At 36.7% G+C, this 72089-nt stretch overlaps 2 protein-coding genes across 4 annotated transcripts; one reads left to right on the top strand and one right to left on the bottom strand.

Annotated features, from left to right (window-relative positions):
- Nucleotides 1–23042: 23042 nt before the first annotated feature.
- On the top strand, nt 23043–31563 carry LOC149782817 (uncharacterized). The gene is made up of 3 exons (XM_089934338.1): nt 23043–23687; nt 29415–29502; nt 30929–31563. Exons 2-3 carry the CDS (start codon nt 29424–29426, stop codon nt 31495–31497), a joined length of 648 nt encoding a protein of 215 aa, XP_089790464.1. The 5' UTR covers nt 23043–23687; nt 29415–29423; the 3' UTR covers nt 31498–31563.
- Nucleotides 31564–41400: 9837 nt separating this feature from the next.
- On the bottom strand, nt 41401–62259 carry LOC149782816 (aquaporin AQPcic-like). Of its 3 annotated transcripts, none has more exons than XM_089934336.1 (4): nt 61629–62259; nt 54136–54960; nt 49668–49748; nt 41401–42988 (listed from the first exon to the last, which is right to left on the bottom strand). In XM_089934336.1, exons 1-4 carry the CDS (start codon nt 61644–61646, stop codon nt 42752–42754), a joined length of 1161 nt encoding a protein of 386 aa, XP_089790462.1. In that variant the 5' UTR covers nt 61647–62259; the 3' UTR covers nt 41401–42751. The 3 variants fall into 3 exon arrangements, with proteins under 3 accessions (XP_089790462.1, XP_089790463.1, XP_089790461.1); XM_089934337.1 differs by having other exon boundaries at nt 61635–62259; XM_089934335.1 differs by having other exon boundaries at nt 61770–62259.
- Nucleotides 62260–72089: the final 9830 nt, after the last annotated feature.

The raw sequence follows: 72089 nt of genomic DNA, 5'->3' as shown, positions 1-72089 counted from the left end.
ATGAGCGACTTTTGGAAAACGTGGAGACCAAACGATTTGATAGTGGCAAGTAGAAAGATAGTCAGAGACACACTTCAACAGCAGTTATTTCAATTACAACAAGAAAAGTTTCCAATGTTGCCAGTGCCATTGTGTTATAGACCAGCTGATACGCGGTTACAGAATACAGATGTTGATATACCAGGACAGTCAAGGAAACAGAATTTAGTATTGAATGATATTGTTGCAGTTGATATCAATGCTGTTGAAGATGCACTAAAAATGAACAAATCCCCGTGGACGCTAAGATACGCAATGACGATACATTCATCTCAAGGACTAACTATTTCTGATACAGTTGTTTGGATTGTTGATGATCGAATCGAGTGGTCAAATTTAGTTTACTTGGCTGTGTCCAGAGTCAGAAGAATATCTCAACTGCGAAGAATTGTCTTGGAAGAGTCAATGGCTGATAATAATGAAAACAACAATGATATAATAAAAAAAAATTAGCTGGTTACAAACAAAGTGACAAACAAATAATAGAGAATTTGACCTTGATGTTGAATTTATCATGACGTTGAAACAACTGCAGAATAATCACTGTGCGAGCTGTAATTGTACAATCTTGTGGTGTAATAAAAATCCAAGACAATTCACCTTTGACAGAAAAGATAACAGTCGCGGTCATACACGCGAAAATGTAATGCTGACCTGTCTTGAGTGTAATCGACGTCGGGGTGCAGGCACCCTTGGTGCTAGTTAAGTGATTTGGGCGGTAATTGTGTGTCCTCGGGAATTACTTGTAATTGCTCACGTGTGAATCCACGTTGAGGAGCAGTCGAATCCAGCCTGTAGATTGCTGGTCTACCAGTAGATCTAGTTATGTTAGATATCTTATGTGTAGTGATGCTCCAGATAGGATCATTCGCTCTTTTTTACCACCTTCTAGTTCACCTGGTTCATATAAATATCTCACAGTGACATTACCCAGTATTGGTTGTGCTGAAAAACCACGTCGTTGTACAGGTATATGTTGTTTGGTGACCGCGATGGCAGGTTTCACGTTGGTTGTTAGAGTTATTTCATTATTTAATGCAGCAATCACGCTTGGTAATCTTGCAACCCATTCGCGCGATCTCTTGTCCTGAATGAATTCTTTCGCGTACTGATATCCAAATAACCGCTCAGCAAGTGTTCGATTAAATCGCTCAACAATTGCCTGATCACGGTGAATTTCAGTATGTCCTCGTCTGATGGTGACATTATGTTGCTTCATCAGCGATGATACTGCACCCTGAAATTCTTTGCCAGGATCAACTTGTAATAGATTTGGTCTTCGCAGACCACCTCGTTGATAAATTCGTTCAAACGCAGAAGCAACCTCAGATGCTGTTTTAGTCGTTAACGGTTCCGCATCTTTGTATCTACTTGCAACATCAACTACAGTTAACGCGTACTTGTATGTTTTGCGACGAACAGTATCATGTGGCAGAAATAATATATCAGCTTGGTGAACTTCATTGGGCACACTAACATTAAAATGTGCAAAGTGAATTTGTTTAGGCGGTGGTTGGTAAATTTGCCATATTGCTTGTTTGGATAACCAATATACTGCAGTATCACGTGTGACTTTTGCTGCACTGGCAAGTTTACTAATTGCTGCGCTACCTCTCCAGTATCCTCTTGGGGAATAATAAATCGACTCCATTATAATTAATTACCAGCGCCTAATACAAGCTTAGATTTCATTGCAGATTTTATTAACCAGCTAGCTAACTTTTCTTTGAAAGATTTATCAGTGATGGAATTTAACGCGTGAATTAATTTCACATCCGCGAGATGCCTATCTTGTAGATCCTTACTTCGGTAAGCTACATCATGGACATGGCATGCTTTATCGATAGCATTTATCGGATACTCATCTGGATTGGGCTGATTTAAGGCATCAAGCCTGATATCAAGTCGGGTCCCAGGACCACAGTAATTATATCCTGGAAGATGTTTTTCTCCTGGGTATTTAGCCCACGGAGCCCCTGGTAATTTTCCTAAATTGGCTGCAATATCACCTCCTCGCTTTTTCTTTTCGGCGCTCCACCTGACGGAGTCAGGGAGATAAATTTAAATTTCTTTGTACCACATCGTTCACACTTGCCTGTAAGCGCCTGTCGATTATATTTTGTTGTAGTGGTTGTTATGTCTGCAGTTGGAGTACGTGCTCTACATTTCACACAATATAAATCCATATTCTTTTATAATATATCTAATGGAGATCACTGACTTTTCTGCTACAAGGAAACGAGAACCAGTTAAGCATCACGCAGCGCTACCAAACTCTGTTCGTATGATTATAATTGGCCAATCTGGAAGTGGTAAGACGCAGTTGTTACTTAATTTAATAATGAAGTGGATGAAGTGGGACAAGTTGTATTTGGTAGCTCCATCTGTGGACGATCAGCGATGCTACGAAGTGTTAAAAGATGTTAATGAAAGTGCAAAATCGTTAAATGAAAACGGTGATGATGTTGTTGAATTTATAACTGACATTAATGAAGCACCATCCATAGATGATATTGATGGATTCATTAATAATTTAGTTGTGTACGATGACGTAATGTTGGATAAACAATCAAATCCTGCCAGGATATTTTCCAGAGGTAGGCACAAAAACACAGATGTGATTTATGTAACCCAACGATATACTCAAATTCCTAAAGTGATCAGGGATAACTGTAATATTTTTGCTGTGTTTAATGGAGTTGATACACACACGTTACGAAATATACATCAGACTTTGTGTAGCGGCGACATGGACATAATTAAGGTTAGAAATTTATTTAGTCATGCCCAATCAACCCCGCACGGATTTATCACGATACATTTACATGATCCTCGGACACGGTATCGAGTCGGGTTAGATAAATTTTTTGGATAAATTGGCTTTATAGAGAGCAGCAGAGGGGGCGACGACAACAAAACGCAGCAACAACGGCGACAATCACGTTTACAACGGCATAGGGTTAGCCCTCCACTTCGGCGTTTGGAGGCTTCCTAAAAGTTGTAGGGTTCGCCCCCTCTGGGGACGACGACAACAAAACACAGCAACAACGGCGACAATTACGTTTACAACGAAGCGTCAACGCGTTTTTTTAAAGAGCTTATTTCGGCGTTTGGAGGCTTCTAAAAAGTTGTAGGGTTCGCCCCTCTTCTGCTAGATTGTATTTTCTAAGACCGGTCGAGGGCCGCAAACACTTATTTCTTTATTATCATTACTGTTCACGGGCCAGATTTCTGTGTTGTTTTAATTTGCTCTGAGTGCCGGACAGAACTCGTTCGCATGCCGGATCCTGGCCGTGGGCCATGGTTTGTGCACCTCTGCATTATATGGTAATGGGTTTTGACATAGTGGTCTTCTTGGCATTGCTCTGACCAAAGTTAACAGTGTGTTAGTGTGGTTTTTTTCACAAATATTTTTGTATTAATGTTTGACCCAGTGTAAAAGGTTTGTCTAGCCTCAAAGCCTCAGTTTTAGGGATGAGATGTTTTTGGAACAAGGGTACAGTGTTTCTTCTTCATCCTAAATCACCAAGCGGAATGTAGAGTACAGTGACATACTTAATCAGTGTGTTCCTCAGTCATTCCACAACCACCCTCAGCTAAACGCTGATAACAGCGACCTACTGTCCTTACACTAATGACTTTGTTGTTTACATATCACCCACGCACAGTCTTTTGTATGACTCGGCCGGGGCTCGAACCCGCGACCTCTGGCATCCGAGGCGGACGCTCTAATAACTTAGGCCACCGGAGCAGTTGACTTGTATGTCCGAGTAGGTCTATGATAAAATATTTGATGTCAAACAACTCGGAACAATCAGAGTTTTTTTCTCTTTTAATAATTCATGCATCTGATGTAAATCAACGTGGAACATTCTCTTTTTCTCTTCCAATAATTCATGCATTTGATGTAAATCAACTAGGAACAGTCTCGTTTTCTAATTCAATAATTTATTCATTTGATGTAAATCAATTAGGAACAGTCCTTTTTTCTTTAAATAATTGAGGCATTGGTTTTGTATATCGGATTTACATTCAACACATCCATCAATTTCATTCAAAAACATGTACCCATAGCTTTAAACGTGATGTTACACCTGACGTTCAAAGTACATATATGTTTATATGTTGGGTTATATATGCATGGCTTACCATACTGCTCAAGGATAGAATGTATTACATACAGATCGATCTGAGTCATTAATTAAATTTCTCATTTGACAGGTATATTTGCTTCCTCCAACTTTACTGGCTGAACTAGACGGAAGCGTTTACGAGTATTTAGAAAACCTAGCTTGTGCTGTACTTTAATGGCTGGGGGCCCCGAGTGACCGAGTGGTCTAAAGCGCTTTCCGTTACGGATCACTGCCATCTCACCTCTGTCTGCGCCGGTTCGAGTCTCAGATTCAGCCAATGTGGGTATGTGAGAAAGCTTGCCAGTAGATTCTCGTGGGTTGGTGGTTCTTTCCGGGGGTTCCCCTGGTTCTTCCTCCACCATTAATACTGGCCGCCATGTATAGTCTATCGTGTGCTGAAAAATGGCGTTAAACCCCACAACAATAACAATAACAATTGTCCATTCAATAACCAACACCCAAATCCACTATCCCATCCCCTTGGTACAACCCAGTAATGTGATTCATAAAAATACATGTTGACTCTTTAGTCAGTAATTACACGTATCAATTCTCAAATAGTTCATTAAACCTCGTCGATCCCTAGCACTGTTTGCAGGAGCGAGATCTAACTCCTAAAACCTCGTACACATATATAAACCACTCCGGGTGGGGTGGAGTGGTTTTGGGGTACACAAAGCAAACAGAGTGTGGTGATTATGGTTTACAAAAATATTTAAGTCTGTTTTACTGTATGGGTTTCTTGCCCAATTATCCAAGTATCAGATTTGTGTCACGCTGAAACCTTTCTGGACAAAAGAGGACTAAGGAACGGAAGGACAATACCAGATATCTTGCCACTCTTGCCGTGGAATGGAAGGCATAGAAACCCTAAATGTTTGTCATATGTCTCGTTTTTTCAGATCATTTCTTTACCTCCACAACAACAACAAAAGTATATACATAGGAAGGAGACCAATGGTGGATTTCGAATCAGTGACACCCACAGATCAATATACACAGAGCCCATCTTGAAATAACTCGGATTATACCATAATGAAACTAAATAGGTACAATACACTTTGTTAATATGATCGATATCATCTTATACATAGTCTGACCAAGTTTTTCATTGCTTACAAAACAATTTTTTATTGATCATAGGACCAACGACAAATTCTGTAAACTCGATTTGTACGTTTTGGTTTTGAGCTGTACGACAGTCAGGTGAGCTTTTAATATGTCGTTAATCTAAGCGGTTTTGTGAGGTTAACCAGTGTAACAGTTGCGTTTTGTTCTACTGCCACTGTTATTAGCTTTAGGCATTATGTCAGTGGTGCACAAGCTTTATCGGCCGAGGTCCAGATTAGCAGCAGAGGGGGCGAACACTACAACTTTTTAGAAGCCCCCAAACGCCGAAATAAGCCCTTTAAAAAAACGCGTTGACGCTTCTTTATAAACGTAATTGTCGCCGTTGTTGCTGCGTTTTGTTGTCGTCGTCCCCAGAGGGGGCGAACCCTACAACATTTTAGAAGCCTCCAAACGCCGAAATAAGCCCTTTAAAAAAACGCGTTGACGCTTCGTTGTAAACGTAATTGTCGCCGTTGTTGCTGCGTTTTGTTGTCGTCGTCCCCTCTGCTGCTTGCAATTAAACCAATTTATCCAAACATTTTATCTAACCCGACACAAGGACATAAATTAAAAATTACTTATACCAAATAATGGTACACTCAGAATCTTACACAGCCAGGCTGTCTTGGGAGCGAGAAGAAGCACTTAAAAAATATATCCCGGTGAAGGAAAAGTTTAAAAAAGATGTGCAATTACAACAACAAGCACAAGTTGAATACGCAGCTGAAGCAAAAGAGTTATTTCAACCCGTCACTACAGTCACTGAAAAGGTTTTAACTGCTATTAGGGGCCCAGAAGAAGGAAAAAGTCTTATTCAAATATTAAGAGAACAACAACCCGCTGCACAAGCTGTTAAAAAAATTCCTATAAAACACAGAGAAAGATTTACTGACGAAGCTATAGCAGAAACTGAAAAACATGACGTGGAAACTGTCGATGGGGCGTCTGCCCTTGGTAATTTGGCCGCCGATAGTTTTCTTCCTCTCAAAGATCAATTTTTAAAACCCGGATATTCTAGACAGATAACTAGAGATGTTTGGGGTGATTGGTTGTATAAAATAAATAGAAATGTTGATTCTGTAGATAAAACAGCTTTTAATTATCCGATGTACAAACTGGCAGTACAAAATTATTTTAATACACAATGGCAACAGCAACTGGCGGAAAAACAAGAACAGCAAAAAAAAAAGTACAAGAGCAGTGACAAAAACAGAAGAAAACCCCTGCGACCCTTTCACTTCCTGCGCCGTTGCAACAGACCGAGAAAAAAAAAACGAGGAAGGCCCAAAAAAGTACTAGATAAAACAATAGTAGTACCACACACAAACGTACCTGATACATCTCCGTCACCAACTTTTGATTTATTGTTTGGCTCACAACAAGCATCACCTCCTTCCATTTCCCCAACGATGACTCAATTTTATTCCTACGATGCACGAGAGCCAAGTCAGCCAGGGCGTATTGAACTTCAAGTTCACGATACAAGTAGATATTTTTTGCCATCTGAGGCATTTATTGAAGTAGAAGGCGATCTTGTAAAGGCGGATGGTACTAACTACGATCCCAATGTCCGAGTTGGTTTTGTCAACAACGGGGTCATGGCATTGTTTAGCAGCGCCGAATACATGATTGATGGAGGAAATATCGAATCGATTCAGAATGATGTTGATGTTGCCACAACAATAGTTGGTCTAGCGAGATATTCTGACGACTTTACAAGATCATCTGGTCCATCAATGATGTTTACCAAGGATGTTACCGATAACGCTGATCATATTCAGTATACTATGAGAATACCAAAAAAAACCTCAAACGCTGCTCAAGACGCAGATGTGGAGCCGGTAGTTTTTGGTACTAGCGCGACTTACAACTTGGGATTTGCAACACGCCAAGCAATGCTGTCAGGGAATACCAGACATTTTTCATGCCCGATTCCACTCTCTCACATCTTCGGATTTTGCAGAGACGTCAGAAAGGTCATCTTTGGAGCTAAACACACAGTTATGCTTCATAGAAAAGCCAATGACGATGATGCGATCTGGCGAGGAGCTGGTGCTGGTGATGCTGGTATAGTAAGAATAACGAAACTTTCACTGTGGATGCCGGTATTAACTCCGTCAGTCACAGAAGAGCCGCGACTGCTCTCTTTTATGAATCAAGGTGGTAAATCATTGCTATCGTGGCTTACAGTAACCACAGACGCCGTCCAAAGTCAAGACAGGGATGTGTTTACTTGGCATATAGCATCACAACAAGGAGTTTCTGCACCACAACATATCTTTATTGCGCTGCAGGATGCTAGTCGGACGGGTAATCAACTAAAGTCCCATATGATATTTGACAAACTTGACATTACTGAGGTTTCGTTGAGAATAAACGGTCAACAAGAACCATCCGAAGATATATCATTAAGTTTTGCAAATAATCATGTGGCGCGTGCATATCATCGCTGGCTGACATTCTTGTCGCGTAACACAAATATAGACACTGGGACGCAAATATCGCAGTTTGATTTTACAAATTTGTACCCGATTTATTACTTTTCGCTGGAGCATCTTGATTTATCCAAGCGGTCTGTTGTTGATATTCACTTTCGAGCTCGTGTCGGCGCGTTACCAGTTCCCAATCCTGCTCATGCAGCTGTTCACGGTCCCTACAGAGCAATCGCTGTCATCCTCAGCGATAAGGCAATGTTGCTTGAAGGTATTAGTGATCGAATGAGAATCGTTGATGCACCAGTAGAAAACATGTAATATTTTCCGACATTGTTAAAACAATGTGTAGGACAATTAGGTCAATATCATATTAAATAAAAATGTCATACAGTCACGTTAATGTCACTCTGACTCCTGGTCAGGCTAAGAAATTATAATCAAAGCAGGCAAGCACATGTGGGGTAAAAATAACTTTAAAACATGATCAAATTACTGGAGGTCCAAACAAGTTATCGTTGACTAAAACACAACTTAATCACTTTAATAAAGCAAAGCAATTAAAGACTGGGACTCAGCATGATTTTTCTCCATCCGCGGTCAAAGACAGGATTAAAACCGGCGGTATATTTCCTCTTCTCGCAGCAACACCAGCACTGATAGTTGCTGCAGCCCCAGCTGTCGCAAAAGCCGCCGCGTTAGGAGCTGTTGGAACCGCTGCTGGAATGGCACTAAAACAGGCGACTGGAAAAGGATACAAAAAAGGGACGCGGGCTAAGACTTCCAGGAACTCCGCCCTCGTGGTACCCAAAACGGTTTTGAAAACACAAAGTGTTTTGAAACACAAAGTGTTTTCACCGATGTCCAATTTTGATTTGCTCGGTGCTGTTAGACAATTAAATATAAAAACATTTAGGGGCGTCTTTATGCGAGATCAGTTACCACAACAACAAATAATCCAGAAACAGGAATTATTAATCTTGATAACAACGATGGTCCTGGAACTCACTGGGTTGCTTACGCGATCGATCCACGTGGAATTATCTATTTTGATTCTTATGGGTTAGCACCGCCAGTTGAATTTCTAAAATATACAAAAGACATCCCCCTGACAAAGACAACGACAAAAATTTGGTACTCAACGCTGCCAACACAAACACTGACCGATCCTCCGATATGTGGCCGTGAAGTATTAAATGTTCTTGATGTGATATCAGCGTCAACCAAACCACCTCACAAAGTTGTGCATGAGTATATCACTGGTCGATTTAAACAGTTTCCTATCAAATAATGGTTGATATTTACGGAAGATCTATTCTCAACAAAAAAGTGAAGCGCGCCGACGTGGATTTATCAAAATATGCGACCAAAGATGAAATCGATAATCTTTTAAGTCTGACTGGGATAGACCCAGATGAGGTTGTTATTTTTCAGGACTGACACGGAAAACTAAGAACCAGTGATATCAAATGGCATGAAATAATTCGTAGGGTTATTGGAGCCACTCCGGGTAACATCCCTGTGTTCATTGATAGCGGAAAAATCAGAGATTCGCTGATATCAATCGCGGCGCTTCGAGATGATACGAAAAAAGCTGCAAGGGAACGCGTAAAAAAGACCGGTGATACAATGACAGGTGAACTCAGCATGAACGGTAACAAAATAACTGTATTAAGAGATCCAACATCCCCGGAAGATGCCGCAAACAAACAATATGTTGACGCCATTGACGGTAAACTAACCACGTTGCGGGCCGAGTATGATGTTCATGTAAACGCGTTCATAAGACTTCGAAGAAACTTTCAAAAAACTAATGAAACCGCAGAGGAATTCTTTGGTACTCCGCACACCGTTGACATAAAACTTTCTGATATCAAGACCAACATTGACACGATCAAACAAACACAGCAAGATATCATAAGTGGGATTCCTGAGATCATTAATAAAACCAGTTTGATTAAAATCCCATCTGGAGTAACTGCCGGGCATATTACCAACATAGTATACACAGTATGATCTGGATTTGCAACATGGTCTAAACAAAACAACACCATCAAATATACAGCAACAGTCACTGGTGTGTACAGGTTGTCTGTGTTCAGCGCCGCTAAATTTGAAATCTTCACAACGTATCCCTGGCGACATTCCACTGACAAGTTTTCCGGGGTTGTAACTATCATATTAAACAAGGGAGCCGAAGAAACATTTATACTGGAATCCGCCGACAAGAAATTAACCGCAACATCTTACTGGTGGTGTTTGGAATTTGTAGCTGAAACGCCTCAATTGGTTACTGCGTAAAATAATAAAATGGCATTAAAAAATAAGTCAGCATCAATGACAACACTGGATGCGCAACAATACAGATATGATCAAGTACGCGAATGGCAGTCAGAGTTAAAAAAATACCATCAACAAATGCACAGCAAAGGTAAAAAAATACAAGCGGCGTGTAATCATCCTAGACACAATAGTGTATTCAGTGTCCGCGTTAGTTGCATCCACATGAGTATTATTATCAGCGCTAACACCAGTGACAACTGCAATCGCGGTTACAATCACAGTTTCGACATCAACGACAATTGCAGGAGTTGCTAATATTATCGCGAAAAAAATATCTTCATGCGCGCTAACAAAATTGCACGAATATGAAAAGTTAACAACGCGGCCACGAGCACCTACTCAAAATTGTCGTCGCTGATATCATCCAGTCTCGACGATACAACAATATCAGATTCCGAATTCGCCGAAATGGCAAAGATGTATGAAGACTACACCAGTCATTTGAAGAGACAAAAGATAAATAATAACGGAATTCCTTCATCAAGCTCTGCTTGATATAGTCGAAAATACAAGCCTGAAATGAACTTTTTTAATAACAGTAACCTCAACTAGACCAGAATTCAGTATTAATTTTTCAACTGCGATTCCAGTAAGCGAGATCGCGTTATCACAATTACGAGTATATCACAGTTGGCCCAATATCAGATCAAAATCGTTTGTTGGATTACCAGCAAATAATTCGTTTGTGTTTGCATATAAAAATAAACCCGATGGCACGCCAGACTGGAACGTCATTGGGATCCCAACTGGGTCTTATCAAATCGAAGAAATCAATGAAGAATTACAACGTCGAATAAAAAATATCATAACAAAGGAATCCAAAATAGCAATAACTGCTCATGAGCCAACTCTGTCTTCTGCCATCGAAATAAGCACCCCAGACTACGCCGTGGATATATATATAATAGTTCGATCAGAACAGTGTTAGGATGGCCTGAAGCTGTTCCACCGGCGCCGCCAATGCCATCAGAACCTAAAAGGTCTGATTATGTCACCGACAAGCAATCGTATCACGAAATTACACCGTCATACAAGGAAATCTGGATGGTATCAAAAATGCAACGTTGGGTAGTGAGCTTGGCTACTACAGTGGGAGCCATATTCGGTGGATTTTTATTTATGAACGAATTCCTGTAACTATGTTTTTTGAGCTTGAACTAAGTCAAATTATTGAATATTTTAAAGAAATTAATGAGTTACATAAAACACAACTAGAGCGACTACGGCAGCGCTTCCAAGAACATCTTTTTGATATAACAAGTTCACGCAGCGAAATCATCACGCGGATTGAAATATTACATCAGCTAGTATCCGACATGGAATGCATTAATCGGCGAGTAATCGAGGCAGCAATTGATCATGTTGACGGCGCAGCCAAAGATAAACAACAATTTCTAACTAAATATAAAATAACAGAAGCCACTCTGCCAAATTTTAAATTTCCCGGGTATAATGTTCCCGAGCTAAGAAAATCTGTCAATGATCTAATCAATGAGTCCTTTGACGACATACTTGCACAACACAGGCGGTCACTGCCCGTGCCAGCTATCCTCAAACACAACAATGACCCCGAAGGGCAAGGCCGACATGTATCCTCGGGCATCATAAACATAACTGAAGTGGTCGCGGTCAATTTTGTGTGTGCTGTCAGTGATGGCAGTTACAGCACGGACACGACAGTATCAAATCAAGCCCAGCAAGGATTTGTTCTTTATTCATTTACTCCGAAAGATGTACCACCCGGATATCTGATTGTGCAAGAGCCGATCAATCCAGTCTATCTACGATGTCATAATCCATGGCTGACCAGAATAAAGTTTGCGCTGACAGACCAGAGTGGTCACCTTCTTGATTTACGGAATGAAACACTACATATTAATCTGCTAGTAAAATCCTAAGGATTTTCAGTCTTAAAAATATTTTACTTTATATATATTTTGTGTACACTCTCCGATTTGCTAATTTTGATAGGGTGTTTACTAGTAAAACATCATACGAATTTAGTAAAAAGCAAAAAAATATATATATATTTAATTTTTTTACTGAAAAATCATTTACGATTTCACAATTAATCAATCGAGTATTATATAATGTATCACCGCGTAAAATGTTTCATTCATAACAAAGAACTTCTTGATGAAGCTGTCAGAATCGGAAAAGTTACCCCAGAAATAATAGTTATCGGTGAACACGGTGATGACGATTTTATACTTACTGATAACCAACTACAGCAACTAAAAAAACACCGTATCGTGAGAGCGTGCTGCAGTATATCTCAAATTTTAAAATATATACACGTATTTAGATCTTAGATTTATAAATATGTACCACCGCGTAAAATGTTTCATACGTAACAAAGAACTTCTTGATGAAGCTGTCAGTGTTGGAAAAGTTACCCCGGAAAAAAATAATTGTTGATGAATACGGCAATGACGATTTTATACTGACTGATACGCAACTACAGCGACTAAAAAAAGATCATATTGTGATCGCGCATTGCGGTATACATCAAATTTAAGAATATAGACGCGTATTTAGATCTTAGATTTATGAATATGTACCACCATATAAATGTTTTCGTATATGACAAACAAGCGCTCGAGCAAGCAGTTAGGGCTGCATTTGCACAAGAAGAAATTAACGTTAAATTCATTATTGACGAATACGGAGACGAAGATTTCTTACTAACACATCAACAGTTAGATAGTCTCAGACGCAAGCATATTATTTCAATTGTAAGCGACAGAGATCAAATTCTCAATTATGCGCACTCTTGCATTAAACCCCACCGACTAAGGAAAAAATTATCTAACTCAGACTGATGCAAGTAATAAAAAATATCGTTTTTTTACTTTCAATTTCATTTCTAGATATCCTTGATGATCAAATCACCTTGATGAAATCAAGGTGAGGTATTTACTTCCTCGTCAGCCTTGGTTTCATCAGCGGACATACAATTTTTTAACTTCCTTACATGAGTATTTATTATTTTCCTTGTTTCATATTCTTGAGCTAATTCCAAGCTAATCTTTTCAATTGCACGAGACAATGAAACAAATTCATTTATTTGTGCTTCTTCTACTGTAGCCAGCGATTTATATAAACTCGTTTGGATCATCTTTATAAATCGGTACTGAGCAGGAAGATATAACGCCCTGATTCAAAATCAGACATAATTGTTTCAGGATTTAGTGATATTAAATTCGCGCTCTTTTAATTTTTAATAGCAACAATCACATCATTGATATTTTCGTAATTCATATATATATATATATATATATATATATATATATATATATATATATATATATATATATATATATATATATATATATATATATATATATATATATATATATATATATATATATATATATATAAAGATTATATATTTAAAAGAAAAAATAAACAGCAACCATGATAAGTGGTTGGCCTATGGGTCTCCACGAGGTCCTTTCAGACGTGAGATTTTTTACTTCCTTGATTTTTTATCTTTCAGACTTTCATCTTGAAGATTTTTTTTATCTCAGTCTTACAGAGCTTTTCTGATAGCTTCTCGGCATGCTCCTGATCGGTTCTTTTAACCACATTCTTTTCGACCGTAGAGCTTTATACATCCAAGGCTACTGTTTATTTTTGGGAGCTCCATGTACATACCCCCCCAAATCGAATTCCCAGGGGTGAAAAACACACCACCACGATTCGACGTGGAGGAGATATGTACACAAGGCCCCTGCTGAAGCCCCCATTGTATTATAAAACCCTATAAATTGGGACCGTCGACAGTATGTCCGTGACGAGATTCGAACATGGCATCTGTTGAAGTCGGGACGAGAGTCAAACGCGCTACCACTATGTCACGGTCACATCTGATAATACAAGATTTAAAAATTATCATTTAGGTAACTACTGACAGACAATTAGCAAGTTCTAAGACATTTCAGAACTAAGTTTAAATTCTGAACTGGATTTTAAACACTGAATTTAAATTTTAACACAGAATTTGAAAAATACCTGTACTCGTAAACGCGGAAGTGTTATAGACTGTGACGCAATTTTAAAAAACTTTTGTATACCGCTCTGGGTATTGCACAATCTCAAGGAGTGTTGCGCAATCACCTTAACAAAGGGAGGGAACTAATTGCATGAGATGGATTTTTAACAATAATGAAAAAATTCTTTGCTGATATTTTTTTGAGATGATAGATTTGTATATATTTTCCGCGACTTTTCGTACTGAGGGCATACAAATATCAAAATATTTGCTAGCTACGTTCATCGATTGAAATATTATTTTTTTCATTCGTATCTAAATTTATGGATACAACTCTCTTGGCGCTATTATTACCACAGCCAGTATTACCAGACTTACAATTTTGGCTTTGTGTGACAACCCTCAGATTGGATAAAGAATTATCGAGTTTGTTGTTGTTGATGTGATCGATCACAAGACCATCTTTGATTATCCCAAAGAAACACTCGTGCACAAAACGATGACAGTGATATTTCTTTTTCCCAGCAGTAAATCTAAGATAACCAGAATTACTAACAGCACCAACTGATTTTTTCAACCTGCAATGCCTAACTATTCCATCACGATTCGCTTCGTAATTCTTAATGATAGGATGTGTGACAAATTCTTGGCTAATTTATATAATAATATATCGTCTAATTTATAATTTGTCTGAAAACTTAGTTATATAATCGCGCTCACATTTCAGCGCAACATCGTTATTTTTTCTTTGTTATAATATCTTTTAAGTTCACTGTATCTCTTTCCCGCGCAACTTGCACATAACTGTGTTTTACCCCGACCCCAACACCACATCGCAGACACTGTATTGGTCCTAAACTCCCCCTTCGGACGCTTTGGGAATGTTTCCCGCAGAATTCTTTTCTGCAGGATTTATTACAGGCAGTTACAGATCCAACTTGAAACCACTTGCACTGATTCATTATATATATAATATTTCTTATTTAAATGTTTGTCTTAAATATAATATGGAGGAGTTTGAAAGATTATCTGCCATCGGCACCGGGAAAGCTTCTAGATTCGATCTTGACAGACTAACCCCTGACTCGCGGAGACGAGCCCTGACTGAACTGTTTGATATTATCAGGAATGCCAAAAAAGAATTTCGTAACGACGGTGCATCTCACGTATGGTCCACATTTAAAATTATACGCGACACCGACGAAGTCAAGGACGCTACAATGAATGATGCACGAGCGAAAACAATTATTGATTATCTCTTTGATAATCAGAAATATTTTTTCAGAATAAAATTTATTGTGCAAGCAGATTCCGATACGTGGATTATCCGTGACAAAAATGACCCTGTCCTTGTTAATGGTTAAACCATTCTGTTAAGTAAAGATTCCAAACCAGGAATGCTGACAGGGATTGATAAACCATATTACGCTCGAGCGTATCCTGTGACCGCGGTCATTTACGGAATCTATCCGATAAAAACACCAAAAATCAATAAACTCACCCCAATGAGATTGTCAAGTCTGAATTGTGTAGCCGAGCGAGTAATGGAACATTTTAAAAATGCGATGCGCGGAAACGGTCTAACTGATCTAAGACGATCCAAGATAGCAGCGTGGGCTGAAAAAGTCAAGGATACAGGAGCGTCAATAAACGATGTTGCCGAGCTAGAAAAAGCATTAAGATTTCCCATAACCGTAACAACGATAACAGAGGAAGTATTATACAAATCGAAATATAATCAAAACAATCATATCATATCGATCGCAGACTTCGGTTTGGTTACCAACACCGGAGCGTACCAGTCTCGATGAAGTCACTGAAGAATATGCACGAGAGAGTCCAAATACTCCCATGGATATCATTATTAAAGAAGCTCCTAAGTTCTTAAGATTAAACTCAGCAATAGTGAAAAAACAGCAAAAGATAACAGTCGCGGTCATACACGTGAAAATGTAATGCTGACCTGTCTTGACTGTAATCGACGTCGGGGTGCAGGCACCCTTGGTGCTAGTTAAGTGATTTGGGCGGTAATTGTGTGTCCTCGGGAATTACTTGTAATTGCTCACGTGTGAATCCACGTTGAGGAGCAGTCGAATCCAGCCTGTAGATTGCTGGTCTACCAGTAGATCTAGTTATGTTAGATATCTTATGTGTAGTGATGCTCCAGATAGGATCATTCGCTCTTTTTTTACCACCTTCTAGTTCACCTGGTTCATATAAATATCTCACAGTGACATTACCCAGTATTGGTTGTGCTGAAAAACCACGTCGTTGTACAGGTATATGTTGTTTGGTGACCGCGATGGCAGGTTTCACGTTGGTTGTTAGAGTTATTTCATTATTTAATGCAGCAATCACGCTTGGTAATCTTGCAACCCATTCGCGCGATCTCTTGTCCTGAATGAATTCTTTCGCGTACTGATATCCAAATAACCGCTCAGCAAGTGTTCGATTAAATCGCTCAACAATTGCCTGATCACGGTGAATTTCAGTATGTCCTCGTCTGATGGTGACATTATATTGCTTCATCAGCGATGATACTGCACCCTGAAATTCTTTGCCAGGATCAACTTGTAATAGATTTGGTCATCGCAGACCACCTCGTTGATAAATTCGTTCAAACGCAGAAGCAACCTCAGATGCTGTTTTAGTCGTTAACGGTTCCGCATCTTTGTATCTACTTGCAACATCAACTACAGTTAACGCGTACTTGTATGTTTTGCGACGAACAGTATCATGTGGCAGAAATAATATATCAGCTTGGTGAACTTCATTTGGCACACTAACATTAAAATGTGCAAAGTGAATTTGTTTAGGCGGTGGTTGGTAAATTTGCCATATTGCTTGTTTGGATAACCAATATACTGCACTATCACGTGTGACTTTTGCTGCACTGGCAAGTTTACTAATTGCTGCGCTACCTCTCCAGTATCCTCTTGGGGAATAATAAATCGACTCCATTATAATTAATTACCAGCGCCTAATACGAGCTTAGATTTCATTGCAGATTTTATTAACCAGCTAGCTAACTTTTCTTTGAAAGATTTATCAGTGATGGAATTTAACGCGTGAATTAATTTCACATCCGCGAGATGCCTATCTTGTAGATCCTTACTTCGGTAAGCTACATCATGGACATGGCATGCTTTATCGATAGCATTTATCGGATACTCACCTGGATTGGGCTGATTTAAGGCATCAAGCCTGATATCAAGTCGGGTCCCAGGACCACAGTAATTATATCCTGGAAGATGTTTTTCTCCTGGGTATTTAGCCCACGGAGCCCCTGGTAATTTTCCTAAATTGGCTGCAATATCACCTCCTCGCTTTTTCTTTTCGGCGCTCCACCTGACGGAGTCAGGAAGATAAATTTAAATTTCTTTGTACCACATCGTTCACACTTGCCTGTAAGCGCCTGTCGATTATATTTTGTTGTAGTGGTTGTTATGTCTGCAGTTGGAGTACGTGCTCTACATTTCACACAATATAAATCCATATTCTTTTATAATATATCTAATGGAGATCACTGACTTTTCTGCTACAAGGAAACGAGAACCAGTTAAGCATCACGCAGCGCTACCAAACTCTGTTCGTATGATTATAATTGGCCAATCTGGAAGTGGTAAGACGCAGTTGTTACTTAATTTAATAATGAAGTGGATGAAGTGGGACAAGTTGTATTTGGTAGCTCCATCTGTGGACGATCAGCGATGCTACGAAGTGTTAAAAGATGTTAATGAAAGTGCAAAACCGTTAAATGAAAACGGTGATGATGTTGTTGAATTTATAACTGACATTAATGAAGCACCATCCATAGATGATATTGATGGATTCATTAATAATTTAGTTGTGTACGATGACGTAATGTTGGATAAACAATCAAATCCTGCCAGGATATTTTCCAGAGGTAGGCACAAAAACACTGATGTGATTTATGTAACCCAACGATATACTCAAATTCCTAAAGTCATCAGGGATAACTGTAATAATTTTGCTGTGTTTAATGGAGTTGATACACACACGTTACGAAATATACATCAGACTTTGTGCAGCGGCGACATGGACATAATTAAGGTTAGAAATTTATTTAGTCATGCCCAATCAACCCCGCACGGATTTATCACGATAAATTTACATGATCCTCGGACACGGTATCGAGTCGGGTTAGATAAATTTTTTGGATAAATTGGCTTTATAGAGAGCAGCAGAGGGGGCGACGACAACAAAACGCAGCAACAACGGCGACAATCACGTTTACAACGGCATAGGGTTAGCCCTCCACTTCGGCGTTTGGAGGCTTCCTAAAAGTTGTAGGGTTCGCCCCCTCTGGGGACGACGACAACAAAACACAGCAACAACGGCGACAATTGCGTTTACAACGAAGCGTCAACGCGTTTTTTTAAAGAGCTTATTTCGGCGTTTGGAGGCTTCTAAAAAGTTGTAGGGTTCGCCCCCTCTGCTGCTAGATTGTATTTTCTAAGACCGGTCGAGGACCGCAAACACTTATTTCTTTATTTTATCATTACTATTCACGGGCCAGATTTCTGTGTTGTTTTAATTTGCCCTGAGTGCCGGACAGAACTCGTTCGCATGCCGGATCTGGCCCGTGGGCCATGGGTTGTGCACCTCTGCATTATATGGTAATGGGTTTGACATAGGGTTTTCTTGCATCACTCTGACCAAAGTTAACAGTGTGTTAGTGTGTTTTTTTTCACAAATATTTTTGTATTAATGTTTGACCCAGTGTAAAAGGTTTGTCTAGCCCTCAAAGCCTCAGTTTTAGGGATGAGATGTTTTTGGAACAAGGTTACAGTGTTTCTTCTCTCATCCTAAATCACCAAGCGGAATGTAGTGTACAGTGACATACTTAATCAGTGTGTTCCTCAGTCATTCCACAACCACCCCCAGCTAAACGCTGATAACAGCGACCTACTGTCCTTACACTAATGACTTTGTTGTTTACATATCACCCACGCACAGTCTTTTGTATGGCTCGGCCGGGGCTCGAACCCGCGACCTCTTGCATCCGAGGCGGACGCTCTAATAACTTAGGCCACCGGAGCAGTTGACTTGTATGTCCGAGTAGGTCTATGATAAAACATTTGATGTCAAACAACTCGGAACAATCAAAGTTTTTTCTCATGCATTTTGATGTAAATCAACGTGGAACATTCTCTTTTTCTCTTCCAATAATTCATGCATTTGATGTAAATCAACTAGGAACAGTCTCGTTTTCTAACTCAATAATTTATTTATTTGATGTAAATCAATTAGGAACAGTCTTTTTTTCTTTAAATAATTCATGCATTGGTTTTGTATATCGGATTTACATTCAACACATCCATCAATTTCATTCAAAAACATGTACCCATAGCTTTAAACGTGATGTTACACCTGACGTTCAAAGTACATATATGTTTATATGTTGGGTTATATATGCATGGCTTACCATACTGCTCAAGGATAGAATGTATTGCATACAGATCGATCTGAGTCATTGATTAAATTTCTCATTTGACAGGTATATTTGCTTCCTCCAACTTTACTGGCTGAACTAGACGGAAGCGTTTACGAGTATTTAGAAAACCTAGCTTGTGCTGTACTTTAATTGCTGGGGGCCCCGAGTGGTCTAAAGCGCTTTCCGTTACGGATCACTGCCATCTCACCTCTGTCTGCGTGGGTTCGAGTCTCGGATTCGACTAATGTGGGTATGTGAGAAAAGTTTGTCAGTAGCTTCTCGTGGGTCGGTGGTTCTTTCCGGGGTTTTCCCGGGTTCTTCCTCCACCATTAATACTGGCCGCCATGTATAGCCTGTCGTGTGCTGAAAAATGGTGTTAAACCCTACAACAACAACAACAACAACAAAAGACTGATAACAACGGTCGTTGCAGCTGACTCATTTTGACGCTCAGCATTATTAGGTTAGGGTTAAGACTGGTCAGTCTGGTGTCAGAGTAATGTGACTCGGTGGGGCTTGATGCAACATGATGCCCTAGCACTAGACATCACTTTAAACTGCGGAAGGCTTCGGTGGCCCAGTGATTATAGCGTCCGCCTCAGATGCGGGAGGTCGTGGCTTAGATCCCCGGCCGAGTCATGCCAAAGACTTATAAAATGGTACTGGCAGCTGCCTTGCTTGGCGCTCAGCATTAAGACGTTAGTGTTAGGATAATGTAACTGAGTGGGACATCATGTTACATGCCTGCAGCATGATGCCCCAGTGCTTGACATTACTATAAACTGCCACACAAATATCTGTCAGTCTTACATTTATTTCCTTCTCGCTGAATTATTAATTCATTCGTTCTTCCAGTCATTCATTAATTCATTCATTCGTTCGTTCGTTCGTTCGTTCGTTTATTCATTCGGCACTTTCAGTAAATATTCAAGTCACAATCTAATGTATTCTAGTGCTTCGTTCTGAGTACTACTATCACGTGCGTACGTATTCATCTAACGTAATGTTGTGTACATTCAATTTGTATTGGTTAGTTTTTTCTCCATGATTGCATGTTATGTATAATTATATTTTGGACTAGAGCTTATCCAAAATCAAATTCATTGTGTCTCTGACCAGCAAATTTTTATTCTGTAATCAAATAATACATATTTAATATTTCTCTATGAGTGTGGGTTAAATATTGGGTCAATGATCAATGGAGGTAAGTATGTTTTTTATATCTGGGTCTAGGACATTGAACTTCTCCTATGAAGAACCTCTTGTATATGGTGTTTCCCGTGTTCTTTATTGTAATTTTACCAATAAACCTTGTCTTTTTGTCAACTTTGAATATTCTGGAAATGAACTTGTAACCCTCATCGTGGTTCTACCTTTGTGTTTACATGAGAAATTTCTTATTCTTGCATTAACATCTGAGTCAGGATCGGTCGTATTGTTGTGTTCAGTGTTTCATTTCGCTGGAATAATATATTATTCAAATTATTATTCACGTTCATAGTTTCGTGAATATTCTTTAATACACGCATACCTGGGAAGAGCATAATTGATCGACCTGTTCAACAAACTCCGCAAAGCCAATCTCACAGCTAGACCCACCAAGGACAGAATGGCGTATTCTAACTGGAATGCTTAGGCCATCTAGTAAGTGGGTCGGGGCAGTTAAAACCTCACTTAGCAAAATTGAAAAGCTCAAAAATGTTTCTAGACCAACAAACAAGAAACATATTCGATCGTTCCTTGGGATGATTGGGTTTTACAGGAAACTCTTTCCAAAGTTCTCTATTGCTAGGAAAGGGAAACCCAATAAAGTGACTTGGGGTTTGCGTCACGAAGGAGCCGTTAATGCTCTTAAGGGAAAATTATTCAGTGCATTAATCCTAAAGCTGCCAGAACTGAATAAATCATTTGTATTGAGAACTGATGCGTCTAACCCAGGATTGGTGTAGGGTATAGGAAAATTTCACAAATGCCAACTACGAAGGGAATTCCCTATTCAAAGTAACCATATACCTCTTGTATATTTGAATACAGAGAAAGTCGCCAACGCAAGATTGATGTGGTGGGCATTGGCTTTACAGTCATCTGTTCCAGATCGAGGTAGTTCGACGGTCGGAAAATGTAGGGACCGCTTTTTCAAGTACAATGTAACTGGCAGATCATTTTTTTCCACGTTAAACTAGAGATGTAAATATAAGTTGCCGTACGTGTTTTTGTTCATATTCCGTGATTTTCTAAACGTGTTGCCACTTTTTAAGGGAGGGGGTATTATTATGGAAATGAGTGTATTTAATGCTTATGCAACACACCTGAATTAAAATATGCTCCAGTTTCGTTTCCGCGTACAGCGTTCCCCGAGTCTAAACTCATTTCAAAATACATAGTTCGGTTCACCCAATGCAGCATAAGCAATATTCTTGCAGAGTGAAAACTGATCACCTTATCTCTCACCGTAGATTGACCATATCCACGGCACTTACAGAGTCGAGTCAGACAGTAATGTTACAACATAACACATGTTTGTCATGATATATCCACTTTACGGGAGCAATCTTCAGCTGTAGAGCAGTGTTATTATGAGTGTGATTTGAGAAGTAGAGTTGACAGACTGTATACAGAATCGTAGGGTGCAGTAGTTTTTGTATATAAACTGTGTGAAGCTCTCAATGGTGACGTTGAATCGAAGGAAGATAGCGGGTTTTTTTCTCGTGTGGAGCAACCAAAGCTCTGGGACCAACGAGTCTATAGCGAGCAAGCGACCTCTTGATTGATCCTTCGGCAGACTGGGAGGCGCGGGTCATGCATGTGAACTCCTTGACCATCTGATGAGAGTGGTGGTACCAAAGATACATTGTGATCGTCAACTGGGCACCACGCGGTATATGTTCCATTGTTAAATAATCCAGTATTACTATTTGAGTGGAAATCAAATCTATGTATTCAGAATCACTATACGAGTGAAAATCAAGCATATGTATATATCGTACTTGTGGAAACATTATTCGTATTTATGTACAAATTCCTTACTTTTATACCCTTGATGGTAGATGCAACATTGTTCATTTTTGCATTTAATTTCTAAATATTGATCATCCAGGGTGATAGTTCCATTTATCATTCATATTTCTTTAAAAGTCCCATAGTTGGTCATTATTGATTACATGTTCTGATTAGATCCAGTTAAGAATGATATAATTTCCTTATGTTAGTTGTTTGACTCGTTGTGTATCATTTTATTAAACCTATTGTTGGATTTTATATGCATATGTTTGGTGTCAGACTCATTCATTTTTCAATCATATAACAAATATGCATCTCATTCGTGAAATCGTTTTCAGTATGTTCGCTATAATCCAACCCCAACCCATCCTGTTAGAGCGACTGAGATTTGTGGCACATACTAAAAGTCAAAAGAGGGAAGATGAAGAGGTGGAGAAGAAATAGTTGGAAAATTGACTAAATGACTGCAAATAGTTGTAGAACCTGTCAAAATGAAAATAACCAAGCATTTTTATTCATATAAGGGTCATTTTAACAGGAAAATAAACAAATAAACTTTATTATTTAAAACATTTAAGCTGGTGGTGTTTTGAAAGACAACGAAAGAGTATAGATATATCTACATCATACCTGTTGTTCACATATATAATGTTTTGCAGACTCAGACTTGCATTGATTCAGATACATTGATTTTAGATATTGATTTTAGATATATTGACTTTAGATATATTTTGAGATATATTGATTATAGATATATTCATGTTAGCTATTAAATCCAATGATTTGTTTTAATTCATATTCGAACTGGATCAATGATCAATAAAATACCTACTTCTTTGGGTAAACCTTATACACCGCATGGCAGACTTGCATGCATTAATAAATGGCTTCAGTAAATGAATCAGAGCGATATCAATGTTAGATATGAAACAGTGATTTTCCCTTATTTAAAAAGGAAGTCTTAAATGGATAGACACGTATGTACCTCATTTTCCGGCTGTTTTTATAATGGCCATCAATCAATACGCGGAAAATATGAATCACAAAATTGAAAGTAAGCTAATAAAATAATTTCAGTTTAGCCAATCATATTTTTTTGACTAGATATAAAAAGCCACTGATAAAATAAACCAGTCACTTCCCTTCCGTCTCTTCAGCTTGGGATTACATTTCAGCAGGTAAAAAATATATATTTGCTTCTGCAAGCATCTTTATCAAACTTAAAAATCGACGAAAATAATAGTAATATTATACTATTAAGTGCTAAATAATATAAGTACTAAATAATATTAAGTACAAAATTGCGCAACAAATTTCGACTTGACCACATTTTCTGGTATGTTTCGAATTGCTCATTTCTTCTATCTCTCTGTTGTCATGTCTTTCTGTCATTCTGTTTACTAATTACTTAATTTTTAATCAACTAATTGTATCAGTATGTCTGTCTATCTATATATATATCTGCCAATTAATTAATCTAAAGTTTTAGACCAGCGTTCAGTTTAAAGCAGTGGCGTCACTAGTGGATTTGGACCGCACCGGTGACACTATCAGAGGGGGTGACACCAAACTGACTGTATATCAAATTTTTGTGCAGGAAGGAGGTTCATGGGGGTGACACCATGAGTTACCGCACTGGGTGACACCAGCCCTAGTGACGCCACTGGCGCAAATAAGTGCCACGATTCAAAATAACCTAGAACGTAAAATTATTTTGTGCAGTAACGATGAGGAAAAAAGCTTTAAAAAGATTAATGTTAGTTGATATGTATGGACCTAAAGTAACATATAAAAGCGAAATATTTTCTTCTACAGTGCTTTTATCTGACAATTTAATAGTCAGAAATCTGCCAAAAGCAGTTTTAAACAACCTATTTTAATAATCGTAAGGAAATATATATTGTCATCCTTTTACACATGTCTTAAATATGATTAATGTTTTGTTTTCCACTGATTGATAGTTTTAGCAGAAAGAAATTATGGAGAGTCTACAAATGTGTGTTTTTCATATACTTGGTTATGCAACGGTGTCTACAACTTAAAACCTGATCTGTTTGTTGTTGCGCAAATTAATGTTCTTATTCATCCCCCAATACATGTATAGTAAAAATTAATTATTAAATTATTAAACCCCCCCAATACATGTATAGTAAAAATTAATTATTAAATTAGTAAACCCCCAATACATGTATAGTAAAAATTAATTATTAAATTATTAAACCTCCCAATACATGTATAGTACAATTAATTATTAAATTATTAAACCCCCAATACATGTATAGTACAATTGATTATTAAATTATTAAACCCCCCAATACATGTATTGTACCATTAATTATTGGAGCAAATTTCAACACTCTATCGAACACAGCGCAAGGCGTTTAGTGTAGATATTTAACTTACTGAAATGCGACAGAGATTTTATTCTTCTCTTTTCATTTAAAGTTGACATTACTAGGTGCTTGGATGTACAATTATGCAAACAATTATCTGGCACCATCTAGAAGAAAGCATGTAAAAATTCTATTAAATAAATGTATCTGCTCTTAAACCTAAACCAGCAACTGGAAAATCTGCTAGACATCTTGAGGTTTCACTCTCCTGTAAAATAAAGCAAAGGGAACAGATATGAATATGTAAAAACAAACACCATGTTATAGGTTGATCAGAAACAAACTAACATTATGAATTTCAGAAATTAATGATAACTTTATCTCCATGAAGAGTGGTGGTTAACAGAAATAGAAGTGTCTTCAGAATTACAATGAAAATAAGATTTGTAAAAAATATTCTGTGACGTATTTCTTGCTTGAGATGAATGTTAAACTTACGATCTGTAAGCCAGGATCATACCACCTTGTATCCACAATACTATTTGCAATGCATATCTTTCACAGTAGAATTATACACTGTATCATGTTCTATCAGAATTATTTTATTTGACAGTTTTTTTAAAAAGAAAAATTATCTTAGAATATAACAACTGTGCAAAAATGATTCCACAAAATAGATAAGGCTTTAAAACAGCTTGATTTGAACTTGTTAATCATTTTTGTGCAGTTGTGTATAGATTGTTTAACACATGCTGCATCTCTGTGCCCACTAAGGTGATGTACCAGATTAAATCCCATATTCGTCCATTGGTCAGGATATAATATCCCATATTCTACCACTGGTCAGTATATGATATCCAATTTTCTACCACTGGCCAGAGTATGATATCCAATTTTCTACCACTGGCCAGAGTATGATATCCAATTTTCTACCACTGGTCAGTATATGATATCCAATTTTCTACCACTGGTCAGTATATGATATCCAATTTTCTACCACTGGTCAGAGTATGATATCGCCTTTTTGTATCATTCATCTGGATATATTTATCGAAGTGGACACTAGGTAAATATATCTGCCGTCAAGAGTCTTATCTAGGTGCTGCGGAAATAGTTCGTACTATTAGTGTAAACTTAAGTCGAAATTTTTGGTCTTATTTTGAATACAAGTTCATTACTGGATGTCAGTACAGACATAAATAACGACATTAGAATAGTCCAAAATTAATAAATTCTGAACAGAGAAGTCAAAATTAAAGAAACTCTAGTGTTTACATTTTAGAAAAAGAAATTGTTCTTGAGAATATCTTTGAACATGATTATTTTCTGAATCCATAAAGTGCTAGAAAGATGTACTTTCACTTTCAGAAGTTTTCAGTTTTTCTTGTTGTTGTCGCTAATGACTAGTAGACACTCTAAAAAAAAAACTACTTGCCTCAACTTTCAAGCACCAATAGAATGACTTCAAATATGTACATCTGGGTAGCAGTAAATTTCTTAATCTGATGAATGACATATTTTGATAAAACTGGATAACTGATGATATTCTGTAAAAGAAAGGAATACAAGCAACCCATCTACTTTAATATATCTCAAGCAGACAATACTGCCATGTATATACGTTTAAATGTGTACGATACCCCAACACATTAAGTGTATTCAATACTACATTGGTCCACGGTAAACACATATGAATATGACTTTATGACCTAATGTGAGCTTTTCATGAGCCAGCACAACCCTTGTTTCTTGTTATTAAACCCGCGGGAAGGGATGATGCAGGGAAAAAAAAGGAAATGGGTTTGGATAAATATAAATTTTTATTAACTGTTATAAAAAAAATATTAAAATTCTGCCAATTTAATAATGATAATAATACTTCAACCCAATGAACCAAATCGGTTGGATCTGTGATAGCATGTTCTTAGCTGGTATAGACCTTTATGATTTTATCACTGCTAAAACTAATGACGATGATGATCGGGACGATGTACATCTACAATTGAATCCTACAACAGTCCTTCTTCACATTTCGCCAATAATGATCTGTTGGTGATGATGATGATGATGATGATGATGATGATGGCGACGACGACAACGACGATGATGATGATGTACACATCTAGAGCTGTATCTTCGATACATCTCGCCGAGTGGTACTTTGTTGATGGTGATGATCTGGTACAATGCCCCAAGAAAATCAATACACATTTAGTGGACAGGTGTATTAGCCCTAACATGGTTAACATTGTCGACAAACGTAGACTGTACATAAACTTGCAATAAATATTAATGCCTAGGGATAAAATAGTGCAGTATATATTGATTGTGTAAAATTATATAGTCTGTCTCTATTTATCACAAAGATGGTATAGTTTTCCTATAGTATGTGCAAGTTCATATTGTTTATATCACAACGTGTTACATATCACTTTATGTGATTCTGACTGGTCCAAATAAGCCCGTGAAATTATTGTTTATTATTTTCTTTACTGATTGGCTGCAATCGTGCGAAAACCTTTTTAATCCCTCCTCCTGTATTTTTTTTGTTTTCAATAAACACTTTGGCTGCCATTTTTAGACTCGACTCACATTAGGGAATTGGGGAAAAATGGACTCGTCTGTCTGAATATGACCAGTTTAGCCCCACAAGGGTTTGTTATGTCAACTATAACAATATCATCATATAAAAATTGCGTACAACTCAAGTACAAGAACAGCAACAAGACGTAAAACTACGGGTATTGCTCAGATGATGGCAGGTGCTTGTGGTGGGGGTGGAGGGGGTATATATGTAACATAGAACCCACCCTATATACAAGCGCGGTTAAAATGTTAATTTTAAGAAGTAAATAAACTTACCTCTGTTCACCGAAGAATGTGGACACGCACCTGTCTCCCAACTGACCTAACTTTATCCAACCACAGCATATTTACGTAGTATGTGTTCCAAATAAAATACTGCCAATATCAGGTCACAAATACTTTACATTAAATATGTGAATTTCTGTATCCAATTATCTTCCTTTCACACGAGTATTGCAACAAAGTAATGTTTAGTTGCGAAGTGACATCTCAGGGTAAAAACATTGATCATGTATGTAGGTCTACTCTAACCGGTACTGTGTACTGTATCAAACAATCTGACATCACACGCAATGGACTTGCTGTGTTGAAAAATTGCTTGTTTGTTTGCAAAATGTTCTGTTTATTCGGATGGACGCTCAGTTTTTGATTTGTAGTTAGCAAAAATGTATAATGTACTTTTACTATTTCAAGTTTGTTTGGGACTATTTTATACACACAACAAATGAAAGGTGCAACGTCTTTCAGAATGAAAGAAATTATTCATTCTTCTTTCTATCTAAATAATTTCTACTGAAATAAACACTGTGATAAAAAGAATCTCAAATGGGTATTGATTTCTTGTTAAATTTATGAAACTCGCTAAATAATGTCAAGATTTTGCTCGCCAACGCTCGCAAAAGCAGGCCATTATTCAACTCGTTTCATAAATTCAATATTAAATCATTACCCATTTGAGATCCTTTATATATGCGATGTTTATACCTTGAATATACACAAAAATGGTGTACCTCTAATTTAATATTAACTGATATAAGCTGCAATTGGACAGTTTTTTTATCCGGGTTATTTTCGGGTTATCCTTCATGAAGCGATCACGTTCTGGACTTTATTTTGTAGGACTGACACTATTATATTCCTAAACAGTGTTCTTAGTATATTATTGAAGCCGCTCTCTATTTTAAAGAATGAGTATTTGAGTATGCTGTCTTTATTATTATATCAAAAGTGTGGTGTGCGATGTGAGACATTATTGACTGAATCAATAATGGCGATCCATGTAAGGGAGACAACAAACACCATCTAATTACTTAACAAAGACCCCATGTTTCTCAGACTGTATGTGTGTGAGAGCAGTATGTGCGCGATTACACGGCGGCTTGTGCGCCCTCTATGCAAAATGTGTTATGTTCCGGTGTCCGCTAGCTTTTGCATATTACAGTCAAATTATCTTCCATATTAGAAAGGAAAATTATGAAAATAAGTCTGAACTATTACTTATCGATGTATAATCTTGTATTTTAATTAAATATTAATAAACACCTAACTTCCCTTCAAGTGTTTTTCAGTAGTTTGTACTTATGTTCAAGTACTCTTATCGGGGGTGGGTTTTTCTTGTTTAGGTTACAACAGGAACATAAATCAGAGTTTGTTTGTTTGTTTTTTATTTTGCTTTGCTTTGTTTTATTAAGATTCATAACAAACGATAGAAAACCAGAGAATTTTAAGTTGCTTAAGATTTACGCAAATTGTGCTGATTCTATCTGTTTTAGTGCTGTATACCATACCTAATTTACAAATAACAGATTTTCAAAATTTTCATGTTGCAAATATATTTACTGTACTAAAATGCGAAAAGTGTTGAAGATCAAAATATTAGATTAACTTGTTCTCGGTTTAAAGCGGTTGCCATGATTTGTTGTCATTCCTTCTGGATTTGGTGAAACAAACAAACCAAAATTCTCTACAATATATTTACTATTGCAGGTTTTAAAGATGGGCAAGTTTGTCGTCGCTCTTGTTCTTTTCGAGCTGTTTTCGATAATCAACCTGTCTTACACGCATTCCTCCATAGGTAAGTCATACATTCTGTTATCATTAAACATACAAGTTTTACACGGGTCCCGCTTGTTTTCAGTCGGTTAAACCTAAGAATTTCTGAATGAGTGTTTGTGTCTTTTCGATGTGCTAAAAACATGAAACGTATATAGGTTCTGTGGCGATATGTAGGTATAGTATGTGCAATGTGACATGTATGTGAGTCGTATTATGATCATTTTGCAATGTGAGATGTATGGAAGTAGTATAAATGGTCTTTGCAATGTGAGATACAGGAGAGTCGTATACATGGTCCTTGCAATATGAGATGTATGGAAGCAGTGTACAAGGTATTTGCAATATGAAATGTAGGGGAGTAGTATACATGGTCTTTGCAATGTGAGATGTATGGGAGTAGTATAAATGGTCTTTGCAATGTGAGATGTAGGAGATTGGTATACATGGTATTTGCAAAGTGAGATGTCGGGAAGTAGTATATATGGTTTTTGCAATGTGAGATATAGGGGAGTAGTATACATGACATTTGGAATGTGGGATTATGTGTTCCTTTGTTTGTTTGTCGTTCAAAGTGTTTTTTTTTAGTTAAAGCACATTTCATAGGTAAATCTCAAGTTGTCAAGAAAATAAATCTTGATTCCTGTAGTGTATGAATAGAATACAAGCAAATAGGCTCGAAAGAAGAAAAAAAGACACATTACTACTGAAGATTAAACTGTTATCATAATTATATTACGGATGGAACATCGTTGATGTTGTTCTTGTTGTGGGGTTTAACGCCATTTTTCAGCACACGATAGGCTATGCATGGCGGCCAGTATTAATAGTGGAGGAAGAACCGGGGAAAACCCCGGGAAGAACCACCGACCCACGAGAAGTTACTGGCAAGCTTTCTCACATACCCAATTTGGCCGAATCCTAGCCCCGAACCCACACAGAGAGAGGTGAGATGGCAGTGATCCGTAACGGAGAGTGCTTTAGACCACTCGGCCACTCGGGGCCCCATGGAACATCGTTAACGTTTTCATATGATAAAACTTACTTTTGTATGGATAGACGGATGTGATATTTTTTATTGCTCGAAGAGATATCCAAGACAAACGACACTTAACTGAATTACATATTAGATGTAGTGATGCTTTTACCCTTTGATTTGGCAAATATTTGATATCAGAAAGTGGCAGAACTATTGTCAAATATTGTTCAATAACAAAATGATATCATTTGTTTCTCCTAGCTAGAAAAGCAATGCATATACGATATGGATTGTTACATCTTTCAATTGTTTTTTCTTTAGAAAACTCAGTGATTTCGTCATTTTACTCGTAAATCAGCTTTTTAGAAAGTACAGTTACTTATTCTTTTAAGCGATTATTGAGAGCGGGACTGAAGAGGTCGTGAACGTTTTGATTGTCTGCACTCATTACTTATTTTTTATTCAACAGATGGCTATAACAGTCTTTATGAGTTGGCAGGCTTGGCTTACGATGATTTGTACCCCTTGCGTCGTTATAATTCCATAGATCCATATCGCTTTGTCGGCTTGGGCCATTCGGAGCAATATTACACCGGCGGCAGCGGCGGCTACAGCAATCTGGGAACCCCTGGCTTCAGCGGCGGCGGCGGCGGCAATGGTTACAACAATCTATGGAGATATCTTATAGGTGGCTCTAAGGATTTGGGAGACTACGGCCTCCTGGGTCAGTATAAGAGTGGCGGCTACAACAGTCTGTATGACCTTGATGATGTCGACTATGGAAATTTGAATCGTCGTTCTTTAGGATCTTATCAGAATCCTGGCTCTAGATATTTGGGGTCATTTAATAACATCGGAGGCTACAGCAATCTGGGACCATATAACCTCGGCGGCTACAGTATTGGAAATGACATTGGACTTCTCAACTACCTTCCAAACAACAACAGGCTAAATGAGGACCAATACTATCCTAGAGTTTATCCCTTTGGTAATAGGGAAGTGCGCAGCCGGCCAAGAAGAAAAAACACTTACAAATGAGGCTTCGCTAACCATTATTGTCAACATGACTCTTGGTTTCCTATGCAATAAATACTCCGTTTCAGAGCATGTTTTAATAGTGTAAATCATAATTTCATTCTTCCCCATCCTCTCTGTTCAGTCTCCAACTTGTCTTGCTTCTTCACCTTCTCATTATCTTCCTCTTCTTCTCTTCTTCCTTCTACATCTTCATCTCTCAGGTCCTACTCCGTCTCTTCTTTATCCATGTCAAATTCCCCTGCTGTTTTTCTTCTGTTGCCAATCTTGTTCCACTTGACTGTTTTCGTCCTCAACCTCTTTCTGTCCGAATTCTGCATACTTTCCAATTTCATACTCGTTTTCCACTTGGTTATGTTCATACTTCACTTCAGTCAAATTCGTGTCTATTTTTTTTAAAGTGCTTCTTTGTTTCCCATATCTACCTCATCTTGCTACATACCTATATTTCTTTCAGCTGCTGTTATTCACTTATTTATCGCGGGAACCATTCTTCTGCCCTGTCTTCCCCAGTATGTACTGATTAGACTCCTTCTCTTAGTGTGTTTACAAAATCTCATTTGTATCCCATTTGTACATAACACTTGGTTGCTGCTTGCCCAACTTACGTTTTCCTGCCATCTCTAAGCTTGTCCACACACTGCGTTTAATAAAAATAAACTTTCATCCTTTATTTCCACTGTCCTCGTCCTCATCATCAATGTGTCTCTTTTGTTACTCATTTTAGTTTAACCACTGATTATTTCTGATTCATTAACGTTTTAGTTGCTTTCATCTTTAGTAGTTTTACTTGTTGCTCAGTTGCCTATCTAATTACACTTCCTGTCTGACCCTTCCTTTCTTCCTGCTTTATTACTTCATCTACGTCTTGTTTATCCTATCCCCGTCTTATATTTCTCGACCGCGTTTTTCGATCTACTTTCCTTTTCTTTCTACCTTTTTTATGTATGCATATCTTCCTCGCTTCCTTTCCTATTTTGTTGCATCCATTCACGTATTGTCAACAAAGGGAACAATAATGTAATTTTCGGGGGAGGAGGGTGGATGATCTGTTATTTTGTTTTGAAGAAAAATTTTAAATGTATCCATCACGTAAATGAATCAAATTATCTTGAGATACAAGCTAAATTATCCTGGTTAGAAAGGAAATCCCATGCATATTATAATCCTCTTTAGATATCTTCCTCTGTTTAACTCCTTTTTTCCCGTCTTATTCGCATCTTCTCCTTATTATTATTTCTCTTAATCAACCTCTTTCTTCTTTGCGAAAGAATCTAATGAATCTGGGAAGTACCTGATGACTATCGGTTTGTCGACATATATATATATATATATATATATATATATATATATATATATATATATATATATGGGGTTAGGTGTATGTTTGCTCGCGCGCGCATGCGTGTGTGTTGAGTAATGTGTCCTAGCTTTTGATTATCGCACGCGCGCGCGCGCGTGCGTGTGTGTGTGTGTGTGTGTGTGTGTGTGTGTGTGTGCTGAGTAATGTATCCTGGCCTTTGATTTCAGCATTCGCTATCCATCTACGGATATTAACTTCGAGACAGTATGGATCTTTTTGTCGAGTACCTTGTTTTTGATCCTGTCAATAACAAAACGGTTTTAATTTGAAAAAATCTTGAAATGAAGAAATCTGCTTTTAATCAACCTCAAATTAGAAAATATTAGCTGGTAGTTATTAATTGCAAGAACCTCATACTATATAGAATATCCTGGAAAATGAAAATAACTCGAATATTTGGAGTATGCATTTCTAGAAAAAAGTGTACCAGTCTGGCCAAATAATTTGCAAGCTGCTTTTCAGCGTCATATGTAAACAATGCTACCATGTGAACATATCGTGTGGTCCCAGGGTCATCGTGTTGTGAGTTGTTATTCCAGTCATTACGTCATTTTTGTGCTCAGTTTGGGCGGGAAAAAGATAAATTATTTCATAAGAGTGCTAAATTATTTCTGAAGAGTGTTAAATTTACAAGTTCAATACTTAAATGTCCATTTCTTTTGTCAGTCACATACTGCGAATTTCTTTTTTTTTTTTTTGGAGAATACATGAGCAGGCATTCCTGGAAAAATGTGGCAGAAGCATTCCGAGCAAAACGAGAGCGACACCTGGTAGCATTTTAAATAATTTTGCTATCGGAACATGCAAGACCTTGTTACTGGATAAAGACGAGGTTTAGAATGACAATTCTGTTTATGCCCTGCATAAAACAAACTGATCATTCATATTATATGGATTAAAATAATAATAAAAACAAGTTTATTGTTTCTTTTTCCTTTTTCTTTTTTATTACGGCTTTGAATAAACAGGCATTGCTACAAATAAATTAAGAGTGTTCTCAGCCTAACATTGGCTGGGTCAGTCAATGGTTGTAACTCTGGGGCCGATTTCTTCATCACTTAAATCACATTTATGTTAGATTCCATCAGTTCACTCCAGGACATAAAGAAAGATAAACAGGTGGAGAGACAACAAAACACAAATTGGAGTTTATATTTTAAAGTGATCTCAAAGTCACTTGGTACAAGAGAGGGACTGATGATGCACTATCAGGCGGTAAGCACTATGTGCATGCATACATAGTACATTTGTCACGACTTTTTCTTTTAAAATAAAGTTTTTTTTATTTATTTTTTTCTTCACAAATGGCTTAAACACTTTATCGCAATATTTGTGCAACTTACGGTGTGCACTGAAGATGTTTAAATGCGACACTATATATGCGATCAGTTAATATTTCAAATACTAGTACGCACGGAACGTTTCAGACGAATTGTCTACAATATATTAAATATTCCATAAAAATAAAAGTCTTTTTTTTTAAAAATGTAGAAATCCTATTGTACAAATCACTTTGGAAAATCACAGTTCTTTAAGGTTAGTCACTATTATTTCGTTCATTTTGAGGCACCACCTTACAATGTTGTATTGCTCCTTTGGTAGTGTTTTCCAGCGCTATGGTTGACGCTGATTTGTAACGTAATGCAATATGATGCTTTTGCATTTTTGTAGGAATCACATATTTTAGGTTTCTGTACAAAATATTCAAAATACCATTGCATTTACTAGTAATATGGATTGTATTGACAATATTGATCATAATATCATAAAACATCTGGAGCATGATTTTAAGTACAGACTGCATTCGTTCAGTTCAGATAAAAAAAACTTGCTCATAACCTTCTAGTTACTCTAAAATGTGTTATCCATTTCTGGTAAATGAGCCGTATTGAGACAAGAAATTAAGTGACTGAACACAAAAACTAGCGAACTCTGAATAAATAATATGTCCCATGTCATACCTGCCTATGTAGCTGAAGACCATATCCCAGTAATATATCCTGGATAATAAATGTATGTGCAGCTGAAGACCATATCCCAGTAAAATATCCTATGTAATAAATGTTTGTGCAACTGAAGACCATATCCCAGTAATATATACTGGGTAATATCTGTATGTGTAGCTGAAGGCCATATCCCAGTAATATATACTGGGTAATATATGTATGTGTAGCTGAAGACCATATCCCAGTAATATATCCTGGGTAATATATGTATGTGTAGCTGAAGACCATATCCCAGTAATATATACTGGGTAATATATGTATGTGTAGCTGAAGACCATATCCCAGTAATATATCCTGGGTAATATATGTATGTGTAGCTGAAGACCATATCCCAGTAATATATCCTGGGTAATATATGCATGTGTAGCTGAAGACCATATCCAAGTAATATATCCTGGGTAATATATGTATGTGTAGCTGAAGACCATATCCCAGTAATATATCCTGGGTAATATATGTATGTGTAGCTGAAGACCATATCCCAGTAATATATACTGGGTAATATATGTATGTGTAGCTGAAGACCATATCCCAGTAATATATACTGGGTAATATATGTATGTGTAGCTGAAGACCATATCCCAGTAATACATCCTGGGTAATATATGTATGTGTAGCTGAAGACCATAGCCCAGTAATATATACTGGGTAATATATGTATGTGTAGCTGAAGACCATAGTCCAGTAATACATCCTGTGCAATATATGTATGTGCAGCTGAAGACCATTTCCCAGTAATGTATCCTGGGTAATATACGTATGTGCAGCTGAAGACCATATCCCAGTAATATATCCTGGGTAATATCTGTATGTGCAGCTGAAGATCATATCCCAGTAATATATCCTGGGTAATATCTGTATGTGCAGCTGAAGATCATATCCCAGTAATATATCCTGGCTAATATCTGTATTTGTAGCTGAAGACCATATCCCAGTAATATATCCCGGGAAATATCTGTATGTGTAGCTGAAGATCATATCCCAGTAATATATCCTGGCTAATATCTGTATGTGTAGCTGAAGACCATATCCCAGTAATATATCCTGGGTAATATATGTATGTGTAGCTGAAGACCATATCCCAGTAATATATACTGGGTAATATATGTATGTGTAGCTGAAGACCATATCCCAGTAATATATCCTGGGAAATATATGTATGTGCAGCTGAAGACCATATCCCAGTAATATATCCTGGGTAATATCTGTATGTGCAGCTGAAGATCATATCCCAGTAATATATCCTGGCTAATATCTGTATTAGTAGCTGAAGACCATATCCTAGTAATATATCCCGGGAAATATCTGTATGTGTAGCTGAAGATCATATCCCAGTAATATATCCTGGCTAATATCTGTATGTGTAGCTGAAGACCATATCCCAGTAATATATCCTGGGTAATATATGTATGTGTAGTTGAAGACCATATCCCAGTAATATATCCTGGGTAATATATGCATGTGTAGCTGAAGACCATATCCAAGTAATATATCCTGGGTAATATATGTATGTGTAGCTGAAGACCATAGCCCAGTAATACATCCTGTGCAATATATGTATGTGCAGCTGAAAACCATTTCCCAGTAATGTATCCTGGGTAATATACGTATGTGCAGCTGAAGACCATATCCCAGTAATATATCCTGGGAAATATATGTATGTGCAGCTGAAGACCATATCCCAGTAATATATCCTGGGTAATATCTGTATGTGCAGCTGAAGATCATATCCCAGTAATATATCCTGGCTAATATCTGTATTTGTAGCTGAAGACCATATCCCAGTAATATATCCCGGGAAATATCTGTATGTGTAGCTGAAGATCATATCCCAGTAATATATCCTGGCTAATATCTGTATGTGTAGCTGAAGACCATATCCCAGTAATATATCCTGGGTAATATCTGTATGTGTAGCTGAAGACCATATCCCTGTAATATATCTTGGGTAATATATGTATGTGTAGCTGAAGACCATATCCCAGTAATATATCCTGGGTAATATATGTATGTGTAGCTGAAGACCATATCCCAGTAATATATCCTGGGTAATATATGCATGTGTAGCTGAAGACCATATCCAAGCAATATATCCTGGGTAATATATGTATGTGTAGCTGAAGACCATATCCCAGTAATATATCCTGGGTAATATATGTATGTGTAGCTGAAGACCATATCCCAGTAATATATACTGGGTAATATATGTATGTGTAGCTGAAGACCATATCCCAGTAATACATCCTGGGTAATATATGTATGTGTAGCTGAAGACCATAGCCCAGTAATATATACTGGGTAATATATGTATGTGTAGCTGAAGACCATAGCCCAGTAATACATCCTGTGCAATATATGTATGTGCAGCTGAAGACCATTTCCCAGTAATGTATCCTGGGTAATATACGTATGTGCAGCTGAAGACCATATCCCAGTAATATATCCTGGGAAATATATGTATGTGCAGCTGAAGACCATATCCCAGTAATATATCCTGGGTAATATCTGTATGTGCAGCTGAAGATCATATCCCAGTAATATATCCTGGCTAATATCTGTATTTGTAGCTGAAGACCATATCCCAGTAATATATCCCGGGAAATATCTGTATGTGTAGCTGAAGATCATATCCCAGTAATATATCCTGGCTAATATCTGTATGTGTAGCTGAAGACCATATCCCAGTAATATATCCTGGGTAATATCTGTATGTGTAGCTGAAGACCATATCCCTGTAATATATCTTGGGTAATATATGTATGTGTAGCTGAAGACCATATCCCTGTAATATATCCTGGGTAATATATGTATGTGTAGCTGGTGACTATATCCTAGTAATATCTCCCAGTCCATATTTCTCGTCGTAGCAGAAGAATATGTGCCGGAAATATCTCCCGGGTAATATATGTCATCGGAGGCGAAGACCATATCCCAATAATATATCCCGGGTAATATCTGTCTTTATCACATAGTCTGTAGAATTTGCATATAGTTTGTGCAGTTTAATTTTCCTCTTACATTAAACATGCTAAGATATCACTTGATGTGATTCTGATTGGTGAAAATAAGCCCATGAAGTTATTGTGCAGTATTCTCTTTACTGATTGGCTGCAATCGTGGGAAAATTTTCTTTACAAGGCCTTATGGAACGTTTTCTATTTTCTAATAGTATGAATATTTTGGCAACCATATTTCTCATCCATTGCTGAAAGGAAATTGTGGGAACAAAAGTTCATGTCTTTCTGAATATGACGAATTTACCCCCACTGAAGCTTGTTACGACATGTATAGCATGTTATTTGACGAAAAATAGCGTAAAACCTCCCAAAAGAAACAACAACAAGCAAAAGTAAGTATATTGTTCAACTAATAGGTGGTGCAGGCTAGGGGTGAGTTGTTTATCTGTGACATTTAGCCAACCCTATATCCAAACGTGGTTTAAATTATAACTTGTACAGGTAAGTAAAGTCAGCTCAGTTCACAGAAAAATGTGGACATAAACCGGTCTCCCAATGGACAGAACTTTATACAACCACAACATATTTATGCGGTAAATATGTTATGCGATTCCGACTCAAAATGAAATTTGTTAATATCTTCTGTAGTCAACTGTTCCAAATCAAATAATGCAAATATCCGGCACAAATATATTACAGAAAATATGGTAAATTTTGCATCCAGTAATCATCCTTTCACCTGAATAATGCAACAACGTATGCTTATTAAAGAAAGTAACACTTTAGGGTAAACACAATTGTCCATTGCTCTCTAACCGGTACTGTATCCAAACATGTAACATCACATGCATTAGGCATTCTGTGTTTAAAATGTTCTGTTTATTCCGACGGAAACTTGTTATTTGATTTAGAATTTGTAAACAAAGAGTATTATCTACTTTTAAACACTAATACCTGTTCAACTTTAGAACTATTTTTTACGCACAACAAGTTAAAGGCTCAGCATCCCAGTCAGGATGAAAGAGTGTGTTATGTGATTTTGAAATAAAACTATGTAATTAAGAAAATGTCAAAGTGTAATGACTTAATGTTAAATGTATGAATTTAGTTGAATAATGTCTAGCTTGGCTCATAAACGGGTCATTATTTTCAACTCCTTTCATACATTCAATATAAAATCATTACCCATTTGAGATCCTCTGTAAGTAATTGAAGACCATATCCCAGTAACATATCCCAGGTGATATATGTATATGTAGCTCAGGACTATATCCCAGTATTATCTTCAGGGTAATATTTGTATGTGTAGCTGAAGACTATATCCCAGTATTATCTTCAGGGTAATATTTGTATGTGTAGCTGAAGACTATATCCCAGTATTATCTTCAGGGTAATATTTGTATGTGTCGCTGAAGACTATATCCCAGTATTATCTTCAGGGTAATATTTGTATGTGTCGCTGTAGACTATATCCCAGTATTATCTTCAGGGTAATATTTGTATGTGTAGCTGAAGACTATATCCCAGTATTATCTTCAGGGTAATATTTGTATGTGTAGCTGAAGACTATATCCCAGTATTATCTTCAGGGTAATATTTGTATGTGTCGCTGTAGACTATATCCCAGTATTATCTTCAGGGTAATATTTATATGTGTAGCTGAAGACTATATCCCAGTATTATCTTCAGGGTAATATTTGTATGTGTCGCTGTAGACTATATCCCAGTATTATCTTCAAGGTAATATTTGTATGTGTAGCTGAAGACTATATCCCAGTATTAATCTTCAGGGTAATATTTGTATGTGTCGCTGAAGACCATACCCCAGTAGCCTGCCTCAATTTCAATTATCCTCTCTAACATGAAATCTATTTAAACCAAACTTGTAACTCACAAATTTTGCTTGTCAAGATTTGCAAAAGAAAAAGTAATTATTCAACTCGTTTCATAACTTTCGTTTGAAATAAGCACTCACGTAAGATCTTCTTTGTCTGTCTGTCTGTCTGTCTGTCTCAAAAAGAAGCGTGCTGAAGAATGATACCATTTAGCAAAATAATTAATTTTCATCTGACATTACCTTGTTATATTGCGCTTTACAAAGAATGAGGAAATCATAAAGTGATATTGAAATAGATCGGAGGGAAGAAATTATATCGGCACTACTTTCTATTTCCATTTAATTATTTATGTCCTATAGCATGTTATTCAGACCTGTATTTCCATATTTTATTTCTGCTTCTTCTTCTTCTCTCTCTCTCTTCTCTCTCTCTCTCTCTCTCAGACTGAATATATCTTAAAATGTGTTGATCCTCTAGAATATATTTATGTAATCAATCAAAACTGAATAAAAATGAACAGTAAACGAAACAAACAGCAAAGCTTGATACTATTAACTGTTCACAATTAGTGTAGCACATGAATTATGTAAATTGCCATTAACGAAGCCTACATCTACTGTTGATATTTTATATTCTGTCACCCACACAGTATCATATAACAAATGGTATACATTTTCAAGAACATCACTTTATTATATAAAATTGTTTAAGCAGCTGTTTATATGTCATCACAATTCTAGTCATGTCTGTAAACGATGGAGAAATAAGGCATTGATTATTATTAGGGTACAGCGTCTGTTACCGAACCAGACGGTACGCCTGTTTACATACAAACCATCACTCATGGATACAGAAATAAACAAAAATAGCCACTGAAATCCGCACAAGTAACTCACAATCCTTAAAAGATGTTGCTTAATTTGTTTTTCTCTGAATCCTGTAGTAGCGTTCTGTCACGCTGTTACAGTACTAGCCCCCCTCCCCCAGCAATGCTGTTTGGAATGTTAACTGTACCCATCCATGCAGGAAAGTTGTTAAATAAACATTCAATCACTTAATTTTTGCATGAAAACATAAGCATGCATGAATTTACAGAATACACAATTTGAAGCATTATATGTACTATCAAAATTTGTAAAAAGTTATACTCATCCTTATACGAAATGTAACACATTGTTAATTAAGCAATGTTTGCGAAAGTCCAAATTTTATCAGGATTTTTTTTCTTCTGAGCTACCAGTTAGCAAGTGGTTCAAGTACAATATGGACACTTGCATAATGTAAAAGTTCCGGTCTTGATTCCAGTTTAGATCTCCACAATCTCTCTCCGAATCAGTAAACTGTTGTTTCAATAATCCTTTTCCAGATTGCTTCGGCGCAGATTATAGAGTGTTCACGTATAAGTGGAAAACGTGTCCAAGCTTGTATTGCACAAGAACACAGAAATATATATTGAACAAAACCAATGCTCTCAATGTATGTATGTATGTATGTATGTATGTATGTATGTATGTATGTATGTATGTGTGTGTGTGTGCGCGCGCGCGTGCGTGCGTGCATGCATGCATGCATGCATGTATGTATGTATGTATGTATGCGTGTAGCTTTGTAGCTTCTTGGGTGTGTGTGTGTGTGTGTGTTTATACATACATGTGCGTATTACAGCTCCTCTGTCTTTTTAACACATCAGCATTTTTGCGTGCTGAAATTAAAACCCGGTTATAGCAAAACAAGACAATGCATCCTTTATAAGATACACATTTATTGCAAAGTTCTAAAAACGTGTTTATATAAACAAAAGAAAATAAGGAAAAATACATTTCTTTTGCATCAAAAAACGTACCCTGTTATTGGAAGTGCAATCGGACACAGAGAAGTAGCATTATTTACTATAATTAACCATCCTTAAAAATCACAGAGCACTGGCAATATTTTCTGTAAAATATCCCACAGATTAATCCTTCTTTCTTGGTTTAAAAAATATAATATCGTACATTATTTATCCAAAAATAAGAAGTCAACCACGCTAGTTACTTATCAAAAGTATTTTAATCCGAAATTTGTAAACTAAGCATGTTGAGTTAGTATTACCAAAATTTGTACATTCGAATTTCCACTTATCCGAACATAGTTCCTGTCCCCGAGGTGTACGGGTTAAGGAAGGTCTACCGTGTTTACAAATTGCGGTAGTTTTGCCGATTAATGGCTTTACTCTTGAGTAATAAGTTATGCGAAGGAAAAAGGCTGAGGTCAAGAAAATTTAGCACAAAACAATGGGAGTATCTCATCCCCACCCGTAAACCCAAAAGACTCTTGGATCAAGCTAGATGCAGTGACTTGCATCCGATCGATATGATATGTTTTCCTGAAGTAAGGATGCCCTATATAAGCGGAGCGACACTTTCCATTATTAATGAATTGCGTCAAGTTTCAGAAGCAAGATTGGTTGTTACGGAAATCTGATGCAAGTCTGAATATGTTTTGTATATCACTTTGATCCCATAATCATAATGTGCTACCCATTGTCACATGCTACAATATGAAGCCAAAACAAATACAACAAAACCATTTAACGAAAGAAAGCATTTAACAAATAATGAAAATATTAAAGATGCACATAAATCTGAAATGCCTACTTTAAATCATTAAACTTAATTGCGTATAATAATAATTCATCTCAAGACACCAATATTTCGGTGTAACATCAAACATTATAAAAACTAGATCAATATAATTGGTTCAGAAGCAATCTTTTTACACTTTTATTTATCATACATGCATGCATACATACATACATACATACATACATACATACATGCCTACTTAAATTCCTACGTACAGAACATGCATAAAGCACGGAACACATATAATTGTACCTACAGATATATCGTTTTATGTATTTTCCTACTAAATGAAACATATTTAAGAGAACAAAATGCGTGAGAAAAAATCTTATAATATGTTCTGAACTGTTTTCAACCGTTTTTACATAACTGAGGCTCATTACTTACAAAGAAATTTCCTGCTCTATCTCATTACGACCTGAAAATTGGAGAAAAAGTTTAATTTCTTTGGATGTGTTCACGTTACGGTCTATTTTGTTCCCGCAGTCTGAGCTAATATTGCCACTTCCTCTTTTTTCTCCTCGCCTTCCTCTACATCTTCCTCTATGATCCTGATCTTGGCTTTCTTTGCTTTGTAATTTTCATTGTCGTACTGACTGGCCAGAAGGAAAGCCCGACACTTCTGGAGGGAAGCGTTCAAGGAGAACACATTGTCATACGTCAGCCCGGCTAACACTCCACCGAGAATAGGACCAACCCAGTATACCTTGAAAATATTTGTGAGAGTTAAATATGTGCTAGAAAAAGTGTTTTAATGTTAGTGTAAAAATATGAAACGAAGGACAGATTAACAGAGAGATGAACGGACAGACGTATACATATGTTGAAATATGACCCTGCTGAGTAAGGGTTGTGTCACCTTTGAGTCTTCTGAAATACAAACCATCAAGTGGTTCAAAGTTTTGTAGCGATTTCCCCCTGTATCTTAAGTCGGCCGTTTTGATAAGTATCCATGTATTACGAATAGGCTGGTCCAGTTATGAATAGACCCGTCCGGTTATGTGTTATGTCACGTGGTACCTGTGTAAAGACCGAAGCAATAGCTGCTGAGAGGAGATTGCGCAGGCACCAGGGCTGTCCCCGTGACATTCGTCCAAATTGACACTTGGGAAAAGAAAACAACGGGCGCAAATCTGTTCCGGCTAAATCTGTTAATACCGAGGCAAGAATGTGTGTGACAGCAATCATCCAAAGTCTCAATACCAAACTTTTGATTGATAATGGAGCGATCATCACACTCGTTTATGAAAAATTATATTCGCAAATGCCTATCCAAAACCGGCCTCCATTCGTCAAGTTAAGCAGGATATTGTCTGTGCAAGAGAGGCAGTGGTGGCAAATATTGATGTCGCTGTGATCATAGGTTTGGACTTAGCACCTGTAAGCTTGCCGCCTAGAAGTGAGATTGTCACACAATCTGCTGTGGAAAAACATATCTCCAGTTTGAGGGGCTGACGTACGGGCCCCTAAGGTTCTTTGTTGACTCCCGCAATCTGAATGATGTCACGGTGGAAGATGGATAATCTCTTTCGACAATAGACGCATCTCCTGATCAATTACCCCGAATGGTTTTCAACAATAGATCATTGCGTGGAATATTGGCAGTTTGAGCTGATGGAGCAGATCGGTAGAAAAATGTGTTCTCTTCTCGAATAGGCCTGTTTGAGTTTGCTGTAATTTCATTTGGCCGGTGCAATACACCAGCGATTTTCGAACAGCTTATCGAAACTGTCCATGCAGGATTTTAAGTGGAATATTTACTTAATTATTTGGATGACATTATCGCTATAGGAAAGAGTTTTGAAGATATGCCCTCTAATTTAGATGAAGTGCTACATTGACAGAGGCAGGGCGGAAGCTAAAGCCTAAATATATATTGTTTATTCTAAAAGCAAGTCGAATTTCTTGTTTATGTCGTTTCAGCAAAATCCGATATTTATAGGTTACTGCATTTATATGGGAAAATATGAACGAGTTTATTTCGGATGGATATACTGCACGATCTTGGGAGTGAAGTATATTTATCCGACAAAACGAGTGAATATTTTCCCATACAAATGCAGTAACCTTTTAATTATAGACTCATTTTCTTATCCTACATAAGGCTTAATTAAGTAGACAAAATACACTGTAATTCTTGTAAGAAAGAAAGTAACTGAATTTATGATGTATTCCAAACTAAATGCACAAGTGCAGATTCATCGGTACACAAAATCAATATTATTAAAGCGCACATAACTCCGCCCAGATAAAATTGAACTTAGTCGCGCGTTAGACATCACTTTTGAAAGAAAATGACGTCTTCATCTATTACCAATTGAAATTTGGAGTCTTATTGTGAATGAATGCGCATTGCAACAACATTTCCATTTGGTCTCGAATGAATAGATTTTGGTATTTTGGCGCTTCGTCTTCAGTTCGTGATTATGGACTGGATTTATCCGTGTCAATTCTACATTAATTACATCTGATTTCAGCAGCTAGGGAGCAGCGTGTTGACATCTGCAAGTGTGTTTCTGTTCTGTCATTGAAAGTTTGGAATCATAATGTAGGAAAAATATGAAGTCTCTCAATTGTAATTATCAAACAGACGCTATGGAATATAATGTTCATTTCATTTTGAGTGCAGTAAGGAGGATCTGCTTGCACTTGGAATATAGTCGAAATTAGAGTACAATTTCGAAATGTGTAATCAAGCTTTAGAACCCAATATATTTTGAGGAAATTCAGGATGTAAAACTGTTGTTTTATTTCCTTGGCCATTCTTTTTAGCAGTTAAAGAAGACACATTTATGCCTTGTCACCTGCATGTTATATGTAGGGTCTCAGCAATTTTATGACCTGACTGGCGTCTATCGCTGTCTAAATCCTAAACATTGTATCAAAAAAGTTAACGCACAATATTGCAAAGCAGCTGGTATGTGGCAGTCCACGAAACATCTGCTTAAGTTCATTCAGAAACGTATTTAATCAACCAAAACGTAAAGCGTCTACTACATGGGTGTACATGGTTTGTTTACAAAGTAGTTCCTGATACACTATTGGGCAGCATGAAGGTATGCATCGTAAAATATTGCACGATTCTGACAATGTAAAGTTAACGGAGACAAAAACGAGCATATAATAATTCCTGTTTTTGTGTAGCTATTACATTTAATACCAAAAGTTTTGACGTGGCAGAGCCTTTAAAACAAAGTGACCGAAAAAGGGAATACAGTTGTATGGATGAGAGCATGTCAAGAGTCTTTTGGGTGGTTTCGAGATTCTTTCGTTCGCGCACCTGTGCTTACTCGCCTTGATTTCTCAAAACATTTCATACTTGACATGGATGCCACTGAGTATGCAATCGGTGCTGTGTTGTTGCAAACCTCTGATCAGGAAAAACGCTACTTGTGACAAGAAAAGAGTTGTTGGCTGTAGTGTATGTTGTAAAATCTATCAGGCACAACATATATGATGACACTTTTTTTAAGGACTGACCACAGCTCTTGCTGGTTACTTAAAACCAAACATCATGAGGGTCAAGTGGCCAGATGGATTGAAACACTATTCACCTACAAATTTGGCATTGGCCATCGGCCTGAAAAATGACATGCGAATGCCGATGCTTTGAGAAGGTGCCCTTGTAGGCAGTCTGAATATGCGTCTAGTTTAAACACCCCAAAGACGCTGTCAGTGCCATTCGTCAAGATGGACAAAGAGAGCATGAAAACAAATACGAAGTTAATCAAACAATACGAGAAACGCAGCTTCCAGAAAATCTCTGTCTTAGGAAATGTCGTCAAATCACTATGGGAACAATGGGATAGATTTGTCATCAAAGATGAAGCTATCTGTAGAAAATGGGAAGATTTGGACACCAAGACGACGCTCCCATACACAGAGAGAAGGAATATTCTTCTATGCTGACACAACGTGAAATCTGCTGGTCATTTGAGTGTTCGAAAATCTTTAAACAAAGTTAAGTTACTGTCCTGGTCAACAGAGGGTTGTAAGACAGTATATGGTCGGTTGCGAGCCTTGTGTACGTTGAAAACGACCCCTTAGTGTGAAAGAGCCCCGATTCAGGTAATTTATTCGGGTTTTCCAATGGAGCACATAACTGTAGATATCATATGACCTCTTCTGGAAACAGAAGATGAAAACAAGAACATTCTCGCGATTTAAGATTAATTTTTGAAGTGGGCAGAGACATTTCTTATGCGGAATATGACTGCCGAGTAAGTTGCTGGAGTTATAGTAGACGAGGGTATTGATTGATTCCTTAATTCACTCGGACCCAGAGTCACAATTTGAAAACCATCTTTTAGCGAAGTCTGCAAACTGCTCGATATCCACAAAACCAGAACTACTCCTTTTAATTTCCAGTCAGGTAGAATGGTCGAGAGATTCAACATCACTCTCGAAATAATGCCTTTTAGTTATGCAAGCGCCCACAAGCGATTTATGGACGAGCACACACCCTAAGCACTCATGACAAACCTTTATTTTGACCATGAAATAACCGTTTCACTCCAAACATGAAGATGCTGGAATGAGACGTTGCTAACACTTTCGATATCGTGTATCAGACCCTTACTAGCTTGAAGCGTACCCTTGAGTATAGCTGAGCATAGGACTCAAGAGTGCGAATGTAAGTTACTCACGCTCTATAAAGGAAAATACCAAAACGGCAAAAAGCTATATCATGGCAGCCATTTGTCACGGGAAAGATTATCACCAGGAGAGAAAATGTATGTATTCTTTCTTCAATGAAAGGTTGGTTTGTCGCCCAAGCTTTCGAGTCACTAGCGGGGACCGTTCAAATCTTTTGATAAAGTGAGTGAAGTCACATCAAAGGTGAACTGTGGGAGAAACTGAAGTCCACTGATTGTATACTGTGACCACATGCAACTTTGCCGTACTTATCTACTATTGGAGAATCGAGTCTGCCACACATCGTAGAGGATGTCGAAGCGCATGAAGTCGCACAGGACATAGAAAATGTAGACTTTCCTGAACCATGTGGCGATACGATTGCGGACGAAGTTGACGACAATGAAACGTATTCTTGATTTGAATAGCGTTTCGCTGCCCAACATAGCCGAAAACGGCGTGTTCCATATTTTATGCATGGTTGTGTTCTCTTCTAAATGCTTGAAATGTCTTCAAAATAAGTTGCTCTACCATATGTCGAATCATTGTAAATCAATCCATTGTGTTTAAACGTTCTATTTGATTGCTGATTTCTTATTTTGTATATTCACATTATAAAAAGTTATTACAGTACGTTTTTGTTTGTTTTTAAATGCGGGATGGATTTCACGGAGCGTGGATAATATGGTGATTTTCCCCCTGCATCTTCAGTCGGCCCTTTTTATAGGTATCCCCGTATAAAGAATGGGATGGCCCAGTTATAAATAGATTCATTATGTAGCGTAATAGGTACCGGTATATCTAAAGATCCGAACATCAGCTGATTGGAGATTCTGATGCGTATCGTCCTCAGAAAAAGAAGAGTAGAGAGAAGACAGAAAGCAAGCAATTATTCTAATAAGCACGCTTGACGTGAAGTGCCTGAAGAAAGCTTTCAATAACTTTACGACCTTACGACAAAGTGATTCGTTGCTTTTATCTTGTTCACAGAGGCAAGCAACAGAGTACGAACAGCATAGGGTAAGTTTCGCTACCAAAGCTGTAAATATTCGTTCATGCACGCCCCCTTACACGTAACAGTTTTAACTGTTATTACCAAACTTTAATGAAAAAAAACCCAAAGACTATCAATATCCCGTTTTCTCCGAATGAACGAAACTATTGCAGAACAACAGATGGTATGGTATTTATTGTGTATCTATATTCTGGAGGCCATCGTTTTTAACTACGTTCCTAACTTAGCGAATGGGGCAAGGTATCAGACTATCAATAATGAGGAGCATACTGGGTTTGCTCAGTTGTTTGTATTCATACTAAAAAACATTGCTTTTACGATAGAAACAAAAGAAAAATAATATTTCTGAACATCTGATCGTATATGATATCTGAATACTGTTCCATTCTTGCACACCAGACTTGCAGAAATGAAATGTTTTCTCAATGCTGCGCTTTAACGCCTTTTTCCACAGTAAAATTCAAATGGGTTTATGTAAACATTGGCAACGCTTCAAAAAAAGCATTCAAAAACAACCCTCACGTTTGCTTGAAAAAGGCGCACACAAAAAAAGCTCTCGATATTGCTTGCTATCTTGTTCTCCCGCGCCCTAACTACATATATTTAATATATTTAGTAAAAGATAGCCTTAACTAGATATATTTAGTATATTTAATATAAACAGAGCCTTAACTACATACATTTAGTATATTTAGTATAAACAGAGCCTTAACTACATATATTTAGTATATTTAGTATAAACAGAGCCTTAACTACATACATTTCGTATATTTAGTATAAACAGAGCCTTAACTACATACATTTAGTATATTTAGTATAAACAGAGCCTTAACTACATACATTTAGTATATTTAGTATAAACAGAGCCTTAACTACATACATTTAGTATATTTAGTATAAACAGAGCTACTACTATAGATTTACTGCAGTAATTTCAAGGAACGTAATGTAAATTTCCGTAGTTATGTACTAAAGAAGACATAAGCAAATGATGAAAGAATAGACAAGACCTATGCAAGTGCAAAGGGGTACATAAACTCAACTGTGGCCTTTAGGGCTCGTTTTTGGTAAAAGCTGCAGAAAACAGTAGAAATAGCGCCGGTTTGTTGTTGTTCTTGTTGTTGTAGGGTTTAACGCCATTTTTCAGCACGCTATAGGCTACACATGGCGGCCAGTATTAATGGTGGAGGAAGAACCCGGGAAAACTCCGGAAAGAACCACCGACCCACGAGAAGCTACTTGCAAGCTTTCTAACATACCCACATTAGCCGAATCAGAGACTCGAACCCACACAGACAGAGGTGAGATAGCAATGATCCGTAACGGAGAGCGCTTTAGACCACTCGGCCACTAGGGGCCCCTGGGCCGGTTTGTAGATAACGTTCCAGTTTTGTTGAGTGCTGTCAGTTTAAAGTCTCATAACTGAACCCCCCTGGCTGTTTCTCAAAAGCACGTAAATATTTCCCAGTGATTAGAAGAATTTGTATACTCTTAACTTTATAGTGTATGTCTCAGGTTCAACGGCATGCCATCACAATACTGGCTATATGGCGCCCATTAAATTGAATATTTAAAAAAAAACTGAGGAAACTTTTTTGGAAGATAAACCCTTCCGAATAAACGAAGACATGAAGTGCAACAAGGTAAAATATTAAATGTGAAGATGTTAAACTACGTAAAAGGTATATACAATAAACTAAAAGCTTACAAATCATAACTTATAAATGGTCCTTACCCAGTGGTCTTTCCATACTCCCATAACAAGTGCAGGTCCAAAACTGCGGGCAGTATTCATGCTGGAACCTGTAAACTTTATCTACAAATATAAGGTTAGAAAACATCAGCTAAAATATATGATCCACCTAGCAACCTAGACTATCACTATATATATATATATATATAGATAGATAGATAGATAGATAGATAGATAGATAGATAGAGAGAGACAGACAGACAGACAGACCGACAGAGAACATATTGAATATCTTAGAAACAGAGGTAGGGTACTCTTTGACATCTTTGACAGTCATATTGTCCACTCGATTAAAACACATGGACGGGTAACCGGATTAGTCTTATATAAATTCTCAGCTAAAAAACAAATAACAAACATCGCAACTCTAAATATTTTGAACAATGAGCTGTAAGTTTTGTGCTGTAATTGTATCGCAACCATTTGAAGCCGAAAATCTTAAATTCTGATATGCTCTGTTTTAATTTATGACATATTTTATGGGATTCTCCCACATGCATCATCTCATCCATTGTAAATTTTAATAGATCAAAGGCTGATATGTAGTTTGCTCATGACAGCTTACATTTCGATATTTAAAGCTAAATTGCATCAGAAGATGCCATGTCAAATCAAGGCGGCATTTTCTGGCGTTGCCATACATTTTGTTGATGCAATCCTAATAAACCCTTATGTTACCAATTGCAAGAACTGTAGTAAATGGCGAGATTAATCCGAAGACTGAAAGAGAAAACTTTAATAAACTATCCACTCTTAATTAAAAACAGACACCCAAACAAAAAGGTCATTGCTTTTATTTATATTTTCATCAAAGAGTTTTTGCTACATATTTTTGCTAAATACATTTATATTTTTACCACTTTTCAGTCACATTGAAGAGTTTTAAAATAGTGGTACACGCGAGGGGTCTCACTACTGAGCGAATCAAACGACATCTGCATGTATGACCTTGACGTCCATTCTTCCCTTGCAAAATAACAGCCATAGTCAACTGGGTGGATCTTTAACGCACTAATACATCGAATACCCATCTCTCATCACCTAATGACCACAAATTACGAAACGTTAAATTCATGCGTGAATGATTTTACTTGTTTCACGTTTGAATGACTTATTATCAAGCCTTTCCAAGCCGAAAATTAGTGATTCGCGTCCTGTAATACAAAACACGACACAAACGCCTAATACAAAGAATTACTACTAGCTCATGATCCAAAACACGTACACCACAAACAATCCAGAGACTTCCCAATGTTAAAGAATTAAAAAGGGTCTACTTTGCGAAACAAATCCATCCTGTCATAAATTCTCGATAATACTGCACATTTTGACGTCTGTTCCTAGAAACTGGCTATATACTCGGGTTGAGAAATATATTAACAACCCGAACTCTCCATAATCAACAAATAATCACTAAAATCAAACAAAATTATAAACGGAGGCATAAAAACAAATATCACATGCACTGGATTTATTACAATAGTAAATTATTACGTACTCAAATAATCGATATTTTTGCATACTCGACAAAAACTAGAAAAGATACTGATCCAAGCGGAATATTCTGTCCTTTAATGAAATTTTCTTTTTCCTAAACAATGATGGTAAACGTGCTAGAATGGAAGATTTCGTGCTAGGGTTATTAAAAGACTTTCAGTAGGGATGCAATATGGGCGTATGTGATAATATGATGGTTTTCATCCGGTGTTTACAACTGAATTTAATAAGTGTAAGCTTCACCAGCTTTACCTGCAACATCATGTTTCAAGACATTCGATAATTGCACAGCCTGAGTCAGTGTTAAGAAAGATTCGTTGTAAAGGAATAATCTGATACAATTATGTTACTGAGGACGACTGCAATGGCAAATGAACTGACAGTTTAAAAAATTGACATTATATGAGGTTTGGTTTACAAGCTGTCAGATCGTCCTATGTAAGTGGGATAAAAAGTTGCTCCTTTCCGCAAGTCATTCTGAGATAATGTTTTCCAATTTGGTTTTTTGTGTATTATGGAACAACAACTCTTTTAAGCCGAAGAAAGTAAAGTACTTTGCCACTTCGGCTTATTGTGTGTAGATATATAATCAAAGGGGCGTATTATTAATGTTGACAATGAAAGCTTGCTTTCCTTGTTAGTCTTGTTTGTTCTGCTATTCTGTATTTAAAAGGGTATTTATGATAATGATCAAGAACACATTATGGTGTCTCCTGTATCTGGAATTATGAAAAAGAACATAATTTCTTTCTTTAATTTCGTTACTACCCCTCCTATGAATTAATTAAGACACATTTTTCAAACAAACAAATTTTACGCTTCTTAAGTCAGTATACGATTTACAAACTGAAATATGCAAGATATGTCCAAGTGATTTCTCATTATGCTAGCACTGTATATTATCCACCTGTATCAAGGACTTCTAAATTTTACTTGTTATATTGACTGTATGTCATACATGCATCCCTAATGATTAATGGTAAACGTACAACAAAACATTTGCCATTTGTTCTGACATTCCTCATGGAGAATTTTCTCTATTGATTTATTTTGTTGTCCCAGGTATCCGTGCGAATTTTTGATTGTTTAAGAATGCTTTTATAACCGATTATTGTGTTCAAGGTCAACGATCAACCAGTAGCAGGAGTGAAATCTGGGTAGTGTTTATCTAATTCCGGTGTGAACCGGGAATATATCTATATGCTGTACTGCAGGTCCACCAAGGTTCTTTTATAGTTCAACACATGCTTAAATTGTTTTAGTGACCTAATTTTTTACATAAATCATGTAGGGTAGGTTCTGTATTTTGTTTCCTACAACAGTTTTAACCTAATTTTCCGAGAGAGAGAGAGAGAGTACAGAACGTACCTTAATTATTTCATCCTAATAGTGTTAACATAAGGCTTGCGTATTGAAGATTGTGCTTAAAACACTTCTGCTTATCGACACCTCGCTAAGCCGACACAAAGGTTTAATGTCAGTAATTTGTGACACATATATACAGTTACCGATATATACCCGCTAATTCAAGACGACAACGAAAACGTTGGAGAGTTTCGTTAAAAATATTAAGAAAATATGGTTGACAATATATTACAGAAAGTAAATGTAAACGTACAGCTTGACAATGGGGCCAAATGTAACAAGTACGCTGTGAGATTTTACGTTTCTTAAAGATACACACGAATCCAAATGATGACGTCCAAACGTATGTGTGGCTAAAAATGCATGCGTATGTTTCTTTGATTACGAATACAGTCAAAGAGCCATACAAATTTAAGGACGGATTTTACCAAGCGGGCTCATTTAGAACCATGAATTAATTCCCAATGTTATAAAAGCTTTTCTTTGTTAGATGATAGTTTAATAAACACCGAAATTTAGACTTGTACAGGGCACACAAAAACATAGACTTGTTCAAGGCTTACAGAAGAAACTAAATGACATATAATACAAAGCAATTAAGAAAAGTGTTTCCTAGTTGTTGTCCTTTATTAAATTAAGTCCCTTACTGAGACATGTTCACTGAGGAATGTGTCCTTACAATTTTATCAACGTGTGTATGCGTGAGGCAAGCTAGCATATAGTTTGCAAGTCTGTAAATAAATCGCTTGTCACAATTTCTTTTTGCAAAGGATATATTGGATCAGTTACATGTACCAGGTCCCACGTAAATGATTCAAACTATCGATTTGTATTATTGATTTGACTAATAATGTTGATACTTACATATTAAAAGACCTCATATTTTATTTGACAATTTAGTTGGTCTAAAACAGTTTAGCTAGCAAAATATCGATCTTGCACTGTAGCTTTATTTTTGATATCTAAATCACTTTGTTCTAGCTGCGACTGCAAACTCGATGAGCCATGTGGCAGATGTATGAAAATTATACAATCTATAACTTGAAGCTGCCGACAACCTGTTGTCAAGTGAATGTATCAATATTTCCTTGCAATGACGTCATCGACAGAAATATAAGAACGAGAATCAAAAGGTCAATGACATACCGCTTTTGGGAATAATTCTTTTCAAAGACAACTATTTTTAATTTGTCATTTAATGCCCAGAAAATCACAGTTGCAGATTCCCATAGCGGATATTAAAACGTCTCAGTGTTATTGTAGCGCTCCGATGATTGTAAGATCATCATAATCAGGGAACTCGAATTTCTTATTACTCGAAATTATAAACAAATGTTTATTGTACCATTCTGTATTAATATGGTTTACATTGTCTCTTACTGAATCTGGGTTGAACGAGAACATTTTGAAATTCGTAATGTAACCTCAAGGGTGGGTCACTTGGTGTTTTTGCCAAACAATAGAAAGAAACAGTGGAAGGGGTGAGTAATCAAGGAAGAAACTTCACATGGTGGGTTAGTCTATAATACGATCATCGTTTTTTTGTGTGTTAGTTTCATATTATATATTTGAAGAAGTTGACACTTACAGCAAACAGGTGACACATGGTGACGGATAGCCCAATCGTGAGTGGAAATGAACCCCCAAGATCCTTGCGTTGCTTGTCACATGCTGCGAACACAGTGAGAACAAGTACAAACGTAATACAAAGTTCTACACCAGTTCCCATTAACCCATCAACTCCTGGGCCTAGCAGCGTGCAGCCAAGAGCTTCTTGTCTTTCGCTTGGAGTTACCAGCCTCAGAATTCCCGCACCTACCATGGCACCGAGCAGCTGAATAACAACGAATAGAAACGCGCGCGCCAAACTGATACGCCGTGTGATTAGCATGGCGCTCGTGACAGCTGGGTTAACATGTCCTCCGCTAATGTGTCCGATGATCCCGATGACGGTTGCAACACTTAGTCCGAAGGCAAGTGCTATTTGTACAATATCGGCTGAAGAATAATGGTTGACCAAGTTCACTTCAGTATCATTAATTCGGATCGTAAGATAGTTTCCACTAGACCAGTTTTGAATACATGAGCCACAACCAACAAGCACTAGAATGAAGGTTCCTATAAACTCTGCCGCCACTGCTTTCCAGAAACGAAGTGACTTGATGTCGTCTAAACTGGTTAGCATCCTGAACTTGTGTAGATTTTCAGGAAATATAGTCTCGGATTCTGATTTCTTTCTAGTGTTCCTAGACATAGGGCTTTTTCTAGGTGATTGCCTTTGTTCAGGAAAGCTTTCTCCGCTGTATATGGATAGGTGTTCAAGTTCGAGTAATGGGTCAATTAAATCGTCTGTTTCCTTCTCTTTCTCCTTTTTCTCTTTCTCCTTTTTCTCTTCCTCTTTGTTAGACCCTGCCTGAAACATAGAAAGACCGTATGGGATATCAGCTTACGTATCGAATTTAAAGATAACAACTTTTAACTGGGAATACGTGTTGACCATATCTTATATATGGCAAGCTATCAGCATTGCTTTAATAATAGATAACACATACATATGTTAGTGACAGACTGATAGAGATAGGCAAAGAGACATAAATAGGGACACAGTACCAGAAAAACTGTATTAAAATTTTGGGTAGGTCAGATAATGTACTAATTCAATTGTCAATAAACAGGGTTCACAGCTTGACATAGGCTCCAGCTAAAAACTGGGCGCAAAACTTCACACTGTTATACGGTACCCTTTCTATGCCAATATTACTCCGACAACAGTGACACTAAAAAGACATCTTCAAACGGTTTAGGCACAGAAAATGCGACAGACTAAACAAAACCTCAAGGTAGCATAATGCTTGTGTGTGGAAAAACAGTCCATGTCCATCAGGCTTGTGAATGGGACCTTGGCAACGTTTGCCAGTGTCTAAGAGATGCTTAAATCTTGGATAGACTTGACATAGAGGTGGATTATTGGTTTTCCATCAGGTGGTCATCATATACGGCGGCATGTGACCTATACTGACATAAACTTATCAGTGTTGTTGAAATTAGCTGAAAGGTTTATCCGCAACCCACTCGACTACCGTGCTGCTGTAATTAAAGTCCCCAACTAACATAAGAAAATTGGACACAACGAATTTGATCCCTTAATGCTTTATTATAGACTGTTGAATATATGTTGACATGACCCATACCATTCTAAATCTTATAACAAAGAGAATATTTACTAGAGTCAAAGGTCACAGTAACGCCCTAACCTACCACGGACTAAGTAACCCTAACTGCAATAAATCAAACATTCTTACGACAAGTAAAATCGTAAATGGTAGCTATAGTGATTTTGGTAGCATACAATTATTCTTGCCTATATTCTGTAAGTATTCATTGGCTAATAATCGGATTCGTTTGATCAATCAATCTTTAATTATATCATTTATTTTACTTCATCTCGGGGTAAAATTATGCACGTACGTCTTTCACCAGACTTCGTTACAAACGTGTAGGAAACTCAACACTGTTCCCTACGGTCGATGCATTTTTTAATTTTACACACTTTTAACACGAGAGAGAATACTTATCGTTATTGAAATATGAATTCATCATAAAAGCATTCGAATTTGGTTCTGCCTTCGAATTAGAAGACAACCCATTTACTCATTTGAATGTTTATCATTGGGAAGGATTTTCACGTCCAATTAGAACACACAGGTGGATGCTTGGACTGCCAAATTACCATATTTGTTCGTTTCAGATTTTACGAAAAGTGCACATTACAGCCCATAATCATGTCAGCTAAAACAATCATTTTTACCATTTTAATAATTTTTTAGAAGACACGATCCTGAGCTTTTAGTCTCATAAGGGGCTTCTAGTGCTATATTTATAGCGACAGTCTAACTTGGATTCTGTTACACTCGAACACGTACTTATTTTCTAATAGTTTCTTAATTTTTACTTTTGCTACGTGCTCAGCACATGTATATTTTTTACTGAACACCAATTACCTTTGAAATCACTACAAACATGTTGCAAAGGTACAGAAATGAAACCAAAAGTTCAGTGCAAGTATTATATATAAAACATTCAATACAAATTTCAGTGTTTTATCTTCGGAAATACAAATTAAACATGTAGGATAGATAGATAGATAGATACCGACATTTTAAGAATTACACACTCTCCACTATTACTTAAAGACAAATACAAAGTTTCCTTGTTCATTGTAATACATCTATATTGCTGCTTTGATTGTTGTGTGGCTAAAATGAATATAATTAAATTAAGAGTCCAATCTCGTACCTGCTAGGATAAAAGGAATGACCAAAAAATATAACATTACCTCTCGTACGATCATCCAGCAGCAAATACCCAGCGTTTTAGTCCTCCTAATAAATATGTATGAACTATGCAGAAATGGGTTGATATGTTTAAGATTTCCCAGTGTGCATTCAGAAAATGAAAAGTGCAATTAGTACTTCTCATTTCTGAAAAAAATGAATTGGTAGTACATGTGGAGATGCGTAGCGGCTAAAGTGTTATTTTAGCTCTCAATTAAGTATTGGTCTTGGACACCAACTTGATGCATCTCTATAACGTGTTTAAGTTTGATATTGAGGGTTGTAGCGATGATGTTGGGTTGTCTGTTGATTCATTTAGTGGTTGGTTGATTGGTTGACGTTAATAGTGCTCCTTTTATTTATTGTAATAGTTTCTAAGATTTCTGGAACAACTATTATTTTTGTATATTTATCATTGTGCACAAAAGATTATGAGACTTTCACGTTTTGTTTGTAAAGCAGCAAGCAAATTTAGTTTGACATTGCACAAACCAAAAATAAACTGTGTGAAAGATAGCTGAAATAACAGATGCCTAAAATGTCATTTAATATTGGGAGATAGTGTGGTATCTATATGCACTTCACCATATCGTTAAATAGTTCTTAAACTGTTAAGGAAAAAAAAAATATATGTGTGATGGAACCGACCCTAGTGTTTAGCCTCCGACCCTAACAGTTTTTGTTTTCGCTATAAAAAAAAAAAAAATTCGCCGAGTCGCCAGCCCCGTCTACGACGATGACTATTTGTACCGATTTAAACCATACCAAAGTAGCAATCGGAATACTGTTTTACTGGCTCATTTGCTTGTAAAACGGACATGCGCATTGGTGAACAATAAACTGCATGGCGTGTGCATGAAGTGTCCCTTCCACTCTACTCGCTGTGAAATTTGATAACTGCCGTCGCTGTTATAATAATTCACAGATGGTTTCTGGTGGCAATTATTTATTGTCTGTGAATCATGATTGGACTATCATAGACCTGTTTCAGTCAAAACACCCAGTCATCAGTCTGAAAGAAGACCGGATGCTTTGTTCGGTTTCGCCGACAGCTGCAGACAAGGACGAGGTTAGAAATGTCTCTAATATAAATCAAGTCTGATACACACGTAGATGGTATTAAGCAAACTAAATGCACCACGCTGATTTTATATTTGAAAAAATATAATTCATTCCATGCAGGAAACTGAAATGAAACGGTCCATTTAAAGTAGTGACAGACCTCTGTTAATGTCACTCCCAGAATTCTGATTTAATTTTAGATAAAAAATAATTCACAGATGGTTTCTTCCATTGAAGAGCTCTAGTATTTAATAATTAGGACTGTATGCAGTATGTCCTGTCATTGTCCGCAAACTTTCTTGTGTCACCTCCTCCTATGCCTAACAAATGCTTTCTCCACCAAACTTGGTTGGCATGTTAACTACAAAGTGGATGTATGCATATGACAAAGTTATTCAGCTCACAACTAATTTTGCAAGAGGTATAGCTTTGTACTAAATATGGTTATAAAGGTATCATTACGTGCCTCCTACTCCTTCTAGACAACAATAGATGCTGTACTGATCAAACTTGGTAGACATTTGGCAGGGAGATTTAAGTCCGATTAATTTTGTAAGAGTTAGTTAGTCATTTTTATTGTATTTAGACTATATGGATATAATTTTGTGTTGTCTTATTCTCCTAGATGACTAATGCTATCTCGATAGTACTTAGTATGCCACCATGAATGTTCCGTATCACCTATGTTTTTAATGTTATCTTTAGTTATTCCTTTTGTAAAACAATATCTTCAAACTTGGCTATTTTATGAAGTTCAGCTTCAAAAAGTGGTATATACTCCACTCCAGTTCTTATTCAGAAGTCAACATCACTGTATGTATTCATTATACCATGTATAGAGGAGAATGTATTGCCCCATTAGCATGCTCTCTTGTTATTCCATGGTTGATGTAGATTTGTTTTTCCATGTTAAATGTGTACATTAAAACAAATAGCCACCAAATTAAAACATATACAACAGATAGTGGTGTTGCTTGTGAGTTGTCACCATAAACTCCAGAGGTCCAAATCCACCTGAGCCTGTTTGTGAGAAAATTGCCATTTGTTTGCAAGAGGTTCTTGGTTCTACACTTGAAAATGGGCTGAAGAGCACCTGGGGTCTTCTTCCATCAACAAAACTTGCTGCCGAGGGTAGATAAATACCTAAAGATGCTTCTTAAGGCGGAGCGTTTACTCGCGGTGAACCTTAAAAATAATACACATAATGGGAAGAAGAAAATAAAGCTTACCGACCTACCCTACATTTTTGGGTTATGTAAACCTGAACCACACATATAAATTTTTTGGCCTAACAAAAATGAACAATTAAGTATACAATAGTCACTTTCTAGGCTGTGCGAAAGTCATAAACTTACCTTAGTGCTACTTAATATGCATGGACTTTCTACATATTATGGTTAACATCATCCTTACTTGTTCGTGGAAAAAAATGAATCTCAGTTAAAGCGAAAATCAGTTTGCATTCGATCGCCGCAACAGAACAAGCAAGCGTTAGCCATGTACCACGTTACTATATCATTAATACGTGTGGCTAATTACTATAGACAACAGAGATTAGAAGCTGTTAATTGGCCACCTAGTTTCAACTCGAAGATGAGCATCCATATTCATTTGCAAAGCTAATCGCTGAAGCGCACACTGCTGGATCGATACTTTGTTCTTACCTTTAATGCACGATATTGTCTCCTGGCAAAACCATTTTAAGTTGGAATAATGAAGAAGATTAGCCAAATCAAAAAATTGATTTTTGAAGTGCAACTAAACGTGTTCTTCCTGATTAGGAAAACTTAGTAATTTGATTACTTAAAACCGTTGTTTTCATTTCCACATTATAATTATTGTATACGTTAGTTCATGTCAGAATGATTCAGACTATTGTAGGTAACTATATCATTTTAGAATCAATGAATACTACACGCATTGGCTGCAACTTGTTTAATCTAGTTTATATGCTTCTAAAAATGACAATACCTTCAATGTCCATTGTTGATGATTTATTTCTTCTGTCGCGAAATGTTGCATAAAGAAAAGATTTTGGTAAGGGAGCCATAAATGGATGCATGAATATTTCAATAAATGTTTTTTAAATTATCGATGTCTAACTTAATAATAATAATAATAATAATAATAATATTGAAATAAACGTCACGTCGATTATGTATACAGCATGAATGAAGTTTACCTAGCCAGTATTGGAGTGGTGGCAACAAGCTTTGGAAAAAACGTTTGCCACAATTATAAGAAAGTGCTGAACACCATCGTCGTAGAAGCTGTTGAAGAGCAATCAAAACTTTCACGACGTCGGCGGAAAACAAAATTCTATCTTATGCAAAATATACAAATAATTTTGTAAAAGTGTTGGAATTAAATGGACTAGTTTAATAATAATAATAATAATAATAATGCTTTATAAATAACTGTCAGGTATAAAACATGACGGTTACATTCTTAAAGTGGATAAAATATACTTGATAGCCTTACTTTACCCTTTCACTCATTTTGACAGGTTTTATGTATTTTCGTCTCTTGTTATTTCGTTTCTATTGTGGTCGATAATATTAACTTGAACCCTTAAAAAGAAGTTTCTTCCTAATTTTGGTATAAACGGATGCTACATGTTTAAGGTGAACATGAATAAATAGGGCTCCAAGTTCATCTTTCCAAATGGGCCATATAGTCATCACAAGGTGACAAGTCAAACCATTGACAGCACCAATACATGTCGTAAACATAATTCCGTGGAAAAAGTTATGCTTTGCATGCAGCCGAATTATCTATTCATCAGAAGCCAGTTCACTTCTACAATGCCATAGCATTAATTGAAAACATTACATTCTCCTATATTGTCTAAAATAGTTTGCAAAGAACTGACGTGAAAATTGTACAGCTACAGCGCACATAAGTGAAGCAAAAACGCAAAACGATGTATGTGGAAATGCCATTATTGTGACAATATTTCTAATGCATACATATCAAGACGTCTTTTACATCAGCAAAACAATTTACTGCATGCAATCTGTTGACGTGATTATGTAGACATGATGACAAATTATTATATATATGTTATCTTAATGATATATTGCCTCAGTATCACCACCAAGACATGATGACACATTATTATATATATGTTATCTTAATGATATATTGCCTCAGTATCACCACCAAGACATGATGACAAATTATTATATATGTTATCTTAATGATATATTGCCGCAGTATCACCACCAAGACAAGATGACAAATTATTATATATATGTTATCTTAATCATATATTGCCTCAGTATCACCACCAAGACATGATGACAAATTATATATATATATATATATATATATATATATATATATATATATATATATATATATATATATATATATATATATATATATTATCTTAATCATATATCGCCTCAGATTAACCACCAAAGTATAAATACGTCACTCTCGTGTCTGCATAAGCATGTCCGTATTGTTATCGATAACTCTTGAGACTGACTTAACATATATGTATGTTGGAGAAATATTTTCTCAATGCAACAGTAGCTTAACACTTCTACAGATGTAGGATATAAAAATCACCTCAGATTATTTTAATTATTTCACTTATTACTATGATCAGCGAAACATATTGACCAATTGCATCCACTCATCAAGTTAAGTAGGTAACTACTAGTACAAATTAACCTACCTGTACCTGCTTATCCATCTATCCCAAGGAATACGCTTTATAGATAACAGTAAACAAAAATGTTGCTCCACGAGGGTTAAACCAAAGCAAATTACACATACTAGTCATCTATCGTCATGGCATAACAGTTTTTCTACTTACTACGAAACAAATATATTGTTGCCGGTTCAGCGTTACATAGACACGTAATATGACCATGGATCTATGAGGCTTGTCGCGTCATAACAATCAACAAAGATTACAAGAATAAACCAGATGGCGCTTGATGTATGCTTCAAAATAGCACCAAAAAAATCAATAATGCACATGATGATTAGTTAAGAAAAATATTTCAGGGCCTCATATTTAACTCATAATTAAATTTTCTCTCTATGTTTCTCTATTCTAAAAATATGCCTCTACAAAATATATTCCTTTTTACTTGGACACCTTTAAACTGATAAATACACGCACAATATTATATTAATTTTTGGCCTGGTTGTCACGAACGCCTTTAGCAAGCAGTTTAAACTCAACTACATAACTCGAAAATTTTACAATTATCAAAGGACATAGAGCGTCGTTTCTATTGCTGGTGTCTTGAATCCAGACCTCAGTTTTTGACGAAGACATTATTTTAGCGACTGCCGGATCTGATGTTCTTGCTTGTGCCTTAACTATACCATATAATAGTGTTGTGACTACATTGTTTCACTGTGGGTATATCCAAGGTGAGTCTGCTATGTCATTAATATAAAATAAGCGTGACTTGTGTCGTCAGCAGGTGCGCACAATCTGATTTGTGAAACTAAATATAGGAACATTTGTCGCTTATTGATTAATCTGTCTCGTACAAGACAAGGTAAAAGTCATGACCGTATACACACCAATATATACACATACACAAGAAATTGCCACGAAAATCGATGTTTGCTTGGTACTCTTTCTCTCTCTCTCAACGGCCTGAAGGTTCACTGGTCACAGTGCCCGAACTTACTTTTGGCTCGTATAAAGACCAGTGTATCAGTATATTCTGATCCTCAGATAAAAGTATGAATAATAAGAATGACTTTTGACTGTGCAAACCACACAGATCATTCCTATTTTCGTTTTCAATTACGTCAGCATTTGAGAATTTTATGAATTATCACACCTTCTTAGAAGTCTCTACCTAATGATAAGATACAACAATGTTAAAAATGGCAACATTGATAACGGTTTATACATAATTTAAGCAAGATCATTCTGAGTAGGTAAAAATTGTTCACTACTGTAATGTAACTACCCCGATGCAAGCCGATGATATCAAACTACTTATGGCGGACATGATACAAGTCAGACAAGAGCATACATGTGTTGCTATCAAAAAGGTAACTAATGAGAAGCTGACTTTCCTTTTATTTTCCTAGTATATTTTGGAGTTGAAAATATATATTCATACAACTATAGTGGTACTATTCCGACAACCAGATAATATTATAAGCTTAGGGTATGTGCCATTTGTATTTACGTCTCCATTTCTAGTTTAATTGTTAGATTTTAGTGATTAGTTGTTTCTTTATTGGAAGTCGGTGTTAGAGAAATATTCCTCAGCCCGAGTAATTAGCTAATGTATAGGACTGACGTCACAATGTACATTATTCACGCGACATTGTGATAGCATGGGTTAATTTCGTAAAATGATATACAGAAAAATATGTCCATGGTGCGAGGTAGTTCCTATCTTAACTTATAGGTGTTGTTTGGCTGTACCTTTCCGCGTGAAATGTTCATGACAGGGACTAATGTTTTGCCATGATATAATTGGGAAGGAATCATGCCTTTATTTTGCGATGCCTTTTATTGTGGTTGTGAAAGCAATGTGTTGGGTTGGGGGGCACATGTGGTGTGAGTATGTAATGCTTTTTGAGTTACTGGAGGATGGAATCAGAAGTATTATTGCTCGGTTGAGAAAGGCTTAGTCCTAAATTGAAAAATGTGAAACACTAAGAAATAATGTAGATGTGAAACAAAGAGAAGCGGTGAAATGTGTATTTATATTTGCATTATTTGTGGTCCATGGGTGATTAGATAAAATTGTTTGTAGTCTCTGCGCGTTATGGCATTTTCTAATTGAAAATCACTCTTGTCTTGAAGTCATTGGAAATATTGAAAACAAGGGACTTTAGCTACATTCATGCAGGTATTTGATTCGCTCGACAGAGACACCCCTTGCATGTAGCATTATATTTGGTATTACTGTAACGGATACCATCGGTAAACCTTTGTCCAAATTACATAGACAGGAGAAAACGCATGAAACAGATAACTAAATGTTATTTTACTTTATTTCTGGTTCGACCTTAGGACAATATATTCAATTTCCTAATGAAGCATATACGACTTCTGCTGTTGTAAAAAAATTTTAAAAAGCATACAGGTCTGAAATTGGCATGTGGGCTACACATTTAATGATTATGCCATGTGTGGTACGAATTCCATGAATTTTGTATGTGGGTACGCATTTTGTGAACTTGGCATATGGGTTCACGCGTTTCTGATTATGGCATGTGGATACACATTTTCTTATTACGGCATGTGGGTACACATTAATGATTTTTGGCATGTGTGTACATATTTCATGCTTTTGGCATGTGAGAAACACATTTCTGATTATGGAATGTGGGTAAATATTTTCTTATTTTGATACGTGCGTACACATTTTACGATTTTTGCATGTGTGTACGTATATTATAATTTTGACATGTATGTACACATTTTATGATTTTTGGTGCGTGGGGTACACATTTTATGACTTTGGAATGAGGGGTACACATTTTGTGATAAAAGCTACATCATTTTCATGAATATAATGACGGACAAAGAAATCTCATTGATGATAAAATGCATCGCCGCAAAATTGAGGAAAATCGTAAAACCCGGCATGCACATTTTTCTTTTACTACCTTTTTACTGCAGCATAAAATCTTATTTGAAATTGTTTATTAATAGTATGTGCGTATGGTATTACTTTGATATCCCATTGCTCTTATTTATTTATTTATTTTTAAGGAAATTAACCTCATGAACTTTTTTTAACACTTTCTCGTGATTTTGTTTATTATAGTTTATTGTAAATTTTTTAACAAAATATGTTGTTAGTAGTGGTTAACAAATACTTCACAACTGCTAATAACTGACCATATAAACGGTTACAAAAAATAAATGAACTCCGATCAATGTTGGTCAAAATTACACGTTTAAATTGATTGTGTGTTTGTTTTTTTCTTCGATTTTTTTCCCTCTAGATTATGAACAAGTACATGAGTGCTCGATGCGATGAACATAATGATGATTTCAATGAAGTTAATCAGCATGTTTTAGATAACCCGACAGTTTGCGAGATAAGCTAGAGTGCGGAGTTCAAACTTAAAAGTTCGAACGATCCGACAGGCAGGATAAGGTACCTGTCTAAAGACCGAGTAAATTCTTAACTATTTAGCAAAAGAAAAGAAAAAAAAAGTAGCATTTGACAATGACAAGATTGTTGTTGTAAAAGGATCAAATGTCAAAAACGTAAACACATTTAAAGATTCGTTGTGCCAACATCACGCAGAAAACTTGATTCTGAAGACAACGACCCACCCACCAAGCAATATATTAGTTTGCAAGGTATGGACCTTGATTGTATGTTTATCCTGTTTGCTTTGATAAAAATGAAAACCGTCTAGATGTGTATTTTTATTAAGAGAATGTTAGATAGATTGAAAGGTTACAAAGAACAAAGACGAAAACGAAAATCTGGCGCAATAATTAGAACAGCTTAAATGAGTCCAACACTGAAGCATCATGTCTCTTTCGGCGATCCAGGCCTGATATTGCTTACCCATTCTTACCTGCACGAAACGGGTGTTTGTTCGATGCAGATCTAATATCGCTTACCAATTAAAGTCAATACTTAACTGCATGGAACGCGTTTGAAAGATGCAGGCCCGATATATCGTATCCATTCAGGTAGATACTTAACTGTACGGATCATGTTTGATTGATGCAGAGCTGTTATCACTTACCTATTTAAGTCTATAATCAGACTGTATAGAAACATGAAGCCCTGATAACGTTTACCCATTCTAGTTTATATTTATCCGCGTGGAACATGTTTGTTAGATGCAGACCTGATATCACATATCCATTCAAGTCTATACTTAGTTGTACGGAACATATGTTTGCTCGCTGCATTCAAGTCTATATTTAAATTTAACTGCACGGAACCTGTGTTTTTTAGAAGCAGGCCAGATATCACTAACCCATTCAAATCAATGCTTCAATGCATGGAACATGTATTTGTTTGATGCAGGACTGATATAGCTTATCTTTTCAAGTCTATTTGCAACTGCATGGAGATACGTGTTCTTCGATACAGGTGTGAAATCGCTAACACATTCAAGTCTATACGTAACGACAAGAAACATGTGCTCAATGTAGGCCTGATATCGCATATCTAATTAAGTCTGTAGTTAATTGTAGTTAACGTGTTTGGTTGATACAGGCCTGATATCGCATATCTAATCAAGTCTTTAGTTAATTGTGATTAACGTGTTTGGTCGATGGAGGCCTGATATCACTTACACATTCGATTATAAATAACTGTATGAAACATGCTTGTTAGATGCAAGCCTGATAGCTTACATATTCGATTATAAATAACTGTATGAAACATGCTTGTTAGATGCAGGCCTGATAGCTTACATATTCGATTATAAATAACTGTATGAAACATGCTTGTTAGATGCAAGCCTGATAGCTTACATATTCGATTATAAATAACTGTATGAAACATGCTTGTTAGATGCAGGCCTGATATCGCTTACACATTCAAGTCAATATCTGTCCAGCTCATACAGTTAAATGAATTTTTGAACGCAGATATGTATGATTATGTAAATGACTTAATTAGTTATATGGTTATTAGAGTATAATAAGATTTATTTTCTTTCTGATATTCAGTTTTTAAACTTTTATTGTCGTTTTTTACTACACAGTTGTTCATGCTCATCTTCGCCGTTTGAAGAAGGTGAACCCTTAGAAGATGGCCAACGTCATGAATCTGAAGAAGAGTATGCTCGCTATGAGGCGAGGCCGTATCAATTTCAACCCGAACGAGACGAGGATGAAAGCCCTGAACAGAACATAGCACATGATTAAGCCGAGCAGCGCTCTACATTCTGTTAATTACAATTATCATTGTTGCAATTATTACTAATGTTATTATTATTTCGTTAATGTTATTTCAATTTCATAATGAAAAGAGAAGTAAACAAATCTGAGCAAAAGCTTGTTGGATGTCTTCAGAGCAGATTTTCATTTAGTCTTGGTTCATCAGTAACTAGTGGTGTTACATTTTAACACTTAAGTCAGTCAGACTGTGAGAGGTATAGAAATAAATGCTTCATTAACTTTGTCTCAAGTTTGTTCTTTTCAACCATGATGAAATGCAGACCCTGAATATACTTTTTAATCCAGCTAATGGGTATAAAAAAAATTTCTATCCCCCATGGATAGATGTATAGCCAGAATTTATTTTCCATGTCGGTCAAGGTATACAGTACTAGTGGCAAATAATGCATAAAGGTTTATGGGAAAACTTATATTGAAAATAATATAATACATTTCTGATGAAAATGTGCATTTCTTTATTGTGTTTCAAAAGATACAACAAAAATCTGACCTTGTAGCATATATACATATATTTTGCACTTTGAGATGCAAATGGTATAAGTTTGCTGTCTAACACAATAATGACAATATAACATATTTACCATGTATATTAATTTGTTCAGGTGTACGTATGGAAATTGCAGCAGCAAAGAAATAGTTGAAGAGTGTAGATGCTGTAAAGAGGTTAATGCGATTTTGGATAAGACTGAGGAGCTCAATGTGGACTGTATCATCGATCATCCTGGATTTCTGACAGTTTGCTTGGATGAATATGTCCTGGAAGTAACATACTATGCCTACAGACAGCAGTATGGAAATCGTGAAGAAATTCTGTCAGAATATGTAAACAATTATAGGCAAAATGTTCTCACAATAGTTATGGTGCCTATATCAGGTCACGTTTGGGAAAAGTGTTTGCTGTATGCACACAAACACGAAACCAAGTCATTCATAAATTCGTGAAATCCCTCCTTTATCGAGAAAATGTGACATTTTTCTTTTGTGGAGTTTTCATCAAAACCTTTCAAGAATAGACCCTGCTAACATCATTTGTCTGTTATACTGGAAATTCTCATGAAAAAAACCTCTAACTTCAATCCAACAATAACTTCATTTCTTGAACAGACTCTGCACTATGACAGTTAACGCATATATACATAGAGGTGGTAAGATGGTGCTGGGGATATCTTGGGCGTGAAATCCGAGATGCTTTGCCATCCCGTGCAGTAGATGCAATCAGGCAGAAGTTCCCAAGGGAAGGTGGTAACTACACGGGTTTCAAGCACATGTTGCTGTCTTGCAAATCGTGATGTGTGAGTGTGAACAGCCGTCGATTTGTTTGGCCTCTGTGCTAGGCTGCATAGAGATAGTGGTAACTATCAACTGACTGGTTTCCTGGCCATTTCCTCCAGTGCTGTCATCAGCTCATCAGCATATTCTGAAAGAAGAAATTTTTCCCACCTCAATTTAAGAAAGAAGAATTTCATCCACTGCCTATATTGACGCTGAAAGTTTTTTTTAAAAAAAAGAATTAGTACATTGGAATAAAAGTTAAAATAGTATTCATTTTAGCAAACATAAATAGTATTTGAATGTATAATTATTTTGTCGCAATATATGATTTTGAATATGTGTTACAAAAATAAATCGACTTTATTAGATTAAAATCCAGGACTTTTGTTGTGATTAAAATAAATTAAATCTAGTTGCTTTGCCAACATTTTGAGTGCTCGCGATCAGGTGGAACATCCCAAATGAAAGTGATAGCTACACTCGTTTCAAGGACTTGTACTTAGCATGCAAATGGGATGTGTAAGATTGGACAGCCGTCGATATGTCTCCCCTCTGGAATCGGCGGTAAATTTTAACAGACTGGCTTCTTGACCGTTTCCTCCAGTACTGCCATCAACTCTTCAACATAGTCTCAAACAAGGAATTTTTCCCCCCGTAATTTAAAAAACTCAGAAGAATTATATCCACTTCCTATATCCGCACAAACAATTTACCAAAATAATCAACATAACTGGAAACAAGATTTAAATAGTATTAATTTTAACATAAATATAAATTGTAGTAGATTTAATAATTATTTTTTCCGATGTATGATTTTGAATAGGTGCTGCAAAAATAAATCCACACCGACTTTGTTTTGGTTAAGATCCATGAAATCTGAGTTGCTTTGCCATCCTGTGCAGCAGATGAAGTGGTAACTACACAAGTTTCAAGGCTTTGTACAAATCTTGCAAATCGCGATGTGTGAGCCTGGACAGCATTCGACTTGTCTGACCTCTGGAATTTTCTGCATAGAGGTGGCAGTGACTGTCTATCATCAGACTCTGGCTTCTTGACCATTTCCTCTAGTGCTGCTATCAGTTCTTCAACATATTCTGAAAGAATAATTTTTTCCCCAGTAATTTAAGAAACTCAGAAGAATTTCATCTGCTGCCTATATTCAAACTGATAATTTACCAAAAATAATTAATGGAACTAGAAAGAAGATTTAAATAGTATTCATTTAACATACATATAAATCGCAGTTCAATAATTTTTTTTGTCACAATATATGATTTTAAAAATGTAAATCAAACAAGAATCTGCATCAAACTTTTTTAATATGTATGGGTACATACTGTATGTCTGTCTTCCTTGACTTCTTTTACAGTGTGCTCTCCTTTTTGTACCTCGGAAATGAAATCTGGTATCGACTGGTTCCAGAACTCGTCATTGCCTGTGGTCTGTTTGCATTTTCACTGAAATGGAGTGCCGCTAAGTGCAGTCTAATGTTAAGAAGAAAACATTATTAAAATAGGAAAAATTGCAGTTTTTTGTACTGAGACAAAATTTTGTTTAAACACTTCAAAGCAGTTTGTGGCTTTTGCTTGTGAATATATTTGTACGGAAGCAATTGTAGAGGATATTAAACATTTCATCCAACTCCTGCTTTGTATTTTTTTCTGAATAATTGCCAGCTATGAAAATAGCCACTGTTAAGATGTAAGAATCAACTTTAATGAATTTTCGTAGGTTGTACACAATGTACCTGTTTCTCACTCCACAGTACGAAAAAGCCAACATTTTTGGAGCGAAATGGGTAACAACACTAAGGAATACTTCTAAATTGATGTCTGGTGAATGGGTGATAACTTTTGGATGTCTTTCGCCAGCTTCTTACTCAGTACAACTTCTTCAATCTTCACACAAGCCTTGGTTCCTGAACTTAGATTAATAATCTGTTGTAGTTTGATCAATCATAACAAAACAGTCACCAATTTTTTAACTTTGTTTTTTAGCAGGAAATAAAAAAGGCTACCTAAACTAAAGAAATCTACTAATTATGACCTTTCTTAAAAGTACAAAACATGTAATTTGAATTATGAGAATCTCTACAGTTTACTAAAGAGACGTGTAATTTGAGTTATGAGAATCTTTACAATTTACTAAAGAGATAACTTGTGTAAGCTCTTGAAGTACAAACATATCCTTTAAATTTAATTGTAGATTGTCAAGTTTAATATGAAATAATAGTAGTGAATGGGGTCACCCTACGGACAATGGGAATTAGCATTAAAAACCACCCTGGGTCACTCTACGGACAATGGAAATTTAACATGGCGAAAAATCGTGGGTCACTCTACGGACAAGGGGAATTTAACATGGGAATAAATCGTGGGTCACTCTACGGACAAGGGGAATTTAACATGGGGAATAAAGTTTGGGCTTGTTTAGGGACAAGGGGAATTTAACATGGGATTTTTTTTTTTAAAAAAAATTTTAAAAAAGGGGTAGGCAATGGAAAGGCTATCTCTTTTCGAGAAATATGGCTGGCCCTGAAAAGGGCCTTTGGGTTTTCTTCTTCTTCTAATTTCTTCTTTTTCTCCACCAAGTTCTTATTTTATCTCCTACACTCTTCTTCTCTCTCTTTTTTTTCTTCTCCTCCTCTTCTTTCTTCTTCTCTTCCTCCTCTTCTTTCTTCTTCTTTTCATTTTCTTCTTCTTTTTCAATTTTTTCGTTCCATGTTCTTATTCTTATCTTTTCCTCTTCATCCTCCTTCTCCTCTTTTATTTCCTTCATCACACCACTAATCTTGTCCTTTGCTTTTCTTAAATTGTTAATTTCCATCTTTACACGATGGGGACTATAGGAATAATGGTCTTCAACGAGTCTTATTAGCATCTGTTCCATTATTCCTAAGTTGTCTAAAACGTCTTGCAAGGTTTGTATTTTGTCCATTTGGTTTGACGCCATCTTCTTTTTATTCTTTGCAGAATGGTTTGAACGACGAACACTATGGGTTCTTATACGAAAAGCGCGTACGTGAAGGAAAACATCCCCCTAATAACATAAATTTGATCTTACCTAGATCATGACTAACATCGCGCGGACGTGAAGGAAAACATCCCCCTACTTTCTCATTTCATATAATATAATATAACCCTAACTATACTCTCTACATACGCTAAGAATCAATAAATAAATCCATAATCTACTATTCACACAAACTTACTTCATCATTTACAAACACACAAACACATACACTTCCACTATTGATAAAGAGTTAGTGTTTATATTCACACTACTCTACCTACACACATTGGCAAATTAATAGTTATTTCTTTTCTTGAGTATTGGGTAGCCCTGAAAAGGGCTGTTTTTTAACTTCAGAGGCCCTGGTTAATGGTGGCACCTTCCGGGTCTGGCACCACAGACACAACGTCTACTCCAATCATTAGTCCAATTCACATGACTTGTTTGAAGAGCAGACGGTGGGTGAGTGGCTTCACTATCCCACTCCTCCGTTTGCGGAATAGTGAACACTTCTTCTTCCCTCTGTCTTCTTTGTCTTTGTCTTCGTTGTGATTGTGGTTCAGCTACAGGCTGGCAAGATGTCCTTGCCTCAGGTATCACCTTGCACACAGGGTTCATCATAGGGTGACACCTGATCTCTCTCTTTCTTTCATTCTCTTCTTTCATTTTTCTCTCCTCCTCCTCCTGTTCTATTCTCACTTCTTCCACAAGGGCCTCCGCAGTCAGCTCGTTCAGTAGGTATCTGGCATACTCCAGATGCATCTGAAGTTCCATCAATTTAGTCAGTCTGTTGCTCATTTTTTACTGTTGATCAATCAACAAGGGTAGCTAGACTGCCCAGCGAGTTTCAATTTATAGTGAAAGCGCGGACGTGATGGAAAACATCCCCCTAATAACATAAAATTGATCTTACCTAGATCATGACCAAAATCAACAACAACGCGCGGACCTAAAAGAAACACTCACTCACTTTTTTATGTT

Source organism: Sinohyriopsis cumingii, chromosome 15, assembly GCF_028554795.1.
Source record: "Sinohyriopsis cumingii isolate HCF-2022 chromosome 15, ASM2855479v2, whole genome shotgun sequence".
NCBI lineage: Eukaryota > Metazoa > Mollusca > Bivalvia > Unionida > Unionidae > Sinohyriopsis > Sinohyriopsis cumingii.
The sequence above is the reverse complement of the archived record's forward strand: the minus strand, read 5'-3'. Positions and strand labels throughout refer to the sequence as shown.

Bases quoted from the DNA above. Each gene is read 5' to 3' on its own strand.
- LOC149782817 (XM_089934338.1), top strand. From the start codon at position 29,424: ATGGGCAAGTTTGTCGTCGCTCTTGTTCTTTTCGAGCTGTTTTCGATA. The intron at 29,503-30,928 runs GTAAGTCATACA...TTTATTCAACAG, and splicing joins TTACACGCATTCCTCCATAG to ATGGCTATAACAGTCTTTAT.
- LOC149782816 (XM_089934335.1), bottom strand. From the start codon at position 61,826: ATGGTCATATTACGTGTCTATGTAACGCTGAACCGGCAACAATATATT. The intron at 54,961-61,769 runs GTAAGTAGAAAA...TCTATGTTTCAG, and splicing joins AACAATATATTTGTTTCGTA to GCAGGGTCTAACAAAGAGGA. The intron at 49,749-54,135 runs GTAAGTGTCAAC...TTATATTTGTAG, and splicing joins CCATGTGTCACCTGTTTGCT to ATAAAGTTTACAGGTTCCAG.